Genomic DNA, 72,089 nt, shown 5'->3' on the forward strand with positions numbered 1-72,089 from the left:
TTGTAACTAATCTCAAAACAAGAAACAACAATATACTCATTTGGCCAAGCCATTTTTTGGATGATCTTTCTAATTTTAAGCATACAAGCTTGACAACTTATTGTGGCATATTGTAATATTATAATATAATCAGCCATCTTTTACTATCATCAATACTACACTATTGCAACAATTTAATATGCAATTCTTGCCATTGCTTTTATAAAGTCATAGGTTTCAAAACTCATAATTCAATGACTAAATACAATACGCCATTCAAACTAATGCTAAAAGTTCAAGCAACTTGAACCATGCATGAAAGGCCATTCATTTCATTAAACTAACATAACCAAGTGTTATTATAAATTTTGGCATAACAAAATACACTCTTAAACACTTAAACTTATACTTGGTCAAGTCTAATACAACCTTTTAACATCAATTCTTTCCTTTCTCAAACAATATCTTCAACAATATTCAACAATTTTATGCATGCATTTCTTTTTGAATTTTCATCAAACAATTTACATGCACATACAAGTACTTGATTGGCCACACTTCCACATCTCTCCAAATACCTCAAAATTGGAACAAAACTCACCAAAAACTCAACTCCTAATCTAGCCAAAATCGTCATTCCAACATTCCATCAATACTTCTTCCATATTTCATCTATAATTCACCAAATCATCACATACAAATTCATGGCTGAACTTTTACACATCATTCAAGCATTTACATGGCCAACAATTCTCACCATACATCATATACAACCATACAATAATCAACAATCGCAATTATGGCTCAAAACAAGGCTTAAGTTTGATTCACTTACCTTTTTCTTGCAAGAATCCTTTTCTTTGCTTCCTTTGCTCACTTTCTCCATTGATTCATGCTAAAACACATAAATTCATGAGAACTCATACTTATAAAACNAATTGACCTAGTTTATACATTCAACATCAACAAAATAATCCATCACAATATAAAAATCTGAACACTAACATCAAATATCATATTTTCATACATATATATATTTATATATATAGTCCATACATGGATTTTTATGCATGTGAGCAATAAAAATCCAAAATGCACTATCAAGTGTGCATAACCGAAAAAAAAGTATGCACCCACATTTTCATCACTAGCTATCTATCTGTGCATAACTAACAAAAAAATGCCCACCCCATGTACACCATCTAATAGATATATGCAAACAATCCTAAAAAGATGGTCGTAACCCCATGTCAAAATATCTACTGCCCATGCAACAAAAAACTAACCATCAATATTGTTAGCATCTCAAGTGTCACCAGTTGAGGTTTTTGAAATAGCTATAGCTGATAAGGACAAGTCTTCAGCAGTTGGAGATGGCGATGGATGTCGAGTTGGAGCTTTACCAAATTGTTGTAGTTCAAGGGCTATAGTTAGATGCTTCATCATCTCCAACAGGACAAATTGTTGTTGTTCAAGGCTTTTTATTTTCTGTTTTTGTTGATCAAATAAGACGAGCTGCTCCCCCAACTGTTTAATCTTATTTTCTTGTTGTTGCACTATGCACCTTAACTCTGCTTCTGCTGCAGTATCATGATGCTTAGTGTGTGAGAATGCAAAATTTTGTTTAAATCTGGAAGCTTTACCCAGAACTTCCTCACATATTTCTGCTTGTGTTTTTTCACTTTCCCCTGCTTGTGTTTCATCTTGCAGCTCTATCATTTTTTCCCACCATCAATTCAATGCATAATCAATAAGTCAACCAAGAAACTAAATAGCAACATAAAAGAAAGACTACTCAAAGTCCATAGAATATATTACTGCAGCACCAAATAATAATAAAATTTATGGAGTAGAAAAGCAAGTATCTTACAGATTATCAATCTAAACTTCAATTCCCTAGTTTAAAATTTTAAAGTTAAATATTTACATAAGTTTAAAAACAAGCTAACATAAATTAAACAGTTATGAAAAACTAACCTTTCCATACATAAACCCTTAATGAGAATGAAATTCCATCAAAGGGATAAGGTTTCACTCTTTTTATCACATCTTTACAGTGGAAGTACCCAAAATAAATAAAACAAAAGGCTGCTTTTTGACTACATAAACAGATAGGCGTGGCAACAATGACCATTTTCATTCCAAAAGCCATTAATGTATACATCATCATATAAGGAAAACCTTCTAAAGTGTCACCAAATCAGCTTGTGGCAGGGGGTGTTCTTAGATATAGCAGGCCATGATTTAGAGGAAGTGATTGGAGCAAAAAAAGATGAAAAGGCTGACGTTCAAAAAGAAGAAAAAAATGTCTAGCTCAATGTGTCTATACTCCTTGTGGACTAACCTTCTCATCTATATGCAATATACTACAATTTCCACACTAGTCTTCATACTAACAGAGATTCCTCTCATAAGAACATATAACACAAAGCAGAAGCATATTTATGTTTAGGAAAAAAGCTACTCCTTTTCACTACTCCGGATCACAACAAATAACATATAACATAAGAGACCTTATATCGATAATTGAAAGATGATCAACTTACATATATCTCTCTTGCTTGTTCATTAACCCACCCTTTCTCGGCGCTTCAACGAGTGTCATGAAATAATTGTATAGGACCGACAGATTCCCCAAGTTGGTTTGCCTTAACAGTTCATATGGTCATTGACCATAAATTGAAATAAAATTAGTAAACAGGAAAACAAAGTTGCATATTTGTATAGGCGAATAATATTAAATACCTTTTCCTTTTTGTGCTGAATAAAGTTCTTCGAACCACAACGGTGGTTACACCTCATCTTCGACCGGTTCTCAGAATAAGTTTTTGACCGTGCCTAACACCTGTAACATCTACTGAAAACTAGTACAATGCATGCATAATAACAATAGAAAATTGGGCCCAAAGTTTTCTTTTTCATTACAATTCATATGTCTTTTATACACAAAGAGTACTGTTTACAAAAATGCATTTTAAAAGACAAAACAGGGGAAACAGTGTAGCTATTCTCTTCGCTTGCCGACGCCCCTCCGACTGCATCATCACCTAGATCCTGCATCCACAAAGGAAAAATAACGGGGTGAGCACAAAATAATGCTCAGTAAGTAAAACCCTCTATCTGTCTGTCCCCGCATGCACAACTCTTAATTCTTTCCTTTTTCTAATGCTGTTTCTAATAACATACTGGCCTCATCTTACCGGAGGTACTGCCGGATGGCGTTCACACAGCACCATCTCACTCTCTATGGCTATCGGGTGGAATTCACATAGTACCAACCCGTTCTTAGTGACTACCGAATGGGGATCACAAAGCACCTACTCGGTTTTCTTAACTATCGGGTGGAGACCACCTAGCACCTACCCGCTTCTCATGACTTTTGGGTAACGATCACCAAGCATTAACCCGTCTCTAGTCACTATCGGGTGATGGTCACAAAGCATCAACCCTCTTCCCTAAATGTTGGATGATGATCACAAAGCATCAACCCTTATCTAACAACTACCGGATGGTGGTCACAAAGCATCCACCCGTTTCTACTACTCATCGGTGACGATCACAAGCATCGACCCTCTCTAAGGCTATTCGGGTGGTGATCACAAAGTATCAACCCGATTCCCATAACTATCGGGTGATGATCACAAAGCATCAACCCAACTATACTACTCTTCTAATTCACTCTATTCTAACATTCTTCAATTCTCTCTACCCTTAAGGTAGTTATACCCCCAAGCTCTCTACTCATAGGGTAATTGCATACACAATTTTCCTACACTTTCTTAGGTCACTTTTCCATGTACAACTAGTGTCTATGGATGTTCATCACTACCAATGCACTTATGAAATGCCAACATGCAATGTTGCAAGAATTAAGGTTCAATACTCACACTCAACCTCTATTAGGCATTTCATCAAACTCATTGCACTATGAAACTCTATTATAGCAATGATTCTAAAACTTTTTCTAACCATCCAAAATGGGGAAAAACCCCTTCACATGACCATAGAACCTGTCAAAGAAAGCACTTCTAAAAAGGGTTCCATAACACCCCTTCAATTCCATCTCAAACACCTTGCCAACCCACAACTCACTTCTCAATTTGCAGATGTAAGCATTTAAGGCATAGAAACCTCTATTTAAACCTCCATACATGGCATATTATATGTACATCACATACTATATCATGTCTACAAAACCCTAATCAAGAAACATAAATCTCAACTTGGTTGGGTTTTACTTACCTAGTTATGGAGAGACTTCACAATTCTTCCTTTCACTTGTTTTGCTTGACTTTTCCTCTACTCTTAGGAAGCCTTAGGGTGCTTTTCTACCCCAAATCACTTCAAAAACCCCTGGAATTCCTTGATCAAAGAAAAGAGAAGTTGAGAGGAGTAAAGATGGAGAGCTACGTTTTTTGAGAAGAAGAATGAGGGTTTTCTAATTCTAATTCCTTTTAATGAAATATATACACACTCTTCCCATTTTTTTGCCCTTACTCTTCTTTGGGAATTCCATCTATATCCTTTGATTCATTACAAACTCACCCCCATAACAACATATTCTCCATGAAAAATCCTTACAATTAACTCCCCACTTTTCCTGCTAATTAGGGGTAGAATGGTCAAATAGCCCTTAGGGAAGAAAATATCTAAAACTTAACCAACATTTTAATCAGCCTGTCGCCGCGGCGAAGAAACTTCTGTCGCCGCGGCGAAACTGTCCAGCAGCTTCCCCGTGGCTTCAACACCTCTTCGCCGCGGCGAAGACTGAAATACTAAACTTCTTCTATTTTCAACCAATTTCAGGGCAAGCATTCAACACAACACTCAATCAAACAATATTACCAAAAATCAACTCAAATAAGAGCGAAAGAAGAAACAACAAATACGTACCTCAAGTGGGGCGTTACAACACCACAAAATTTAATATTAAAATACAATACAAAAATAATAACATTAAAAGCCATGTTGACCTTACTTGAAAATTTTCACTAGAAAAAAGGTCACAAAGATATATCCAATCATCGGGATCTTTAATTTCTTCAGGTCTATTCTGTAATGCTTCCTCCTTAGTAGCATATGCTTTGAATTTCTTGTGTAGGGCACTCCGAAAGCTGTTGAATCTCTTACACAGTTTGTGCTTCAGCCATTTGAGTACATAAGGCTCTGTGACATCAATGTCAAACTTGGTCTAAATTCAGCAATAATGTACATGCATTAAACTTATATGGGTATTATATATTATTTTCATAAGGAAGTATGACAATATGGATAACGATATGAAAGACATTATCATGATACGAGCAATCATTTGTTTTTTCACATCGTAGGGAACTTTCTTCCAAGTAAGCACTCTAGCGGGGGCATAGTTCCTCGCAACTATTCCTACCTTAGTACTCAACTTTGATTCATTTACTCCAGTAGGTACTCCATCTTCTTTTTTAAAGTCTACATGCAACTTCGACTTCGCTGTTTGTATGAGTCTTTCACATCCAACTCCTCTAGTCTTCCCTCTCACGTTCTTTGCCACAATATTGCCTAACAAAATCAAAATAATGCATCATTAGTAAATAATATGTTATCACAAGGACTGTTTACATGTTGGTAAAGTAAATTGGATTCTTAAATTTTAAACAAACATTGGAGACAATATCTAAAATCCAAGTATATATTATAGTATGCTTATGTTAACCAATATCATAACTTTACTAGTGTTTGCAGCAATTTCAGGAGTCGGTTCAGCACTTTGATTCATTCGAACAACCTTTGCACGTCTAGCTAGGGTCCTTCTTGTACCAGGAGCCATCTTTGGAATCTACAAACATCAACATAAGAGAAAAGATACCAAGTAACATTTAAGTCACTTTATACAATTAATCTCATGAAATTAGATCATTAACTATGTTTAAACATACACAAAATTAGTAAAGAGTACATATAAACATACAATCATACCATCAGAAGTTGTTATCAGAATCACTCATTAAATCATTTTCATTCTCAGTACAATAATCAATCAACGTATCATCTTCTTCTTCAACATCAACATTGACATCATCTCCAACATGTGTAATTGTTGCATCAACCAAGTTAGGATCAACATCATTTCTAATGAAATGTCCTTGGTCAAACTCATCTTCTTTTACCGGAACAACATCCTTCTCTTCTTCACTTGTGTTAATGTGCAATGTGCAAACCCATTAACTTTCTAATAAAAAACTGAATTGTGTGGCCAATTTGCAAAGCCAAATTGGTTTTATAAGAGTTTGTTGTTAGTATCTATTGATTCAGTTTCATTTTCAGTTTTTAACTTTTAGAACTGAATCTGTAAAGTCTCTTAATAAATAAGCTTGATAATATACATCGTATAAATAAATTGACACGGTACCTTTTGACAGCTTATCAACTCAAATTTCAATTAATAACACAATTACAGAAACAGAAACCATCAAACAGAATTAAAACCCCATCAAACAGAAAAGCTGGAGACTATTGTGTACAAGCTCAAAATCAGTACACTATTACCAAGAAAAATAAGATGGTTTCTATTTTACTGATTATAACTTTCAACATCATTTTCAAAATAAACAAATCTATGTTACTTATTTTTTAATACTTTTATAATTCAAATAGGAACATAGAAATGTTTATACTTAAAAGTTATGACAAGTTTGTGTCTGTTTTCGCAGCATACCCTGCCTCTAATATTATAACATTTAGATCCTTTAAGGTCTTGTAGATTTCAACCGACTGGTGATGGGATTGATCTCCAGCAACAAATACATGGACACATCCATCCATCTCAACCTGGCTCCAACCAGCTTCTTTTACTAATTGTTTATCATTTATCAAGCCTCTTGTTGTAGCTACCTCTTTCCACTTGCCCTCAGATGTATACAAATTTTCCATTAAAACATAATTGTCAGTACTTTGAGGGCTTAAATTTATCAACTTTCTAGCTGCAAGTTTTCCCAGCTCAATATTGCTATGTTTCTTGCATGCACTAAGTAATGGAGCTCATACTTGAGCTTGTACTTGGACAGGCATCTCTTGGATTGTTTTCAAAGCCAAATCAAACTGACCAGCTCTACCAAGAAGATCTACCAAGCATACATAATGCTTTATGCTGGGTTCTATTCCATACTCATTCTACATACTTCGAAAATACCTTAATCCATCTTCTACCAATCCGGAATGGGTGCACACCGATAATAAGCTTGTGTAAACCACAGCATTTGGCTTTATACCTTCTACTTGTTGCATCTTATGAAAGAGACTAAAAGCCTCATCTCCCATCCCATGAATGGCATAGCCATTTATCAGAGCACCCCAAACAGCCAAGTCTTTATCTGACACCCTTTTAAACACTTCTTTCGCCTTTTTTATGCTCCCACATTTGGAGAACATATGTATCAAAGAGGTCAGAACTTGCCTACTAGACTCTAGCCCGTTTACCAAAATGTACTCTTCAATCTCCTCTCCCATGGCACGTGATCCTAAATCAGCACAAGCTGAAAGTATTGTAGCCATGGTTGCTTCATTGGGTCTAACGAATGTCTTCAACAACCTTTTAAATAGATTCAATGCCTCAGTAGGATAAGCCAACTGAGCATACCCTCCAATCATGGATGTCCACAAGAACACATTTTTCTCTTGTACCATATCAAATACTCTTTGCGAAGACTCAAGGTCACCACATCTTATATACATGCTGACCAGCAAATTGTCAATGGGATCTTCATCCTTGCTTCCACATTTCAGTACAAGAGAATGAACCAAGGAGGCTAACAACAAATTCCCTTCTTGTGAACAACCCGAAATGAGTTTCAGAAACACTATTAAGTTTGGTTTCAGACTAGTTCTTCTCATTTGGTTGAACACACCAAATGCTTCACCAACTTTCACAACATTCACAAACCCACCAATAATTATTGCCCATGAAATAATGGAACTTTCTCCCATTCCATTAAAAACCAGACGCGCTTTATCAAGTCGACCACATTTAACATACATTTTCATAACAGAGTTAGCTAAAGGTATCTCATTACTCAACAGTCCAAGTTTAAATACGCAACACTGTATTGATAAGCCTAACATGCCAATAAGACCTCTAAGTGAACAAAGAAAGGACGTGTATAATAATGGCACCAATTCACAAGTTATCAAACAAAAATCAAGTATTTCAAAATCAATGCAATGTCAGTACATGAAAATACATCAGCTTCAAAATTTTTTTAAATAAGATTCAATGTTACCATGTGAGAGAACTAAAGAATCAAAATTTGTACTTATGGGAGGTTAGGGATTGCCTCGTATTGGATTAATGAAGGAAGCCAAGAAGATCAATTGAAAGATGAAGATGCATGGAGAAGAGATGACGTCAGGTTCTGCATTTCAGAAATTTAGGCAGCAGCAATTAAGATGAAGACGCAACAGATTTAGATCAGTGACCTGTTTGATGATATTATCCGTTTGAGATCGATCAACATCATTTGTTGTAGACAAAACTCTAGCTAATTTATGCTCTCTTGATTCTTCTCATATAGAAAATTTAACCCATAAGATACAAGTTGATAAGTGCTTGAAAATACACTTATAATTAGTGGTTTATAGGTATCATTTGTAAGAAATTAGAATTAATTCGCATGAATTAACTTAATTGTTTCATAAACGCACTTTTCGGGATCACGGGTATTTTTTGTTGTGTTTTCAGGAAATAAGGATCAAAAATAATATTCGGATGAGAGATGATGTTGGCGAGATAATTTGTGACGACTGGAAACAAACGGATCGAGAATCGGAGTTGAATTGAAGAAGTTATGGAAGTTGAAGTAAAGAGAAGATTCTAGATTACGTTCCAGCTTGAGCATGCCTCGGTATTTTGAGAATATCTTGAGATGTAGAACTCTTATTAAGAAAATTCTTGGACTATTGGAAAGCTGATTCAAAGGGCTACATTTCATATATTTACCACTTTCCAAAATCCATCGTTATTGAGTCCAAAAATCACTATCTCTGAAGAACAGTGGAATTATGCGGGAAGAAGACCTGTAGCTACTATGCCGCGGCACACTTTTTCCAGTAGCTACTATGCCATAGCATAGTGTCGCGGCATAGTCACGATAGCTGGGAACTTCTCCTTTGTTTTTTACTAGGAAAATAGGGTTTTAAGAGTCCTAAACTAACTAGAATTAAGGAAAACAAAACCCTAACCCTTGTGGGATATAAATAGAAGTCTTTTATCATTATTTAAGGGGAATTTGTTTAGAGATAAAAAAAGAGAGAACAAAGATTATTCAAGAACTGAAGAAAAAGGGAGATTAAAGAAGGCTTGGAGAAGAAGAATTGGAGGAGATCATCATCAACTTCATTAATCCAACCAAGTTTCACTAAGTTTTTCTTCTTCTTTGTTATCATTATTTGTTATGAATAATACAATGATGTTCTCATATTTATTCATGAAGAACTAATTCTTTTGTGACTGAGGGTGATTTCAAAACCCTAGACATGTCTTGTGATTAATAAAATATGTATATATTTATCTTTTGATCCCTCTTGGTTATGTGATTATTTCTTTGTGAATAGGGTTTAGATAGATTGTCTTAATTGTTTAAGTGCGCAATTAAATAGTTAGGATTAATTTATTAATGCCAATTTAGGTTGTTTAGTACGGAATCTCTTTATTAACCTAAATAACTAGTGGTAAAGTGTATGCCTGCATACATGGGGGGTAATCACTCAAGATAACTAAACCGACCATATGAGTTTAGCCTTGATTCAGTAAGTCTCTCGTAACTTAATGCTTTTATTATTTTGAATCTAGAGATCGTATCCTAGGTTATCTAATAAATAGGGAATTGGGTTATGACCATGTCTAATCCAACGACTCAGTAAGGAGAGATAGAACTTATCAACGTTTGGTATTTTCTGAGCTGATGTGATTAAGAGGGTAAAAAGTTAAAGAGTGCTTTTATTATATATAATTCATGTCTAGTGGTGGCGAATAAACCTTCAATCTAATTGATGAAGAAGAAGAGAACATACAAGAAGAAACCTTGAAAGAGGCAGAGAATCTATAAGCATAAAGAACAATAGGAGCTATAACCGTAACACATAACATTAGCAACACCAAATTCTTGGTCTTCATTTTGGTTTCAGAAGCAAAGAAGCACTTTTTGGATCTTTCTTCTTGAAGAAATCAGCCTTCGTTGGTTTCAATATAAAGGGAATTTCATCAACAACAACATTATTGTATAACACACATACCAATCTTTAAGATTCATCACCTATTTTTAATCTCTAAAAACTCTCTGCCTTCTTTTTCTGGGTTCAGAAGTAAAGCAGTGGGATTTTGTAATGTTTTATATGTGGTGTGGAAAAATGGAGAAGAAGATGTGAACGGAGCGGAGAAGTGGAGAGTGTTTTACGTTTTAGGGTAAAATTAGTTTGGGGATTTTGTATAACTGGGTTTACTATCTTTTTAATTTTTTTTTAATTTTAAGTTTCAAAAATTTCTGTGCAAAATTGTTCACTTTTTTTTTTATTTTACCCTAAAACCGGGTTTGGGGTTTTGTTTTTCTTTAATTGTAAGGATTTAGGGAATTTTTAATTTGTTTACTTTTTAATTTTTTTTTAAAAAAAAATTGGAAATTCAATTTTTTGTATTTTTGTGGACCACAATCGAACGATTTCCCAGATAAACGAAAAACTAGTTCGGTTCCCGGTTAGATTCAGTTTCTATATTTTTCTAAACACCCCTACATTTGGGTGTTCTAGATACACCTCGCCAAAACTCACTGAAGTTAACAATCTCCGTTGAAATAGGCACGGAATAAGCACCAAAGTTAGTGAGCAAGTCGTTGTCTACTGAACGAGAGTGGTAGAAACTAGAATTGTTGTTCCAGTGCCGGAAGGAGGTCGACTATGAGGGTTTGTAAAAATGAGGGAAATAGCGGTTAAGCAAAAGTTTTAGGGAAAAAATGGTAATGTCAGATGAAAGAGAAGACAAAAATAAAATCAAACACCATTCGTTTATTAGTAACAATAAACAAATTTAAAGCACCCATTATGAAGTTAAAGCCACCCATTTAGGAACGTCACTAACAACAGATGCTTAAACAAATTAAAACAAATGTTGTGAAGAAACTGATTGAAAATCAAACAATAAAATTGAAATACCATCTGTAAAAGAATGAGCTTTGACATAAAAATAAAAAATAAAAAGGTTACCTTCAATGGGGTAATGTATGGGGGCAAAGTAGAATCAAACAATAAAATTGATTTTGGTTACTAGTAGTATATATTATTTTTAATAAACAATATTTAGTGGCTAACATTTTGGTTGCAAAAAAAATCCTATTAACAACTACAACTTTAGTTGCCAAAATAACATATCCAAAATTTCAATTTATTTCAAGCGAGAACATGAGGCGCTCAAATTTACCATACATTTGGAAACTAAAATCTTAGTTGCCAAAAGAAGATAATTTGCAACTAACTAATTAGTTACGCAACAGTAATTTTAGTCAAAAATTAAAATAATATTTTTTCATTTTACCGGGAAAGTTGGGGTGAAAAACATTCATCAACTTTTAGTGACTAAATACATTTTAGTTGCTATCCGTGAGTTTTTGCAACTATTTGTAATATGCACAAAATAATTAGTTGCCAAATGTACCATGGGCCCTTTGTAATTATTGTCAGAAGCTTGGATATTTCGGTAATTGTATTATTTTGTAACTAATAAAAATAGTTACAAATTAATTAATAAATATTTGCATCTAATTTAGCAACTATTCAGTAGTTGCAAATAATTCTTTTCTATAACCATAATTTTAGTTGCAGAATCCCTTGTTGTAGTTGCCAATTATGTTCGCGCAAGGATTGGCAACCAAATAAATTAGTCGCTAATGTGATATTTTAGGCAACAAATCAAATTTGTCACAAAATATTAATTTTAGACGCTAAAGGCGAGAATAAATGGGCCCTAGAATTTTATTCCCTTTGGCCGACTAATTGGAATTTAGTTACTAAATGTGGGGTATCTGCAACTATTTTTGCCTAGTTGCAAAAAAATTGGTTGCAAAAAGTACTTTTTCTTGTAGTACAGGTTTGACATTGATTTTGGTGAGTTTTGTTCCAAATTTTGGTGGCTTAGAAGAGATGTAGAAGTGTAGCCAATTTAGAGTTTGTGTGTGCATATAAATTGTTTGATGAAATGTCAAAGAGAAGTGCATCCATGAGTATGATTATTTGTTATCTTGAGATGAGTTTGTAGATGGTAGAGAATGACATGTTCACATTCCATATTGGACTATTGCATCCAAACATGTGAATTTAGAAAGAATAATAAGCATGAGCCCATCTACATGCATACATACTCATAAGAGCATTAAAGAGCATTAAAGAACAAATAGAAAGAAATGAGAAATATTAAAGAACACTTTTAAAGAAGAGAAGAGAAGGTTGTTACGATGTGGAACTCGTGAATGACCTAGCCCCACATACACGCCGCCTTTAGTGAGCGGCCTCAGAATCAGAAAGAAGAATTGTATAGTCTGTTAGAAGTGCATGTGGATGAGGACTGTACCCAGAATTAGAGAATACACTCACACGGCCAGGGTTTTGAATCTATGCCTCAACTGAGTCCAATCGGCAAGAAAGAAAAGAATAGAAAGAATAGAAAGAAAGAATAGAAAAGAAGAGAAAATTGAAACAGAAAAACAGAAAAGAAAATGCACATCCTATGCATTTGAGCATTTGTATCATACCTATGCATGACACCATACCTACTGTCATGAGTAGTGAGAAATTAGAAAACTGAGAAAAAAGAACAAAGAAAGAAACGAGAAGAGTAAAAAAGTTTGATGTAAGGAAAGAAATTCAGAATATAAGCAACGAAGAGAGAAGAGTAGCATAGCAGGTTTACTTACTGAGCAATTAGTGCTCACCCTGTTGTTTTAATGTTTTTGCAGGTAGTAGAAGAGATTGCGGTCACTTGGAACATCAAGAAGCGGAAGGGTTTGGCAACACTGTCGAGTTGATGTTTTGTGACTTTATTACATGTAAAGATTTGTATATAAAGAAAAATTAGATATGGGACCATTATTTCATACTCCTCTATATATATTCTTATATTACTGTTTATTTTACGAGTATACTAGCTAGAGAGAGAGAAAGCATTACACCCTACAAGTGCTTGATGCACATGAGACATCAATCTGAGCATAGAAGATGGATCCACTTGCTGAAGCATGTGGGATCCTCTTCATTCTATCTCCCTCAATGTGTGGTTTAGGACACATATTCTCAGAGAGATAAACATTATGTGCTACCAGAAGAGATCCCTTCTTGGATTCTTCCACACTGAATCTCTTCAGTACCTTGTCTATGTACTTCGAATTGGGCTAAGCAAATTTCCTGATCTATTACGATAGATCTTCATTCTGAGAATGTAAGCTGCTTCTCCTAAGTCCTTTATGGAGAATCACTTGGATAACCAAGTGTTTATCTACTGCAGGTATGGTATATCATTTCCGATCAGAAGTATGTCATCGACATACAATACTAGGAATGCCACTGCACTCCCACTCACCCTTTTGTAAACACAGGTCTCATCTTCGTTCTTGATGAAACCAAAGTATTTTATGGCTTCATCGAAACGAATGTTCCAGGTCCTTGAAGCTTGCTTGAGTCCATAAATGGACCTCTGCAACTTGCATATCCTTTTAGCTTGTCCATCAAGAACGAAACCATCGGGATATGCCATATACACATCCTCTTCAAGGTTTTTATTCCAAAAAGCATCATTGACATCCATTTGCTAAATCTCATAATCATGATATGCAGCAATCGCAAGCATAATCCGGATGGATTTAATCATGGCAATCAGCAAAAGGTTTCTCCATAGTCAATACCATGAATTTATTTGAAACCTTTGGCAGCCAGTCGTGCCTTATAAGTATGCACCTTGCCATCCATGTCAGTTTTCCTCTTGAAGACTCATTTACACCCTATGGGTTTTACCCCTTTAGGTGAATTCACCAGAAACCATGATTGGTTTTGGTACATGGAGTCAATCTCAGATTTTATGGCTTTAAGCCATTTAACAGAATCTAGATCTGATACAGATTCATCGTAGGTTCTAAGTTCATTGTCTTGGTAGACCAATACGTCACCATGTTGAGTCACAAGAAAACCATATCTCTCGGGCTCACGACGTACTCTCCTAGATCTACCTAGCTCTTGTGCTACCTGAGGTGGTTCACTTTGATCCACAAGTTGTGGAGTAACCTCCTCCTGATGTTTAACCACTTCCCGTGGCACATCATCGCGTCCTTCGTCTAATGTATCTTGTGGTACTAGAACTTCATCGAGTTCTACTTTTCTCCTACTAGTACTTCTTAGAAAAAATTCATTTTCTAGGAAGACACCAGTATGAGCAACAAAAGGTTTTGGGCTCTTCTGGACGGTAGAAATAGTATCCTTTGGTCTCCTTCGATTACCCACAAATATACTTTCACAAGATTTTGACCCCAGCTTGTTTGAAGTCAATTTCTTGACATAAGCTTCATAAACCCAAATCCTTAGATAAAACAAGTTGGGCTTTCACCAACTCCATTATTCATACGAAGTCTTATCTACAGACCTTGGCGGTACACGGTCTAGTGCGTGAGTCGCGGTCTCTAAGGTATAACCCCAGAATTATGTGGGTAGATCACAAAAACCTCATCATGGACCTAACTCCCACATTCGTTCAGGTATGTTTAACTCAACTTGCCATATTCGACGTAGATGTGACTTTGAGAGTATTCTTATTGTCTCTTTTTGAAAATATATTATTATGAAACAGTTCCATAGAACATTATTTATACTAAAAGACAACAATCCATTAGTAAAGCAATATTCTTACTTGTCCAAAATGGACACAGAAAAATTATTTCTAGAAACTCAACGAATATCATAACAATCCACAAGTTTCAAGTAACAAGCCCGTAGGCAAAATCAGACAATAATATCCTACAGCTAATGCAGCATCATATGCTCCATCTTTAACTAGTAGGTCTACCTCTCCCTCGACGAGCAATCTACTCTGTCATAGTCCCTGCACATTAAAACAAATATGAGTACCACATCTTGTGTCAATGACCTAAGATGTTGATGGGAGAGGTATTACTCAATCAAGAACATACCTGACGAAGAAGTAACATTCTTCTTCCTTTTTGCTAGACAAGCCTTGTAATGTTTCCTCTAGTGGCTGGGATTCCATAGTGAGGACAAACGCCCTTTCTATCTATAGCGGTTCCTTCCAACGACTTCTGAGCCCTTACCTTCTCACTTGAGTTGGTTTCAGCCAACGTCAATGTTTCTGACATTCTCATGCCTGACTCAATAGCATTCAACATATCCAGAAGCTCCAAAAGGGTATTCTTCTTATCATCCTTAATGAAGCCATAGACAAATTGAGAGTAAGAATTTGACAAAGACTATAATATTAGGTCTATTGCTAAACCTTCATTAAGTCTGCATCCCAAAATCTCAAACCTGTTCATATACTCGGTCAACTTGAGTATATGATTGCCAATTTTGGTACCTTTTTCCATCCTACATCTGAATAATGACTGAGACACCATATGCTTCTCATTTCTTTGAAGAAAATGAAGAATATAATATGCAAGCACAATGTATCTAGTCATTTTTGCTTTCGCATCATGTGTATGCTTCACATATACATACCCAGTCTCATGGATAGAACTACCAGCAGGCTTTAGTGACAAAGCCTGCTCAATTGTGTATAATCTATCGTTTGACTGAAGTATATCGTTTATACTTCTATACCAGTCAATGAAATTCTCACCATTCCATTTCTCTCCTAGTTTGATGATTTGTCGCAATGATGTTGTGATCATTTTGCTCAATTAAGTGAAAATACAAGTGCAAAATAAAGCAAAATTATTATCATGTTTATTTTTATTTAATAAGGCCTTTTATTAAATAATCCCTCCCACAATTTTCCTCAAGCCAATAGTCCTCACTATTAACTCAGGAATGCCCGTTGGCTTTCGTAGTGGACTGAGATCCCATCTAGCCAATTTCAAACCTTCGCTTTGGTGAACAAGCCAAAATGGGTTGATTAGGTAGACCAACAAACTTAATCCACACCAGTTGATAGCTCCCACTATCAACCTCAAAGGTGAAGCAAGCCAACAAGCCAATCACACAATCCAACGGCCTAGCCATCGTCCTCAAGTGTGATTCCCAATATTAGTAGAGTGGACACTACATGTCGCCGCGTACACATAACGAGTGTACTTCTCTATTATGCCTATGACGTGTTTATCAACCTCCGCTTTGGTGAACAAGCAAAACTGTCATTTTAAGTCGACCCATCACCATTAAGGAAAACTCCAATTAATTTTAACCTCCCACTGGTAGAAGTGTACCTTTCGCTTTGGTGAACAAGGTTCCGAGAACAGTGGTTTGATTAAAACCATGATGATGGAATACATAAGTGACTTAATATTCTTAAGTTGAGGGTTTTTATTTAATGTCTCACCAGATTATTATCTTTGTTAGAATGTCATTGTTTGGCATGTTATTGAACATTCAACCTTAGCATGCATTCTAAACAAAATAAAACGTGCTGGTACAAAGCCCACTAAAACCGATTTTCTCGAGCCTAGAGGAATCGGCAGGTCAACCTAGGGTTTTAAAAGTAAATCTTGGGTCTTCAAGTTATTCCTCTTCATAGCTCCTTTATTTCTCCTACACGATCATTACAAAGTATTTTATAATAAAAATCCTATTCTAATTTACATCGATAAAATAGAAATCTCGTGTTACATACGAGGGGAGTGAGATGAGAAGAAGAAATACATGGAGATATAAGAGAGAGAGGCAGGACACGCAGGTCCTATTTCTTTACAAAATTACAAGCAAACCCAAAATTACAAAAACATACCGAAGGTCTAAGGCTCATGTACCAAGTACCATGCAATTTCAAACAAGAAAATTGCATACATCCAAAATTAACATTTTGAATTTGGGTGGGTAGAATTATTAAATTACCCTTCTTATATATGCAGAATTATTATGGCTTTATAGGTTCAAAAATTACAATTTGGCCTCTATGTGAAAAACAGAAAAGCAAAACGGAGCAGTAGCTTTCTTGCCGCGGTGAAGTTCATACACACATGGTTGCTACAGCGAAGTTTTATTTCGCCGCAGCAAATATCATAAACTTCCAAAAAACACAAAACGTTCTAGAGACTTTTATGCCGCGGCGAAGTTTTGTTTCGCCGCGGCCAAATCTATTTTACCGGCAGATCATTGCAGCGAAGGTTTATTTCGCCAAGGCCAGATTCTTTTTTTACATCTTGCCATGACAAAGTGTTATTTCGCCGCGGCTAACGCCGCAAAACAGTGAATCGCACAGTAACCCTTTTTGCAGTTTTTCACATAATGATATGGTTCTAAATCGAATCGAATGCATAAGTATTCGACCAGGACATCAACCAACCAAAAATAACTCATCAACACATCATTAGTAAATTGAACCAAATTTTACAGATTTCAAAACAATCAATTTATGATTCAACATGTTATCAGTTAAATATACATGTTATCAATCAACGATTAAACATTATAATCTGGTACCTGAGGCTCTGATACCACTGTTAGCAACTGACCAGATTCGCGCAGTGGGAAAACGTAATATTTAAAACGAATCGATCAATTACACAAACCAAGATCCAAGTACAGATTATAACGTTTTCATGAATAAACTGAAACGTAAAGTAAAACTGTATTAAAAACAAATCCATACAAGGATTTAGTTCATATCGACGTTTGAATGCTCCTCCAAATATCTTTGACTTCGGACATGAACACTGTTCACTGGCTACTGGTCACCGTCTACTGTTCACGTGATTCTTCGCTAATCGATCCAATGTAGGATCACACTCACAGAAGTCCACACGAAGATAATCCGAAGAACCGACAATTGTTTTGCTAGAACAATTATCGACTTGAAGAATCAAGAACAATCAAAACAAGAAAAAGGAAATTTTTCTTCTTCACTCGAAGAGTGAAAACATGAGAGAGTGAGAGAGAGAGAGAGAGATATGGTGGCTAGGGTTTTATTATTGAATAATTCTCCTTGTTTTAATTTTAAGTTGCACTTATATAGTGCAACAATTAAAACCCTATTCCACTTAGGAATAGCCATGGGTTCTAACCCTAATTCACCCTTGCAATTAAACACACCCTTTATGGTATTTTAATTAATTAATTATTATTATAATTAAAATCAATTAATATATAATAATATATTAACATTTAATTAATAATAAGAATTCATTTAAACATATACAGAGATATATATTTAAATATAATCTCACTAATTTAATTTTAATATTAAAATTAAATACAAGCAACAACCTCAACAAATTTAATTGCATTGTGAGATTACCAAAATACCATTTCATCCCAAAAGATGAAAATACCCTTCTCACAAATTGATTCTTAAATTATCTTCTAAGTGTGTGACCCGTAGGCTCCTCAGCATATCGGTAGTGTGCAGTATCGCAATTAACACCAATTAATCGTCTCACTACACACAAACCAAGATTAACCCCTAGCAAGGCATCATGGCCACCCGATAGATTTGGATTCAGTGAAACTGTAGCCTATCAACGGTAAGGTTATCGTGCAATCCAATCCTTTCATCATCTGTTATCTTATCGACACTGAGGTATAGAAATTGTGTCAACCTCAAATATCATCGACATATTTGTATTTAGTTAATGGACCAGTGGCCGGAATAATAAATTGGATTGAGCATCAACTCAATCTCACTATGGCCACAGATTTAGTATCATTGCCATTTACTGAATTACCCAGTGAGCTAACTTCTCCCATACCCAAGAGTGATGAATCCTTTTTTGATCCACCATAGTCTCGATACACTTCTCAATGTAGCCAATCACTATCGTATTGATAGCTCTAAATAGAACTATGTTGGGCTAGTGTCAAACTACACTAATTGGTGCACAAGGCGCTGTGGTGATCTCAAGTCTAAGGATCACAAGCACCACCATCCGTTAGAGGATTTATTCCATAGACACTAGGGTTACCATCCATATGGAATCCTCTGGTGGGTCTGTCCAGTGAACTTGTCTCTAGCAAGCACTAATGCGTTGCACCAGGTTGTCGGCAAACAACCTTGACAAGTGAGATCAGTCACTGCCTTTCGATAGGGTCGTTCAACACTATGATAGCCCTATCGTATTATCTGTGTCCTTGGTCAGAATAATACTGGGGCTACGGACGTTTCTATAATGGCCACCGTATGTGATCATAGGGTTCTCACTATCAAGATTTGAAACACTTGATACCCTTGTCACGGTTCTACCATCCTAAGGCCATATATCATTACATATAACTATGATTTACACGATATAGAAGAATACACATTTTATTGATAAGTAAACATTTATTACAAAGTCAATCCTACAATAATTGATTGGCTCTAGAGCACTTACTCCAACACTTTCTGCCACTCTATTCTCATGGCTAGCACACTTAATACATTATATTTATCATACTCGCTTTTCACTTGAACATGTGATTCTATGTGAAATGACCATTTTGCCCCTATTGAAACTTTTATGGAATTCCTCTATAAAACTAGTTAAATATATTCACTATGACTATAAAATAATCCCTGCCATATTTCTGAATATGGGTATTACATATCTAAGGTTGACACTACTTTTGTACCTTAGCCTTGATGAGATAATGTATGATCAAAGGATTTGATTGCATGATAATCATATCGTCGATAGGTAAGATGTTTCACTGAATCCGAATCTATCGGGTTGCCATGATGCCTTGCTAGAGGCCAATCTTGGTCTGTGTTTAGTGAGACAGTTGATTGAGTGTCAATCGTGATACTACTCACGTCTGATATGATGAGGAGCCTTCAGGTCACACACATAAAAGACAAATTATGGATAAACAATTGAGAAAGGTATTTTCATCTTTTAAGATGAAAGGGTATTTTGGTAATCTCACAGCGCAATTAAATTTGTTGAGGTCGTTGCCTATATTTAATTTCAGAGGGAAATTAAAATAAGTGAGATTATATATATATATTATATATTATATATATATCTATATATTGTTGATAGGTAAGATGTTTCGCTGAATCCGAATCTATCAGGTTGCCATGATGCCTTGCTAGAGGCCAATTTTGGTTTGTGTTTAGTGAGACGTTGATTGAGTGTCAATCATGATACTATCCACGTTCGATATGATGAGGAGCCTTCAGGTTGCACACATAGAAGACAAATTAAGGATAAACAATTGAGAACGGTATTTTCGTCTTTTAAGATGAAAGAATATTTTGGTAATCTCATAGTGCAATTAAATTTGTTGAGGTCATTGCCTATATTTAATTTCATATGGAAATTAAAATAAGTGAGATTCTATATATATATATATAACATTTAAATATATATGTATATATAAATGTTATATTATAAACTAATATTGATATTTAATTAATATTAATATTAATAAAGATAATATAAAATTCAAATTCAAATTTGAATTTGAATTAAAAATACCATGTGCAGAATTACCTTTATTTTGGTAATGGAATAAGTCTAATCTAAGTATGGAATTAGTTGATTGCAATTCCATATTAGATTAGGGTTTTGATTTGTGTACTATTTAAAGTGCAATTAAAAATCAAAACATAATCAATTCAATTAAAAGCAAAAACACACAAACCCTAGCCGCCACTCTCTCTCTCTCTTTCTCCCCAAATTGTGGACACCTATAGTTGAAGGAGAAGAATTTTCCAAGGAAAAATTCTACACTTACATCCTTAATCCAATCAGGATTGGCTAGCACATCGAGCCCCTTGGTGATCGACATCTTGTCTTCATGTGGATATCGGGAGTTCATTCCTATCTTAGAGTGGAAGCGATTCAAATCAGTTTGAAGGAGCCTCCTAATGCTGATATGAAATATGAAATTAATTATTTAATGTTTATTTCATATGCAAACAACATAAGACGGGTATAAGGATCTTAGGGTTTTTGGTCGTGGATCATGGATTTTTTTTTTTTTTTTTTTTTTTTTTTTTTTTGTATTTTGCTGCGTTCACTCGATCCAATAACCTACAATGGTATCAGAGCCTCTTATACCTAATTACGTTGTTAAAATGTCGTTTGGTTGTAGGTTTCAGTGTTAGTTGATTAGGGTTTTAATATGTTTATTAAAAATCTAAAGATCGCTAAAGTATGTTTGGTTGATGTGTTGTGTTTTATGTTCTGCATCAGACTGTAATAGCCACTTTCTACTCAAATACTCATATGAAATACATATATAAGTAATATAAAGAAATTGGGCCCAAAATTTTTCTTTTTATTAAATATATATATTTACATAGATATTTTACAACATATACATTTTTACCAAATTATAATGTGTACAAAAGTCATCAAAACAATATAGACAATGTAACCCTTCTCCTCGGTGCCGACGTCCATCCGACCGTGTCTCACCTAGTCCTGCAAAACATAGGAAAACACGGGTGAGCACTAAAATAATGCTCAGTAAGTAAATCCTCTACTCATCTACCCCGTAACTCTCTCTCTCTAATTCTTTCCTTACAATCCTCTTACTCTCTCTTTATACTTCTCACTACTTTGTCTTTCTCATAACTCCTTTTTTTTTTAACTCTCTCTCCAGTAGTCACGGCCTCATCTTACCGGAGGCACGGCCGGACTCGCTCCCACCTCCACGTGACTTCTACTCTTTAGCCGATCAGACTTGGTTATGCATGGATCGGAACCCTTGGCCATGTGAGTATATAACTCTCTCTCTGGGTACTCGGGTATAGCCCTCATCTGCATGTACTCTCACGGGCTATACCACTTCTCTCATACTCATCCGCTCTCTCTCAATGCGGCGTACATGCGGGATACTCTACCCATTACTCATGGGTCCCCATCGCACAACCTACTCTATTCTCTCTTCTCATAGCTCTTAAAGTAGCTTCTACACATTCTCTACTATATCTCAAGCTACTCATAAGTGCATAACAATGTGTATGGATAGCTCATGCTCACTAATGCACCAATGAAATGCCAAATACAGATTGCCTCAAACGGCCATTCTGCACAGGTCACACTAAAAAGGCCATAACTTTCATTATACACCTCGTTGCCGGTTGTGGTCTCGTTTTAAAGCTTAGAGACAGGGCTACAACTTTTATGTTTTTGTCTCAGCCCAGTTCAACCCTTAAGATGCCCAAAAATCACTTATAAAGTCACGGAAGTGACAGGGCAATCTCACCTAGGCATTTCCTCAAACAACTCATGTGCATAAAAAACCTCTACTAAAATAACTACTAACTTTATTCGCTAGCCATCCAAAATGCCCCAAAACTCCTCATATACTCATAATCCCTGCCAAGAAAACACTTCCAAACAGGTTCACACAACATCTCTCAAACTTCATCTCAAATTCCATTTCTCATCACCATCAAAAACACTTCTCATAATACATATTCATCTCAACCCAATTCTCAACACATAACATACTTATCAAGCATACATCTCTATCCAATCTCTACATCTCTACTCAAAACTTAGAAAACTCAAGTTGGTAGGATTTACTTACCTTGTGAAAAAGATGGCTTCTCTAGCACTTTTCTTTTCCTTTATTGTCTTTTCTTCTCTCTACAACTCAAACAACAACAAGAACATAACAACCAAATAAGACTTTACTATAACTATAAGAAAACTCATCTAAAGCATGAATCCTTACCTTAGGATGCTTTAGATGAAATCTCTACCAAATTACTCAAAAACCACTTAAACCCTTGGAAATCTTGGAAGATTGGATGGAGAAATTGGAAGAAAATAGGCAATGGAAGAGGCGTGGAATAGATGGACTAAAGGGTTTCCTACATTTAACCCTTTTTAGCTCTATTATAAGCTCATTTCCCATTTTGCCTTTGTCCTTCCTTGGAAATTTCATCTATATCCTTTGATTCTTTACAAATACACCCCTATCTAAACACAATCTCTACTAATTTCCTTACATTTACTCCCCACTTTTCCTACTAATTAGGGGTAGAATGGTCATTGTGCCCCAAAAAGAATTTCTAGAAAACTCAAGAAACTTTTTATTAGGCTTGTGCGCCGCGGCGAAGAACATTCTGTTGCCTCGAAACAGAGCAGAACCTACCCGTGGGTGCAGCTCCTCCTCCTCGCTGCGCGAAGCTTCTTCTTCGCCTCGGCCAAGATTGGATTTCCAAACTTCATCAAAATTCAACCAATTTCAAGACAACCAATCAACCACCTCAATTGAGACTGAAACATAAACTTTTAACTAATATAGCAAATCTTAAATCGTACCTCAAGTGGGGTGTTACAATTCTCCCCCCCTAAAGAATTCGTCCTCGAAATTCACACGATAACTCCGGGTACCTATTCTGCATGTCTTGTTCCGTCTCCCATGGGGCCTCCTCTACTTGGTGATTCCCAAGAACCTTCACTAGTGGAATACTCTTGTTCCGGAGTTCTTTCACCTTCCGATCTAAAATCTGTATAGGCCGTCCTCATACACGAGATTCTCTACGAGATCAACATCTTCTAAGCTCAAAATGTAGGAGGGTCACTTACATACTTTCGCAACATTGAGACATAGAAGACATCATGTACCTTGTCCATACGAGGGTGTAGTGCCAATCTATAGCAACTTTTCCAATTCGTTGCAAAACCTCAAATGGACCAATATACTTGGTGCAACTTCCCTTTGTTCCCGAAGCGCATTACTCGTTTATAAGGGGAAACTTTCAAAAATACCTTATCACCTACTTGGAACTCCACTTCTTTCTCTTTAAGTCGCATAACTCTTCTGTCTGTCTTGGGCTTATTTCATTCTGTTTCAGATTAATCTTACATCCTCTATCATTTTCTGAGTCATTCTGGCCCAAGAGCTATACTCAACTCACTCTTTTCGCCGATCTATCCCAATGTAGTGGAGACCTACATCGTCTACCATACAAAGCCTCGAAGGTGCCATTTTATTGTAGACTAATAGCTGTTATTGTAAGCAAACTCCACTAAAGGCAACATTCATGCCATGACATTCTATAATCCATACAATAGGCCCTCAACATATCCTCAAGTACCTGATTCGTCCTCTCTGTTTGGCCATCTGCCTGAGGATGATAGGCAGTGCTGAACGCTAATCGAGTATCCAAATTTCTCTGCAAACTAGTCCAAAAAGCTGAAACAAATCTCGAATCCCTATCGGACACTATTGTTTTGGCACACCGTGTAATCTGACTACCTCTTTCATGTAAATCTGAGCCAACTGATCTGAGGTGGTACTTTCCTTTACTGGAGGAAATGGGCGGACTTAGTTATCTTCACAATCACCCAAATGTATTATAACCTCTCTGAACTCTAGGGAGACTGTGATAAAATCCATCGAAATGCTCTCCCATTTCCATTCTGGATCCTAAGTGGATGAAGCAACCCTGATGGCCTTTGGTTCTTCTTTACTTGTTGACAATCAGACATTTAGCTACAAATTCTGCAATGTCTTTCTTTATACCTGGCCACCAGTAGCCTTTCTTTACATCTGATACATCTGGTTGCTCCAGGATGAGCAGTGTATGGTGTATCATGAGCCTCTGTAAGTATTCTCTTCTTCAACTCATCATTTTGAGGATCACACAACCGATTCCGTAAATAGAGAACACCATCCCTAAGTGGAACTCCGTTACCTTGCCCTCATGTACTTGTTGAATCATTCTTTGACACCACTCATCAACCATTGGTTAACTCTGATTTCCTCCAGTAGGTAGATTGGACCTCTAACCTGGCAATCCTTCCCGATATCACTTCAATCTGCTCTTTACACAACTCTTCTATCAACTCTTTTGCCTAGTGAGCCGGGATAAATAGCTTTTCTGCTCAAGGCATCGGCTACTACGTTGGATTTCCCTGGTTGATACTTAATCTCACATTCATAATCCTTAACCAGCTCTAACCACCTTCTCTTGTCTCATATTCAACTCCTTTTGAGTGAAGAAGTACTTTAAACCTTATGATCGGTGTAGATATTACTCTTGCACCATAAGATAATGTCTCCAAATCTTTAAAGCGAAGACCACGGGCGCCAATTCTAGTCATGCGTAGGGTATCTTGTCTCATCACTCTTTCAATTCCCGAGAAGCATATGCTATCACCCTACCTAACTGCATTAACACACACCCCAAGTCCTTGCAAAGAGGCATCCGTATAATTCATAATCTACCACTCCTGGGCAACACTAACACTGGAGCTGTTGTTAACCTCTTCTTTAACCCTTGGAAACATCCCTCACAAGCTTCTGACCAAATAAAAGGAGTCTTTTGTTTGGAAGAGCTGTCAATGTTTAGCCAACTGGGCGAACCCTTCAACAATCGTCTGTAGTAACCCCAGGCCTAAGAAACTTCGAACCTCTTTTACTGTCTTCGGCCTCTGCCATCAAGGATTGCTTGTATCTTGCTCGGATCTACTGAAATCCCTTCCTTCGACACAGTATGACCCAAAAATATTACTTGATCAAGCCAAAATTCACATTTCGAAAACTGCATACAACTGCTTTTCTCTCAACCGTTGCAGCACTATTCTCAAATGTTCCTCATGCTCTTCTCTCGCCTTAGAGTAAACCAGGATATCATCTATAAAAACCACTATAAATTGATCCAAACAATCATGGAATACCGGGTTCATCAAGTCCATAAAAACTGTTGGGGCATTAGTCAAACCAAACGGCATCACTACAACTCATAATGCCCTTACCTTACGGAAAGCAGTCTTAGCTACATCTTGCTCAGCCACTCTTACCTGATGGTACCTTGACCTTAAATCAATCTTGGAGATACTGCTGCTCCCTTCAACTGATCAAACAAATATCTATTCGAGGTAGCGGGTACTTATTCTTCATTGTCACCTTATTCAGCTCTCTGTAATCAATGCACATCCGTAGTGATCCGTCTTTCTTCTTCAAAAAAAATTAGGCTCCCCAGGAGAATGGCTCGGTCGGATAAAGCCTTTATCTAAAAGCTCCTGAGTGTTGTTTCTTTAATTCTTGAAGCTCTGCTGGGGCCATTCGTAAGGGGCTTTAGATATAGGTGCTGTTCCTGGTGCTAGTTCAATACTAAACTCAACCTCTCTTTCCGGCGGTAAACCTGGTAAATCTTCCGAAACACATCCAGAATTCTCGAACTATCGGCACCCTCTGAATTCCTAACCGTAAACATCCCCACTCTGTACTACATGAGCAATGTATCCGAACACCCCTTTCTTAACATCTTCCTAGCTTTTACACTACTGATCAACATACTCACCTGATGCCCCTCTCCAAAATAAACTTATCTCCATTATCGAGATTAAATCTCGCTTTCTTTTTCCGACAATCAATTTCTACTCCATGCCTCCCTAGGAAATCCATACCCAAATTACATCAAAGTCGGGCATATCAAAGACTATTAAGTCAACTACCAACTCTCGACCATGGATCACCACGACTCTCTTAACAACATCTCTTGAGTCAACACACTAACCCCATCGGGCAACTCTATTTTAATGTTGACTCACTCTAACAGGTTGCAAATTTAATCTCTCTATCATTCCATGAGATATAAAGAATGAGTGGCTCCAGATCAATCAAAGCATAAAGAACAGCATGAAATAACAACTGACCAGTTTACGACTGATGGACGTCCTCGGCCTCACCCTATGCCACTGAAAAACCCTGGCATTTGTTACTCTAGAGTCTGCCGCCGTCGTGGAGGGGAGCTTTACAATCCCTCCACATAGCCCTAGCTGTCGGCACCTGTACACGTATTTTGATCCCTCAAACACTCCCTGAATGGTTCCTCCCGCATTTAGCGCACGGGAAACCCTTCTGTTATGGGCCGCTTATACTGCCGATCTCTCCTATTCTTCCTTGGTGGGAACTTCTTCTTGCCATGACTTCTCTGTTCTTTGGGACATCGACTCTCTCCCTCTTGTAAGGTGGTGGATGGCTCACTATTACTGTTAGAGCCAACCCTTCTACAATTATTTGTTACATAGATCTCTGCCCTTAAACCCGTGCTAGAGCTTCACTGTAGGTATGAGGGCTCGGCTCCTGTCATTACATCTTGGCGATGTCCGGTCTCAACCCTTACACAAACTTATCTCTTCTTAACTCCGTGTGTAAACTATTCCGGGTGCAAAACGAGCAAGGAGTTGAATCTTACTTAATATTCTTTCACGGTACTAGTCCATTGCTTCAAATTAATGAACACTCTGAACTTTCTCATAAACTCGATCTTCTGTTCGGTACTCGGCCTCAAACAACCTTCTGAATTCCTCCCAGGTCATTGAGCTATATCATGAGTCTTCTCCATAATTCCCACCATATTCGGGCATCTCCCTTAAACAAGAAACTAGCATATCTGATCCTCTCTCTACATTCAGGGACAGTGCCGCCGTCCGCTCTACAGACTTAACCACTCATCTGCCTCTAGCGAGTCCCTTGTACCTCTAAATGCTGGCGACTGATGCTGATTTACAAGCCCTTGAATCGCGATCACCCCGAGTCTGTACTGGCTGAGGTACCGGCCCTTCTTGCTCTTTGTCTGGGAGGCGGTACTCTACTGGGAGTCTCGGTTCTCTCTTGACACTCTCCCTGACTCTCCGCTAAACCCTGCTATACAATGGCTCGAATCCACACTCATCCAGAGTAGGGGATGTTGTTTCTGGCAGATCGGAGGATTCTCCCTCATTCATCACACTCTTACCCTTCCTCCTGTTACTACCCCTATCTACAAAACAACCATACTTGATCAATTCAAAAGAACACTTAAAGTAAGGAAAGATTAACTTACACAGTTGGCTATCAGATGTCATAGCGAGAAGAATAGCCACACTGTCAAACCCCAAAAATCTCGGCTCTGATACCAAAAATGTAATAGCCACTTTCTACTCAAATACTCATATGAAATACATATATAAAGTAATATAAAGAAATTGGGCCCAAAATTTTTCTTTTTATTAATATATATATATACATAGATATTCTTTACAACATATACATTTTTACACAAATTATAAGTGTTACAAAATTCATCAAAAACAATATAGACAATGTACTGTAACCTACTGAAAACTAGTACATGCCATATAAACATATAAAATTGGGCCCCAAAATTTTCTTTTTCATTATAATTCATATGTCTTTATACACAAAGAGTACTGTTTACAAAAGATTCATTTTTAAAGACAAAACAGGGAAACAGTGTCGGCATTGCTCCTCGCTTGCCGACGCCCCTCCGACTGCATCAACACCTAGATCCTGCTCCACAAAGGAAATAACGGGTGAGCACAAAATAATGCTCAGTAAGTAAAACCCTCTATCTGTCTGTCCCCGTATGTAAACTCTTAATTCTTTCCTTATACTATTTCTGTTTCTATTTCTGTTTCACTAAACATCATGGCCTCATCTTACCGAGGTACGGCCGGATGGCATTCACCCAGCACCATCTCAGTCTCCATGACTATCGGGTGGAATTCACACAGTACCAACCCGTTCTTAGTGACTACCGAATGGGGATCACAAAGCACCTACTCGGTTTCTTAACTATCGGTGGAGACCACCTAGCACTACCCGCTCTCATGACTTTTGGGTAACGATCACCAAGCATTAACCCTCTCTGTCACTGTCGGTGATGATCACAAAGCATCAATCCACTTTTACTAAATGTCGGATATGATCACAAAGCACAACCTACTTATCTATTAACTAACCGGGTGGTGGTCACAAAGCATCCATCCGTTTCTTTACTTATCGGGTGACGATCACAAGCATCAACCCCATCTCTAATGGCTATTCGGGTGATGATCACAAAGCATCAACCCGATTCCCATGACTGTCGGTGATGATCACAAAGCATCAACCCAACTATACTACTTTCTAATTCACTCTATCTAACATTTTCAATTCTCTCTACCCTTAGAGTAGTTGTACCCACCAAGCTCTCTACTCATGGGTGATTGCATACAAAATTTTCCTACACTTCTTAGTCACTTTTCAATGCACAATTAGTGCCTATGGATGGTTCATCACTACTAATGCCACTATGAAATGCCAACATGCAATGTTGCAAGAATTAAGGTTCACTAATCATACTCAAACCTCTATTAGGCATTTCATCAAACAACTCAAGTGCACTAAAAACTCTACTATAGCAATGATTCTAAAACTTTTCCTTATCATCCAAATGGGAAAAACCCCTTCACTAACCATAAAACCTGTCAAAGAAAGCACTTCCAAAAAGGGATCCATGACACCCCTTCAATTCCATCTCAAACTACCTTTCCAACCCAACAACTCATTTCTCATATTTGCAAGGAATAACAATCACAAGGCATAGAAATCTCTATTTAAGCCTTCATACATGGCATATCACATGTATATCACATACATACATCATTTCTATCAAAACCCTAATCAGAAATTCTTAAATCTCAACTTCGGTTGGTTTTTACTTACCTTGTTATGGAGAGACTTCACCAACTCTTCCTTTCACTTGTTTTGCTTGACTTTTCTCTACTCTTAACCAAAGAACAAAAAACCCTCAAACTTCAATATAAACTAAAACTCACAAATCACACAACTTAAGCAGGAATCCTTACCTTAGGAAGCCTTAGGTTGATTTTCTACCCAAATCACTTCAAAAACCCCTTGGAACTCCTTGATCAAAAGAAAAGAGAAGTTGAGAGAACAAGAATAAGAGCTGCGTTTTTGAGAAAAGAAATAGGGGTTTGCTAACTCTTAATTCCTTTTATGAATTTCTACACAAACATCCCATTTTGACCTTACTCTTCTTTGGGAATTCCATCTATATCCTTGATTCATTACAAACTCACCCCCATATCAACATAATCTCCATGAAAAATCCTTACATTAACTCCCCACTTTTCCTGCTAATTAGAGGTAGAATGGTCAAATCCCTTAGGGAAGAAAATATCTAAAACTTAACAAACATTTTAATCGGCCTGTCGCCGCGGCGAAGAAACTTCTGTCGCTGCGGCGAAACTGTCCAGCAGCTTCCCCGTGGCTTCAACACCTCTTCGCCGCGGCGAAGATTCTTCTTCGCCCCGGCGAAGACTGAAACACTAAACTTCTTCTATTTTCAACCAATTTCAGGACAAGCATTCAACACAACACTCAATCAAACAAAATTACCAAAAACCAACTCAAATAAGAGCGAAAGAGGAAACAATAACTACGTACCTCATGTGGGGCGTTACAGTAACCGCTTCTCCTCGAGTGCCGACGTCCATCCGACCGTGTCCTCACCTAGATCCTGCAAAACATAGGAAAACAATGGGGTGAGCACTAAAATAATGCTCAGTAAGTAAATCCTCTACTCATCTATCCCCGTAACTCTCTCTCTCTAATTCTTTCCTTACAATCCTCATTTACTCTCTCTTTATACTTCTCACTACTTTGTCTTTCTCATAACTCCTTTTTTTTTTAACTCTCTCTCCAGTAGTCACGGCCTCATCTTACCGGAGGCACAGCCGGGACTCGCTCCCACTCCACGTGACTTCTACTCATTTTAGCCGATTGGACTCGGTTATGCATGGATTCGGAACCCTTGGCCATGTGAGTATATAACTCTCTCTCGGGTACTCGGGTATAGCCCTCATCTGCATGTACTCTCATGGGCTATACCACTTCTTTCATACTCATGCCGCTCTCTCTCAATGCGGCGTACATGCAGGAATACTCTACCCATTACTCACGGGTCCCCCATCGCACAACCTACTCTATTCTCTCTTTCTCATAGCTCTTAAAGTAGCTTATACTCAAATTCTCTACTATATCTCAAGCTACTTCATAAGTGCATAAACAATGTGTATGGATAGCTCATGCTCACTAATGCACCAATGAAATGCCAAATACAAGATTGCCTCAAAACGGCCATTCTGCACAGGTCACACTAAAAAGGCCATAACTTTCATTATACACCTCGGATTGCTACGGTTGTGGTCTCGTTTTAAAGCTTAGAGACAGGGCTACAACTTTTATGTTTTTGTCTCAGCCCAGTTCAACCCTTAAGATGCCCAAAAATCACTTATAAAGTCACGGAAGTGACAGGGCAGATCTCACCTAGGCATTTCCTCAAACAACTCATGTGCATAAAAACACTCTACTAAAATAACTACTATACTTTATTCGCTAGCCATCCAAAATGCCCCAAAACTCCCTCATATACTCATAATCCCTGCCAAGAAAAGCACTTCCAAACAGGTTCACACAACATCTCTCAAACTTCATCTCAAATTCCATTTCTCATCACACATCAAAAACACTTCTCATAATACATATTCATCTCAACCCAATTCTCAACAACATAACATACTTATACAAGCATACATCTCTATCCAATCTCTACATCTCTACTCAAAACTTAGAAAACTCAAGTTGGTAGGATTTACTTACCTTGTGAAAAAGATGGCTTCTCTAGCACTTTTCTTTTCCTTTATTGTCTTGTCTTCTCTCTACAACTCAAAACAACAACAAGAACAATAACAACCAAATAAGACTTTACTATAACTATAAGAAAACTCACATCTAAAGCATGAATCCTTACCTTAGGATGCTTTAGATGAAATCTCTACCAAAAATTACTCAAAAACTCTCTTAAACCCCTTGGAAATCTTGGAAGATTGGATGGAGAAATTGGGAGAAAAATAGGCAATGGAAGAGGCGGTGGAATAGATGGACTAAAGGGTTTCTCTACATTTAACCCTTTTTAGCTCATATTATAAGCATCATTTCCCATTTTGCCCTTGTCCTTCCTTGGAAATTTCATCTATATCCTTTGATTCTTTACAAATACACCCCCATCTAAACACAATCTCTACTAAATTTCCTTACATTTTACTCACCACTTTTCCTACTAATTAGGGGTAGAATGGTCATTGTGCCCCAAAAGAAGAATTCTCTAGAAAACTCAAGAAACTTTTTATTAGGGTCGTCGCCGCGGCGAAGAACATTCCGTCGCCTCGGCGAAACAGGGCAGAACCTACCCGTGGGTGCAGCTCCTCCTCCTCGCTGCGGCGAAGCTTCTTCTTCGCCCCGGCGAAGATTGGATTTCCAAACTTCATCAAAATTCAACCAATTTCAAGACAACCAATCAACCAACTCAATTGAGACTGAAACAGTAAACTTTTAACTAATACAGTAAATCTTAAATACGTACCTCAAGTGGGGTGTTACAAGATCTGTTTGTGTTTGATTGAAATCAAACAAAACTTGATTTTGATCTGTAGAGTGAACTGTTGTGAAGGGTAGTGCACTGTCACGCACGGTAGCTGCAGCAGCAACATATACACGTGTTTTTCTGCTGGGCAAAACGCACTCGTTTGTGCGTGGGGAGTGTTGGCCGCATGCTTAGGCATGCAACCTTAGGATGTGCCACCGCAAATGGCACAACAACAGCCTTGTACGATTGCACGCAGCCTGCTGCCACGAGTAGTAGCACATGCGAGTGTTGATGCATGATTTCATAAACATGCATATTTAGCAAGTCGCAAAAAGCAATACAATGATAAATAAAGTATCTTGCCCACGAGGATTGAGTGCTAAGTACCGATTTTCCTAATTTTATAACTAATTGAAGAAGACAAAAATTTGGATTTGCGAGAGCTACTAAAAACTAAATTAGAACAAAACAAAAGAGACAACTAAATTTAACACAATAAAATCAACTCACCAATGAAATTTAATTCAAGAAGAGAGGTTAGGGTTTCGATTTCACTAAGTTACTCCAATTCAACCTAATAATCCTATTACCTTCAGGTTCACATACATGGATTGCAAATCTAACTCCCTAGGTTGTAAAATATACCTTTTCAGGCTATAATTACTACTTATCCCTATTAAACTTCCGCACCCAACAAATTGAAATTTAATAGTTCAAAGTCCCTTAAGCACGTGGAATCCTATAAAGATTTCATAGATCGCGTTTGTCTATCCTTGTTTTTGCTCAATCTATGGTGTTTACCTCAAGAAGCTAACACATGAATCACTTCTCAATCTCATCATGCTCAGCATTCATTTGATTCAAAAACCTAACAATCAAATGGATGAAGAACAAAGATAAACACTTAATCCATGCAATAGAAAGAAAAACAACAAGATCTTATAGATTAAATCATTATAAAAAAAAATCCATCAAAACCATAACCCAAAAACAAGTTAGTTCACGTTCAAAATGGAAATAAACATGAAATACATAACAAATTCAAAGTTCAACATCATGAAAACAAGAAAGGGAAAAGAAACTTCTCTAATTTGGAGACCTAAACTCTTCCAATCTTCTTCTCCTCTCCCTATTTCCCGAAATGTCGACCTCCCTCTCAAAATGAGCTAACTTTTTCTTAAATAGTCGCCAAAAACCCTAGGACCTAATACAATAAAAGAAAAACACAGAATTTAAAAAAAAACTAAAAATTGCAATTTTCGCTGCAATGAAGAAAAAATCTTGTTGAATTTATGGAACTACCCTCCGCTTGCTCACTTGAATCTTTGATCTTCTTGATCTCCAATAGGAACAAACTCCAAGGGTGCTTCCAATCAACATCAAAATTCCTCCGATCTTCTGAATTTCACTCGATTCTGGGTCCAAAAACTCATTTTTGCTTTGCTTTGCTCCAACTGCACCTTTTGGCCTAAAACGTAAAATATGCAAAATTAAGTAATAATTTGGGCACAAAACTTGTAAAAAGTATCTAAAATTCTACAAAAATCGTATAGAAAATAGTATAATCCTAGGATTATCAAGTGTGTTGTTGCTGCCCTCCCCGATACTTGTCATGTGTGTAATAACTCTTTCTAACTAGTATACTTTAGGAAATACAATATAAAATCACTAAATATGATATAGAAAATATATGTGTATAAAGGTATAAGATAGTGGGCCCAGAAATTAACTTTACTTTCATGTACAAATTTTTTACATTAAGTAGGAAAATCATATACATAAACTCAAAATACAACTAGATAGAAGTGTCGTTCTCCTCCGCTTCTCGACGTTCCATCCAACCGCTTCTCACCTACTACCTGCAAAAACAGTGAAATCAACGGAGTGAACACTAATTGCTCAGTAAGTAAATCCCCTATGCTACTTTTCTTCCTCCATTACTCTTATTCTGAATTTCTTTCCTTACAACAAATTTCTCTATTCTTCACTGTTCTTTCACGGATTCTAGTTTCTCATTTACTGATATATAAACACACTTAGTAAAACTAATTCTATATAGAAAGGAAAGCATAATGCATATGCACAAATGCATAGGAAATGCATTTTCTTTTCTGTTTTTCTGCTTTTCTTATTCTGTTTTATATTTTCATCTGTCTTCTATTTCTTTTCTATTTTCTTTCCTTTTCTATTTCTCTTCTTTCTTTTCTTTCTCTTCTTTTTATTCTTTCTTGCTTATCTATTCTTTCTTTCTTTTCTTTTCTACTCTTTCTTTTCTTTTCTTTCTTTGCCGATCGGACTCTGTGGAGGCATGGATTCGGAACCATGGCCATGTGAGTGTATTCTCAAATTCTTTCTTCGGTACAGTCCTCATCCATATGCACTCTTACGGACTGTACAAATTCTTCTTTCTTATTCTTAGGCCGCTCACTGAAGGCGGCATGCATGCGTGTTATTCTTCTTCTTGTCACTCACGGGTCCCCCATCACAACAACCTTCTCTTCTTTTATCTTTCTTTAAATGTGTTCTTTCATAATTTTCTTTCTTTCTCTTTATTCATTAATGTTCTTAATGTTCTTATATGCATGTATGCATGTAGATGGCCTTTTTCTTATTATTCTCTCTATACTCACATGATTAAATGCAAGAATGCAATATGGCATGTGAACATGTCATTCTCTACTTTCTCTACCATCTACAAACTCATATCAATATAACATGCTATCATATTCATACATACACTTCACTTTGAAATTCCATCAAACACCCTGTATGCACAAACAAAGCACTAAGCTGATTACACTTCCCTAACAATCTCTAACCACCAAAATTTGGAGCAAAGCTCCCTAAAAGCAACATCAAACCTGGCCAAGAAAACACACTTCATAATTCTACTCAAATTCTTTCTTAACTCATCCAAACTTCCATCAATCACCCTATACACAAACATCACTCCTCATGGGGGAATTCTAACCATGAATCATCATCAATTCCATCAATAATTCTCAACATGCAAGCACATAAATACATATAAGAATTTCTCTACACAATTATTTCTCAAATCATGACTAGGGTTGGATTTACTTACCTTGAACTTGAGTAATTCCAACACTATAATCTCTCTTGGTAGATTTTTTCTTCCTCTTAAACCCTAAGCATATAAAACTATCAGAATTCAACACTTTTAAAAATTAATCTCACATCTTATTGCAAGAATTCTTACCTTGGGATGCTTAGGATTGAAATTCTACCAAAATCTAGCAAAAATCCTCTAAATTTCCTTGGAAATTGGTCGAAGAAATTTGAGAGAATTGGGGATGAAAGTGGTGTGAGATAAGGGGAATATGTCCAGAGTTTTCACTCTTGAACCCTTAATATCTCATAATATTACTTATACTTTCCCATTTTACCCTTGCACTTTCTATGAAATTCCATCTTTGCCCTTTAGTCAATTACAATAATACCCTCATCTCCATTGTATTCTCCATTGTATTCTACTACTTTTCACTCCCCACATTTTCAATTAATTATAGGTGGAATGACCATTTTGCCCTTAAGCAAGTTTTCCAGAATTTTCTCAAAAATTCCAGCAAGTTCTTTGCCCCAGCGAAATTGTTTCTTCACCTCAGCGAAGCATTCTAGAGTGTACGTTGCCGTGGCGAAGTCTACAAATTCTAATTTTCAATCTTTCACCTTAAAATAAGTAAAACTAAGGGCATTAAAGCATAAATGGAGTTACGTACCTCGATGTGGATGTTACAATGTGAGGCTGCCTCATGTTAGCCAAGTGATAAACCAATATTTGTCCTAGTATTTTGTTATGTTTTTAGCTATTATTTTTGTGTTTTACTTTAAGAATATGTTACTTTGAGGTGATTTTTACCATTTTGAAGGTACATGAGCTTTTCGAATGCATTTGGAAGAAATCATGCAAAATGGGTCGAGAATCAGAGTTGAAACGAGGAAGTTATGGTGCTTTGAAGATGAGATTTGAATGTTGGATTTTTCTTGAATTGTGAATGTGCTTCAGTAATTTGATCATAACTTGAGCTTTGGAACTCAGAATTGGATAATTCTTATGGTGTTGGAAAGCTGATTCAAAGAGCTACAATTATTGTGTTGATGACTTTGTCTAATTCTGAAGATATAAGCACATACATGCATAAAAGAAATTCTCTACACAATATTACTCCAATCATAACTAGGGTTGGATTTACTTACCTTAGATGTGAGCAATTCAACACTTTAGTAGTCTTCTTTGATCCAACTCTCTTTCTCTTAAATCCTATGAACACAAATCATAAGAATTCAACACTTAAAAAATTAAAACTTATATCTTAGTGCAAGGATCTTACTTAAGGATGCTTGGGATTGAAATTCCACTAAAAATAACCCAAAATCTATGAATTTCCCTTGAAAAAGAATTGAAGAAATTGAGAGAATTTGGGGATGAAGGTAGCGTGAAAGAGGAGAAGAAATGGCTAGGGTTTCATTCTTCAACTTTTAATATAACAAAATATTATTTATAGTTTCCCATTTTACCCTTGCACTTTCTATGAAATTTCATCTATGTCCCTTAGTCAATTACCATATTGCCCTCATTTTTATTGCATTCTCCATGAAATTCTATCTCTTTTCACTCCCCACATTTTCAACTAATTATGAGTGAAAAGACCATTTTACCCATAATGAAATTTTAAGGGATTTTCTTCACACTTGTTCAAGATAACTTTAAAAAAATTCAACTAAGTGTATTAGGGAATAAGTAAAGCTACGTACCTTGATGTGAGCGTTACAATTTCATTCTTTTGGGATCAAAAATTTCTTTTCTTTATGGAAGTTGCACATGAGACTGCCTCTAAGGCTAGGATTGACAGTTTGTGGTATGACTATGTGGTTGAGAGTGGAGAATGAAGATGAAACTGATGTTTAGGGTGTTCCTAGATGGGGGGTAATTATTGCTTATTCTTTTTGCTATATGTGTATATTTTGTATGAGACACACTTATTACTTAATCCAAGAAATCTTTGTTTTGTTTTTCTTTTTAATTATGTGTGTTAAGACTTGTAAGATGTTTATGGGTAACATCGTTAAAACCATCACGAGACTATAACTCGTCCACTAGGGGGACCTAGGGGTTTAAAGGCTAATTGCATATGTTAAATGCAGTCGTGTCAACCTATGGAAGTGGTTTAAGATAGTTTAGTTGGGTTAGATTTTATTTTTATATCGCTCTCATTGCTAGGGACTAGCAATAAGGTAGTTGGGGGTTGTGTTGAGTGATGGAAATGCTGATTTATTTAGTGATTTGGGGCATGAAATTGTAAGGAATTTAAGGTTTAATGCATGATTTATGATGTGGATTCTTGTATGTTTCGTTATCTTTCGAAATCACGGATTTTGTTGTGTTTTCAGGTGTTTAGGTGCAAAAAGTTGGATTAGCATGCTTGTGTTAGTGTTCAAACATCCTGGACCCATCAAGTGTAGATAAATCAAGGCGAACAGAAAAAGAGTGAAATTTCGCATCTGAGCCGCATCACACTTTTCTGACCCGCGGCACATTTTTACATTCCATGACTCAATTAATCCACACTGCAGCAGAAATCACACAGAATGTAAAAATGTTGCATTTCCAACCCTAATTTTGGTGACTAGTATTTACAAGTTTGCCATTTTGTCTAAAAACTATATAAAAACAGCTGTAGTCCATTTTTAGGGAGTCTTTAGGTTTGATATACACATTTTGGAGAGAATTCATTTGGGGCTTCTTGGAAAGGTGGAGCTTGGAGAGGAGAGGAGGTTCTCTTCCTCTCCTTCTTCTTTGTTCTTCACGATTATGGTTCCAGGTGCTGTTGTTTCTTTTCCTTTATATTGTATTTTGTTTTCTAGAGATTTGATGTAATCTAATTGAAGGCTTGTGTTTTATTGTTAATCTATTTGTTTGATCCATTTTGTTATGTTCTAGATTCATTCATTGCATTTAATTCAATCTTTAGTTGATGTTAAGGCATGATCAACCTTTATGTTAGTTGATTGATTGTATGAGACAAGATTGTGTGTGGAATGATTGATTTGTAGCCTTGCCCGAGTACAGATTGGTTGTTGTCTTTAAGATCATCTTGTGCTTAATGGGTTTTCGTTACTAGAAAAGGCTATACTCCACTAGCTAGTTTAGTTGATGAAACACTAGGTTATTCCGAATGGCCGCGATAATACCTTAGAAACGAGAAATGTCATGCCTATCTTGATTAGCTTTGTGAATGGATGATTTGTGTCTATGCGAATTGGTTCCTTCGTTGTTTTGACTAGGCTATACACCACTAGCTAGTTTGAATGATGAAAGTACTAGGTTGAACCCGATGTTTGTATCCTAGAATGGAGTGGAGAGAACAATAGTTTGATGATGAACACATAGCCTGATAATTATGATGGAGTTAGAGCCCTAGGATTCTTTCTGTATAGTTAGATTTAGATTTACTTTAATGTCGTTTATATGTTTTCTTTATTTCATTCTCATTTTGATTCATCAAGGCATAGTTACTAGGATCGCGAGAGCACTTCCAGTCTCTGTGGGATCAACCCTTACTCGTGCACTATGCTACGAAAGATTAAATTTTGTATGTCTGTCACATCTCTATGGCCAAAACACAGTTCAATATGTATGTCCAACGCATTCGAACGGCTCATGATTTCTTTAATTTCTAATGATCCTAATTTTTTTCATCTCTTGGCATTAGTCATGAAAGTTCCTATGTCTATACAACTCAACAGAATGGTATAGCTAAACGAAAACACAAACATATCTTAGAAGTAGTCGAGCTCTCAAACACCAAACCAATGTCCATCTTTCTTTTTGGGGTGAATGTGTGGTCACTACTACTTACCTATGTTAGTAAATGATCCATATACGCAGCGGAAACAAAAAAATATAATACAAGGATCGTTTACATGAGCCAAGAACAAGGGTATAATTTTACAATTTATATTAAAGTAAAATTTGCACAAAAGGTTAATCAAGAATTTAGAATAACATACGCACATTTGGAGGCTTCTCCAAAATAGTCTTTGTATGTATTTGCTACCGACCCAAGCGTAGGATCGAACTTATGAAGTCCACACGAAGACAATCACAAAGAACCAAAGAGGGATTTGCTAGATCCTCTGTGGCTTTAAGATTAAAGAAGAATGAAATCAAAATGAATTGATTTTAGGCAAAATGGGTTTCTGCCATGGGAGAGAAATGGGGCTACTGTGTATTTGGTTTTACAATGAAAATGAGCTAATCAATTAATTGTTACATTTTACAATTAAACATTTTCTTTTATAGTAAAACTTTAATGCCCTATTCCCATATGGAAGAGGCTTAGGCTCCAACCCAAACACCCCATGTTACCAAACACTCCCTAATTAGATATTTTATTTATTTCATCATTATCTCATTGAACTCAATTAAACTCTTATGAGTTTTGTGCCTGAATTACTACTTATTTTTGCATATTTTATGTTTTAGGCCAAAACATGCAGTTAGAGAAAAAATGAGTTTTTGGACTCAGAATCAAGTGAAATTCAGAAGATCGTGGGATTTTTTATGCTAATTGGAAGCACCCTTGGAGTTTGTTCCTATTGGGGATCTGTAATGACTTCTTTCTACTAGTATACTTTAGAACATATACAATAAAAACATACATATTTAGCATATGAAAAATAGTTGGGCCCAAATTTTCTTTACTTATAAAATATAAATCTTTACATATACCAAAATAACAAGTACAAAAACTTTAGCAACGGTGGACAGTAATGCCAATTCTCTCCGCTTGTCAACTTCCTTCTGACCGCTGCTCACCTATTTCCTACAAAACATGGAAAAAACAATGGAGTGAGCACAAAAATGCTCAGTAAGTAAATCCCTTATCTCTTCTCCTTTGGTTCTTTCCTTACTTAATTCTCTTTTTCTTTCTTTCGTTCCTAGTTCTTTCTCTTTTCTTTCTCTGTTTCTAATTCTTACTGTTTTTTCTTTCTTCCTTCCTAATTCTTGCTGTTCTTTCCTTCTCTCTGTTCTTTCTTTCTATTTTTTCTATTCTTTCTAACCATGATGGAATTCATGGTAATATACATGAATGATATGCATATGCAATAATGCATAAAAATGCATTTTTCTTTCTTATTTCTTCTTTCTATTTCTATTTCTTATTCTATTTCTTTTCTTTCTTGTCTTGCTTGCTCAAGTTTCTCTTTTCTTTCTTGTTCTTGTTCTTTCTTATTCCTTCTTTTCTTATTCTTATTCTTTCTTATTCTTATTCTTATTCTTTCTCTTCTTATTCTTATTCTCTCTTATTCTTTCTTTTCTTATTCTTATTCTTCCTTATTCTTTCTCTTCTTATTCTTATTCTTTCTTATTCCTTCTTTTCTTGTTCTTATTCTTTCTTTTCTTATTCTTTGTCGATCGGACTCGGTTGGTGCATGGATTCGAAACCTTGGCCGTGTGAGTGAGTACAGTTCTCATCTACATGCACTCTTACGGACCGTACAAATTCTTTCTTTCTTCTTAGGCCACTCAACTAAGGGCATGTAGGAATTTTTCTTGGTACAACTCTCATCCACATACACTCTTACGGGTCGTACAATTCTTCTTCTTCTTATGCCACTCAATTAAGGTGGCGTGTATGTGGGAATTTCTTCTTAGCACTCACGGTTCCCCATCACAACAACCTATTCTTTTCTCTTCTTTAACACTTTTTCTTTCTTTAATTCTTTAGTGCTTTTTCCTTCTTTCTCTTTATCTTAGAGTGTTTTATTTCTTATAAGTTTCCTTTATTCTTTCTTAAGTACTACATATATACAAATATATGCATATGGATGGCTCATGCTTAGAATTCTTACTAAATGCACTCATGAAATGCAAATATGCAATGTTCATAAAATTAAGGTTTCTACTACTATACTCATGCTTCTCTTAGCCATTTCATCAAACAATAAATGTCATATACAAACTCTACTTTACTATATCTATTTGTTTCTTAAACCATCCAAAATGAGGTAAAACTCTCTTGTATCATCACAATCCCTATCACGGCAAAACACTACCAAACTTTCTTAACTCTTCCAATTTCAACCAAACTTCAATCTATCATCATACAATAAAAAACACTTCTCATACTCAAATATATCCAACAACAAGCATAAATAATCACCAATCTCATCTCAATTTCCAACAATCAGAACACATACTATGCTTAAAGAAATCTCTACTCAATTGTTTCTTAACTTTAACTAGTTGGATTTTGAGTTGGATTTACTTACCTTATACTTGAGTAGTCTCCACTAAAGTTCTCTACTCTTGTTGGACTCAAATTCCCCTTAACCCTAAGCATAAACTTAATAAGAATTCAACTTCTACACAAGTAATCTTATATATAGCAAGAATTCTTACCTTTGTTGCCTAGAACCAATACCTTGTCAAAATTCACTCAAAAGCCCTCAAAATCCTTGGAAAATGAGTGAAAAGTTGAGAGAAGGAGAAGGAAAGTGCGTGGAAGAAGAGAAATAGGGGGTTTGTAAGACTAAACCCTTAATATCTTATTTAACAACATACTTTCCCATTTTGCCCTTACACTTTCTTAAAAATTCTATCTTTGTCCCTTAGTCAATTACCATAATGCCCTTATTTTTATTGCATTCTCCATGAAATTCTATCCCTTTTCACTCCCCACAATTTCAACTAATTTTGAGTGAAAAGACCATTTTACCCTTAATACAAGCTTAAAGCATTTTCTTCACATTCTCTCAAATAACTTTAACCAAATCAACTAAGGGTAAAAAAAACTAATTAAATTACATACCTTTGTGTGGGCGTTACAATTCTCCCCCTTTTATAAGAATTTCGTCCCCAAAATTCAAACAAACAACTCTGGTGACAGTTCTGCATATCCTGCTCCACTCCCCCATGTAGCTTCTTCAACTTTATGATTTCTCCAGAGGACTTTCACTAAGGGATACTCTTGTTTCGGTGCTCTTTAACTTTTCTATCCAAAATCTGCACTGGATGCTCCTTAACACAAGATTCTCTTCCAAGTCTACGTCCTCTATGCTCAGAATATGGGAGGGATCACTTAATATACCTTCAAAGCATCGAGACATGAAATACATTGTGAACTTTGTCCATACTGGGTGGTAGTGCTAATCTGTAGGCCACCTTTCCTACTCGCTTGTAACACCTCAAATGGACCAATGAATCTCGGTGCTAACTTTCCTTTATTACCAAAACGCATCACCCGTTTGTAGGGGAAACTTTCAGAAAAACTTTGTCACCTACTTCAACCTCAACTTCTTTTCTTTTCAGATCAGCATAGCTTTTCTCACCTATCTTGGGCTTGTTTCATTCTGCTTCTGATCAGTTTTACATATTCTAATCTTTTTTGAGTCATTTTTTGCCCAAGAGCTATATGTAACTCATCTTTCTCCGCCCATCTCATCCCGATGCAGTGGAGATCTACACCGTCTACCATACAAGGCCTCGTATGAGCCATCTTAATTGTAGACTGGTAGCTATTATTAACAAACTCCACCAAGGGTAACATCTCATGCCAGGATACTTTATAATCCATACAGCATGCTCTCACATGTCTTCAAGCACTTGATTTGTTCTCTTCATCTACCATCTGTCTGAGGATATAGGTTTACTAAAAGCCAACTTGGTACCCAAGTTCCTCTGTAAAATAATCCAGAAAGCTGAGACAAATATGAATCTCGTCTGATACTATTGTCTTGGGTACACCATGAAGTCTTACTATCCTTAATATACATCTGAGCCAATTGATTCGAAGTGGTACTCTCCTTTATTGGAAGAAAATGGGTTGATTTAGTCAATCTGTCTACAATCATCCATATAGCATTGTATCCTTTCTACACTCTAGGGAGACTTGTAATAAAATCCATCAGATACTCTCCCATTTCCATTCAGGATACTAAGTGGCTGAAGCAACCCTGATGGCCTCTGGGTGTTCTGCTTTCACTTGCTGACAAATCAGGCATTTAGCTACAAACTCTGCAATATCTTTCTTCATACCTGCCACCAATAGCCTTTCTTTAAATCTTGATACATCTTGGTTGCTCCAGGATGAGCAGTGTATGGTGTGTCATGAGCCTCTATAAGGATTCTCTTTCTCAACTCATCATCCTGAGAATACACAACCGACTCCTAAAACGGAGACATCATCCAACAACTGAAACTCTGAGGTCTTGCCCTCATGCACCTGCTGATCTATTTTCTGACCACCACTCATCAGTTATTTCTTTTCTTTTAATTTCTTCTAGTAAGGTAGACTGAACCTCTAACCTGGCAACCCTTCCTGGTATGACCTCAATCTGCTCTTTACACAACTCATCTATTAACTCTTTCTGTCTTTTGAGTCGAGACAAATAAACTTTCCTGCTCAAAGCATCGGCTACTACATTAGCTTTCCCCGTTTATACTTAATCTCATAATCTTTAGCCAGCTCTAGCCATCTTCTTTGTCTCATATTCAATTCCTTCTGAGTAAAGAAATACTTTAAACTCTTATGGTCGGTGTATATATTACTCTTGGCACCATAAAGGTAATGTAACCCCCACATCAAGGTATGTAATTTTACTTATGCCCTAATACCTTTCGTGGATTTCTTTGAGTTACCTTGACAAATGTGAAGAAAATTCCTTAAAAGTTCATTAAGGGTTAAATGTGTCTTTTCACTCAAAATTAGTTGAAATTGTGGGGAGTGAAAAGAGATAGAATTTCATGGAGAATGCAAAAAAATGAGGGCATTATGGTAATTGACTAAGGGACATATATGGAATTTAGCAAAAGTGCAGGGCAAAATGGAATACATGCATATATTATTTGATTATAAGGCTTTATTTGAAGAAACCCAACATACTTCAGCCCTTGTTAACACAACCTATACCCAATTTTCTCCAATTTCCTTCACTAAATTTCAAAGGAAAATCATAGGATTTGTTTTGGATTTTTGGAGATTTTCAATCCTAACAGCCCTAAGTAAGATTCTAGCAAAGGAATGTGATTAAACTTTAAAGTTTTAAAGTTTTATGGTTTTTATATGATTTATGTCCAAGAGGAAGAGATTTAAGCAAAAGGGAAATTTTCCACATATTCAAGGTAAGTAACCTATTTGAACCTTAATTTGAGCAAAACTTGTGTTGAATGAATTTTTGCATGTTTTATATGTGATGTATAGAGAATTGTGGCTGTTTTTGATGTTTATTGATGTATTATTCTAGCCATGAGAAGTAGTGTATGGTTATGTAAGATTTGGTGAAGTTGTGGAAGATTTGGTGTTGAGATTTTTGAAATGTAGAGAATTATTGAAAATGGACAGGTTTGATGCTATAATTAGTGAGTTTTTGGCTCACAATTTGTTGAATTAGAGAGTTGTGGAAGTGTCCAACAAGGTAGTTGCATGTGCATATGAAGTTTTTGATGAAATCCAAAGAGAAAGTGCATGCATGAGTTGGCTAAACCCAATGAGGAAAGGTTAGAGAAAGGCAAGACGAAGTTTGAATGTATATTATTGATATTTTAACCTGTTTTCACAGGGAAGAATGGTTAGAAAGGTTAGGAAGGTTAGGGAGTAGTGGAGGTAAATAGGCATGGAAAAGCCTTAAGGCATGTTACCAAGTTGCCCGTCAAATCCGTGACTTTCTGAGTGATTTTTTGGCATCTTAGGTATCGAACTAGGTTGAGTCATAAACATAAACGTTGTACCCTTTCTCTAAGCTTTAAAATGAGACCAAGATCATAGCAATCGGAGGTGTATAACTCAAGATATTCCTTCTTGAATATGACATGTGCAGAATGACTATCTCAAAAGTGCTTCCACTTTATATTTTATTTGTAGTCTAATAATCTATAATTGATTCCAAGTATGAAAATGATCTTAAGGGTTGTGAAGCATGTTTGAATGAGTTGTCTTTATGATTAATTTAATGATTGTATGAATATATATATTTGATGTAATGAATGACCATGGAGGCTATGTGTAATATGTTATATATCACCTAAGTATGAGCTTGTGCATGTAAAAGCAAGCCTAAGGATGATATATTTCTATGAATTTATTATGCATCCACAAAATGGTCATGATGAAATGATATGTTCATATATGGAAGTTTATGTTTTTTTAAAGAATGCAAGTGTAGAATTTCCATAGCTTGGAAATTCATGTTGAAATGTGCATAGTATCTCTTTCTATTCTATACTATGATATAAGGTTTTTGCGATGGAGAACCCGTGAGTGATAGAGATGCCCACATACACGCCGCCACGAGCAAGCGGCATCAGCAGAGAGATATACTATTTGTATAGTCCGTGAGTAGTGTATGTGGATGAGGACTGTACCCAATAGAGTATACCTACATGCACGCCGCCACGAGCGAGCGGCCATATCAGACAGATACAGTACTTGTACAGTCCATGAGTAGTGCATGTAGATGAGGACTGTACCCACTCACATGGCCAAGGTTCCAAATCCATGCATCAACCTAGTCCAATCGGCAAACTAGAAAGAAGAAAGAAAAGAAAGAGAAACAGAGATGAAAAGAAAGAGATACAACATAAGAGAAACAGAAACAGAAAAGAAAAGAAAGTTCTTTTCTCAGGAAAGTTTTATTATTCTGCATATGTATTATGCTACTTACATGATTCAGTATTTTTATGTGCTCGACGATGTATAGTTTTATTCATTGTCTTTGCACATTGGTAAGTAGCAAATCAGAGTATCAAAAAAAAGAATGCAGAATATCAGAAAAGAATGCAGAATAACAGAAAGGAATGAATAATATTAGCAAAGAATAAAGTGAGAAAAGGAAAATCAGAACATGAGTAACGGAGGAAGAACAGTCGTGTAGTTTGGTTTACTTATTGAGCAATTAGTGCTCACTCCGTTATTTTACTGTTTTGCAGGTATTAGATGATTTGCAATCGGGTGGGACGTCAAGAAGTGGCAGGAGTTTGGCAGCACTGTTCAAGATTACCTTGTGCTTACTAATGTATATCAGTATTTTGTGTATATATTTATACAAATTAAAATTAGTATATATGTTTATAAAAGTTATTTAGTGAATTTTATCATATATTTTTCAAAGAATTACTAGCTATACAGTGTATTACAGGTAATGCCTCCAAATCTTCAAGGCAAAGACAACTACTGCCAATTCTAAATCATGTGTAGGGTATCTAGTTTCTTACTCTTTCAATTGACAAGAAGCATAAGTTATAACCTTACCTAACTGCATCAATACGGCACCAAGTCCCTGTAGTGAGGCATCTGTATAAATGTCATAATCTACACCCTCCTGTGGTAACACTAACATGGGAGCTGTCGTTAATCTTCTCTTCAATTCTTGAAAACTCTCTTCACAGGCAATTGACCATATAAAAGGAACTCTCTGTTTGGTAAGAGCTGTCAATGGCTTAACCAACTGCGCAAACCCTGCCACAAGCCGGCGGTAGTAACCAGCTAGTCCCAAGAAACTCCTCACTTCTTTTACTGTCTTAGGCCTTTGCCATTCTAAGATTGCCTTTACTTTACTAGGATCCATTGAAATCCCCTCGCTATAAACAGTATGGCCCAGAAATATCACCTGATCAAGCAAGAACTCACATTTATAAAACTTGGCATACAATTTCTTTTCTCTCAATCGCTGCAGCACAAATTTTAAGTGTTCCTCATGCTCTTCTCTCGACTTCAAATAAACCAGGATGTCATCAATAAATACCACTATAAACTTTCTATCATCCCATAAGATATAAATGAATGAGTCGACTCACTCTAGTAGGTTTCAAACCTAATCTTTCTATCATCCCATAAGATATAAATGAATGAGTGGCTCCATAATCAATTAAAACATAAAGAGGAACTGCATGAAATAATAACTGACCGGTAACAACTGATGGACTGGCCTCTGCTTCACCTTGTGCTACTGTAAACACCCTGGCATTAGTGCCTCTGGAATTCTATGTTGCAAATGGAAGAGGAGCTTTACAATCTTTCATCAGATGCCCTGGCTGCCGGCATCGATAACATACATTATGGCCTAACTCTCTCAAACACTCTCTTGGATGAGTCTTCCCATATTTAGGACATGGGGGAAATTCCACTATTCTCGACCGTTTATTCTGCCAATCTTTTCTGTTCTTCTTTGGCTGAAACTTCTTCTTATTCTTCACTTCTCTATTTCTTACACTCTCAAATCTTTCTCTCCACGGAACGGGAGAGGGTTCACTTGGTCCCGCTGGGGTGAGCTTGTTTACAAAAATTTCTGCCCTTCAAGCCCGCTCTAAAGCTTCACTATAGGTTTGAGGGGGCTCAGCTCCTGTCATTACATCCCGTGCTATCTCTGGCTTCAACCCATGGACAAACTTATCTCTTCTCAATTCTGGGGCTCTAACTATTCAGTGTGCAAACCTGGCAAGGGAATTAAACCTCACAGAATACTCTTTCACTGTACTCAACCGTTGCTTCAAATTAATAAACTCTTGTATCTTCTTATGTACCCGATCCACTGTTCTGTACTCAGCATCAAACAATCTTCTAAACTCGCCCCAAGTCATCACAGGAACATCATGAGTGTCTTCTATCAATTCCCACGAAATTGGGGCATCACCCTAAAACAAGAAACTGGCATACCAGATCTTTTCCCTGTCCATCATAGGAAATAGTGCCGTCATACGCTTAACGGACCTAAACCATTCTTCTGCCACTAAAGGGTCTGTTGTGCCTTTAAATTCTGACGGCTGATGTTGACTTGGAAGCCCATAAATCGGTTCAATCTGATTCTATACTGTCAGAGGTACCGGCCTTTCTCTTTCCTCTCTAGTAGGCGGTATTTGAATGGGGGTTTCAATTCTTTCTGGTTCAACTCTCCCCTGTCTTTCTACTAAGACTTACTGTACAATCCCCCATATTCTACCTTCATCAAGGGTAAGGGGTGTAGGTTCTGGTGGGTTAGAAGGTGTTAGTAAACGGTCCCGTATACGCAGCGGAAATAAAAACAAGTAATTCAGGGATCGTTTACATGAGCCAAGATCAAGGGTATAATTTTACAATTTTATCATAATAAGAATCTACAGAAATATTAAACATGAGCTAAGGAAACAAACGCACGTTTGGAGGCTCCACCACGATTGTCTTAGAACGTTTTGCTACCAATCCAAGCGTAGGATCGAACCTGCGTAGTCCACACGAAGACAATCTCAAAAAGAACCAAAGAGGGATTTGCTAGATCCTCTTTGGCTTCAAGATTAAGAAGAAAGTAAAATCAATTGAATTGATTTTAGGCCAAAACCTTTCTGCCGTGGGAGTGTATTCAAAAAGGGGCTGTTGTGTGTTTTTTTTCTTTTAAAGAGAAATAAATTCTTCTCATGATTAACGCACACACTTTTCTTTTTATAGTTAATCAATTTGCCCTAATCCCATACGGAATAGGCTTAGGCTCTAACCTAAATGCCCCATGTTGCCAAACACTCCCAATTTGATTTATTTTATTTTCCATCATTATCTCAATTAAAATCAATTAATATATATTTAAATATATATTAACATTTAACAATAATGAATATATATTTAAATATGTGCGACCACACATTTAAACGTAATTTCACTTATTTAATTTTTCTAACAAAAAATTAAATAAAGGCTACGACCTCAGCAAATTTAATTGCACTGTGAAATTACCAAAATACCCTTTCACCTTAAAAGACGAAAACGCCCTTCTTTCTTCTTGGATCTTAAATTGTCTTCTATGTGTGTGACCCATAGGCTCCTTATCATATCGGCAGTGTATAGTTCGCGATTAACAAATTAATGTCTCACTAATACACAAAGATTGGCCCCTAGCAAGGCATCATAGCCACCGATAGATTCGATTCAGCAAAGTGTACCTGTCAAACGATATAGTTACCGTGCCATTCGATTCTTCTCATAATTATCTCGACGAGACAAAGGCATAGAAATAGTGTAACATTCGGTTACTCTCGATATTATTTATTCAGTTCTGGACCACGACCCGTATTATAAACTAGATAGAGCAACAACTCAATCCCACTATGGCACAGTTTTAGTGTCATTGCATATACTGAATTGCGCATGAGATAACTTTCTCCCATACCCGGGAGTGATGAACCTCTGTCAATCCACATAGTCTTGATACACTCTTGATGCAGCCAATCACCACCGTATGACAGCTCTGAAAAGAACTGCGTAGGCTAGTGTCAAACTACACCAATGGTGCACCAGACGCTCTAGTGATCTCAAGTCTAAGAATCACATGCACCACCATCATTAGAGGATTTGTCCATAGACGCTGGGGTTACATCCATATGGAACCTCTGGTGGGTCAGTCCAGTGAAATTGCTGTGGTGTAATCGCCTACAACAAGCACCCATGTGTTGCACCAGGTTGTCACCAAACAACCTTGACAAGTGAGATCAGTCACTGCCTTTCGACAGAGTCGTTCAACACTATGATAGCCTTACCGTATTATCTGTGCCCTTACTTTAGAATAATACTGGGGCTACGGACGTTTATAGAATGACCACCATATGTGCTCATAGGGTTCTCACTATCAAGATTTGAAACACTTGATACCCTTGTCACGGTTCTAACCATTCTGAGGAATATATCAATACATATTGCAATAATAATGATTTACGCGATATAGAATAAAATGTCTTTTATTGATTACTGAACATTATTACAAAGAGTCAATTCTAAAATAATTGATTGGCTCTAGGGCATCTACACTAACACAAACTACACTAATTGGTGCACAAAGCGCTCCGGTGATCTCAAGTCTCAGGATCACATGCACCACCATCCGTTAGAGGAATTATTCCATAGACATGGGGTTACCATCCATATGGAGTCTTCTGGTGGATCGATCTAATGAACTTGCCTATAACAAACATCCATGTGTTGCACCAGGTTGTCAGACCTTGACAAGTGAGATTAGTCACTGTCTTTTGGCAAGGTTGTTTAACACTATGATAGCCTTATTGTATTATATGTGTCCTTGACCAGAACAATACTGGGGCTACCGACATTTCTAGAATGGTCACCATATGTGATCACAGGGTTCTCACTATCAAGATTTGAAACACTTGATACACTCATCACATTTCTACCATCCTAAGGACATATATCATTACATGTAGCTATGATTTAAATGATATAGAAGAATATGCCTTTTATTGATAAATAAACATTATTACAGTGTCAATTTTACAATAATTGATTGGCTCTAGGGCACCTACTCTAACAATCTCCCACTTGCCCTATAGCTAATCATTCATGTATCTAATATCGAATAACCTTAAGTGTTTCCCATGCTTCTGCTACGACAGAGGCTTCGTTAGTGGATCAAAGAGATTGTCATCAGTATGTACTTTGCTGATCTACACATTGTAATGATTTTTTTCTACTAGTATACTTTAGAATATATGCAATAAAAACATACATACTTAGCATATGAAAATAGTTGGGCCCGAATTTTTCTTTACTTACAAAATATAATTCTTTACATATACTAAAATAATAAGTACAAAAACTTAGCAACGGTGGACAGTAATGCCAATTCTCTCAGCTTGACGACTCCCTTCCGACCGCTGCTCACCTATTTCCTGCAAAAACATGGAAAAACAATGGGGTGAGCATAAAAATGCTCAATAAGTAAATCCCTTAACTCTTCTCTTTCTTTGATTCTTTCCTTACTTAATTCTTTTCTTCTTTCTTTCATTTTTAGCTCTTTCTCTTTTCTTTCTCCGTTTCTAATTCTTACTGTTCTTTCTTTCTTCCTAATTCTCGCTGTTCTTCCCTTCTCTCTGTTCTTTCTTTCTTCCTAATTCTCGCTGTTCTTTCTATTCTTTCTAACGATGATGGAATACATGGTAATATGCATGAATGAAATGCATGTGCAATAATGCATAAAAATGCATTTTCTTTCTTCTCTCTATTTCTTATTCTATTTCTTTTCTTTTCTTTTCTTTCTATTCTTTTCTTTTCTTTCTTGTCTTGCTTGCTCAAGCTTTCTCATTCTTTCTTATTCTTCCTTTTCTTGTTCTTATTCTTTCCTATTCTTTCTTTTCTTATTCTTTGCCGATCGGTCTCGGTTGATGCATGGATTTGGAACCTTGGCCATGTGAGTGAGTACAGTCCTCATCTACATACACTCTTGCGGACCATACAAATTCTTTCTTTCTCCTTAGGCCACTCAATTAAGGTGGCATGCATGTAGGAATTCTTCTTGGTACAACCCTCATCCACATACACTCTTACGGGCCGTACAATTCTTCTTCTTCTTATGCCACTCAATTAAGGTGGCGTGTATGTGGGAATTTCTTCTTAGCACTCACGGTTCCCCATCGCACAACCTATTCTTTTCTCTTCTTCAATGCTTTTCTTTCTTTAATTCCTTAGTGCTTATTCTTTCTTTCTCTTTATTCTTAAAGTGTTTTATTCTTAAAATTCTTTATTCTTTCTTAAGTTATTACACAAATACAAATATATGCATATGGATGGCTCATGCTTAGAATTCTTACTTAAATGCACTCATGAAATGCAAATATGCAATGTTGCATAAAATTAAAGTTTCTACTCATACTCACACTTCTCTTAGGCATTTCATCAAACAATAAATGTGCATATACAAACTTTACTTTAATTATAATTCTCTTTGTTTCTTAAACCATCCAAATGAGAGCAAAACTCCCATGTATCCTCATAATCCCTACACGGCAAAACACTCCCAAAATGCTTCCAATTCCAACCGAACTTCAATCCATCATCATACAATCAAAAACATTTCTCATACTCAATATATCCGACTACAAGCACAAATAATCATCAATCTCATCTCAATTTCTCAACAATCATAACATATACATGCTTAAAGAAATCTCTACTCAATTGATTTCTTAAACCTTAACTTGAGTTGGAGTTTGAGTGGAATTTACTTACCTTGTACTTGAGTAGTCTCCACTAAAGCTCTCTACTCTTGTTGGATTCAAACCTTCTCTTAACCCTAAGGCATAAATTTAATAAGAATTCAATTTCTACACAAATAAATCTTATATATAGAGCAAGAATTCTTACCCCTTGTTGCCCAGGATCAAAACTTTATTAAAATCCACTCAAAAGCCCTCAAAATCCTTGGAAAATTGAGTGAAAATTTGAGAGAAAATGGGGAAGGAGAGTGACGGTGGAAGGAGAGAAATAAGGGTTACAAACCCTTAATATCTTATTTTATAAACATACTTTCCCATTTTGCCCTTACACTTTCTTTGAAATTCCATCTATGTCCCTTAGTCAATTACCATAATGCCCTTATTGTTATTGCATTTTACATGAAATTCTCTCTCTTTTCACTCCCCACTTTTTCAACTAATTTTGAGTGAAAAGACCATTTTACCCTTAATGCAAGTTTATGGCATTTTCTCAAAATAACTTTAGCAAAAACTAACTAAGGGCTATAAAAACATAAATTAAATTACATACCTCCGTGTGGGTGTTACACACGTCTTTTCTCTCAACCATTTCTCTGATGAGATGAAAATGCCTGAGTATGTGTTTGGACCGTTGGTGAGACTGTGGCTCCTTCACTTGAGCTATTGCTCCATTGTTGTCACAACAGCCTTCCATTGGGTCAACAATAGTGGAGACCACACCAAGTTCAGTGATGAACTTCTTGATCCAAACTGCCTCCTTGGCCACATCGGATAATGCTATATACTTGGCTTCCGTTGTAGAATCCGCTATGGTGCTTTGCTTGGAGCTCTTCCAACTCACTGCACCCCCATTGAGACAAAATATGAACCCGGATTGCGAGCGATAATCATCTTTGTCTGTTTGGAAACTAGCATCATTGTATCCTCTTATAGTGAGCTCATCATTCCCTCCATAAACCAAGAACATATCCTTGGTCCTTTTCAGGTACTTAAGGATGTTCTTGACAGCTATCCAGTGACGCTCGCCCATATCCGATTGATATCTACTACAAGTGCTTAATGCACATGAGATATCAACCCGAGTACATAACATGGAATACATGATGGATCCATTTGCGTCATGCTGACGCATATGGGATCCTCTTCATTTTATCTCTCTCATCGTGTGTTTTAGGCCACATATCCTTAAAGAGACAGACTCCATGTGACATCGGAAGAAATCCCTTCTTGGATTCTTTCATACTGAATCTCTTCAATACCTTGTCTATATATGTACTCTGACTTAGGCCAAGCAACCTACGTGATCTATCATGGTAGATCTTTATTCTGAGGATGTAGGCTGTTTCTCCTAAGTCCTTCATGGACAAGCACATATAACCAAGTCTTTACCGACTGCAAGTTTGGTATATCATTCCTGATCAGAAGTATGTCGTCGACATACAATACTAGAAATGCCACTACATTCCCACTTACCTTTTTGTAAACACAAGGCTCATCTTCGTTCTTGATAAAACCAAATTCTTTTACGACTCTATCAAAACAAATGTTCCAGCTCCTTGAAGCTTGCTTGAGTCCATAAATGGACCTCTTCAACTTGCTTACCTTATCAGCTTGTCCATCAAGAATGAAACCATCGAGTTGTGTCATATACACATCCTCTTCAAGGTTCCCGTTCAGGAAAGGTATTTTGACATCCATTTGCTAAATTTCATAGTCATGATATGCAACAATCGCAAGCATAATCCAAATGGACTTAATCATGGCAACCGGCGAAAAGGTTTCTGCATAGTCAATACCATGAATTTGTTTGAAACCTTTGGCAACCAATCATGCCTTGTAAGTATGCACCTTGACATCTATGTCAGTCTTCTTCTTGAAGAACCATTTACACCCTATGGGTTTTACCCCTTCACGTGGATCCACTAGAGACCATACTTGGTTCTGGCACATGGAGTCCATTTCAGATTTCATGGCTTCAAGCCATTTAACAAAATCTGGATCTGATATACCGTCTTCGTAGGTTCTGGGTTCATTGTCTTGGTAGACTAGTACGTCATCATGTTGAGTCACGAGAAAACCATATCTCTCGAGCTCATGACTTACTCTCCCAAACCTACGCAGCTCTTGTGCTACTTGAGGTGGTTCACTTTGATCCACAGATTGTGGAGTAACCTCCTCACGATGTTCAACCACCTCTTGTGGCACATCTTCCTGTCCTTAGTCTAATGTATTTTGTGGTTCTAAAACTTCATCGAGTTCTACTTTTCTCCCACTAGTACCTCTTAAAAGAAATTTCTTCCCTAAGAAGACACCAGTATGAGCGACAAAAATTTTTACTTTTCTGGGTTGTAGAAATAGTACCCTTTGGTCTCCTTAGGATACCCCACAAAGATACATTTGTCAGATTTTGGGCTTAGCTTGTTCGAAGTTAACTTCTTAACATAAGCTTTACAATCCCAAATCCTTAGATAAGACAAGTTGGGCTTTTGCCCACTTTATAGTTCATATGGAGTCTTATCTACAGACTTTGACGGCACACGATTCAGTACATAAGTCGCAGTCTTTAGGGCATAACCCCAGAATGATGCAGGTTGATCACTAAAACTCATCATGGACCTAACGATGTCATGCAAGTTCCTGTTCCTCCTCTCAGACACTCTATTGTGCCGGGGTGTATACGAAAGGGTGAGTTGTGATACTATCTCACACTTTTTCAAGTATTCAGAAAACCCAGAATGATACGGAAGCGCCTTAATACGTTTGCCTAACATATTATGTACTTCATTTCTGAATTCTTTGAATTTATCAAAGGCTTTCAGATTTATGTCTCATAAGGTAGACATAACCATATCTACTAAAATCATTAATAAATGTGATGAAGTAAGAATATCCACCTCTGGCTTCAACTGTTAGTGGACTGCATACATCACTATGGATGATGCCTAACAGTTCAGTAGCCCTTTCACTTTGTCCTGTGAAAGGCAACTAGGTCATCTTGCTTAAAAGGCATGACTCGCATACCTCAAATGACTGAAAATCAAAAGGGTCGAAAACTCCATTCCTTTGAAGTTTTGTTATGCGGGTCTGATTAACATGACCTAATCTACAATGCCAGAGGTATGTTTGGTTTTTATCGCTATGTTTAGCTCTCTTAGTTTCAACATTGAGAATATCCTTATTGTTTAAATCAAGAACATATAATCCGTTATATAACCTTACAATTCCAAATAGAATACCATTCAAACTAAGGACAACAATCCATCAGAAATCTCAAAAAGATATCCTATATTATCCAAAACGGATATTGAAATAATGTTTCTAGAAATCACAAGTACAAAATAACAATCTTTGAGTTCAAATATTAAGCCCATAGGCAAATGCAAACAATAAGACCCTACAGCTAATGTAGCCACATATGCTCCATTTCCAACTCGTAGGTCCACTTCTCCCTTTGTGAGCAATCTACTCTGCCTTAGTCCCTGCACAACAATACAAATGTGAATACCACACCATGTGTCAATGACCCAAGATGTTGAAGGAGAGAAGTTAATCTCAATCATGTACATACCTAAAGTCGAAGCATCTGACTTCTTCTTGTTTGCGAGGACAACCTTGCAGTGTTTCCTCCAGTGGCCAGACTTGCCACAATAGAAGCAGACTACCTTCCCACCTTTCCTAACACCACCCTCAGGCTTGAAAGCATCCTGTCCTTTGGGCTTAGGCTTGGGATTGGCCTTTCCCTTGCCTTTACCTTTTCCTTTACTGGCAATAGCCAGTAAAACACGCTTGCACTTTTTCATGTCCTGCTTTGCAATCCTCAACATGTTCAGAAGCTTTAACAGGGATTTCACCATCGTGTTCATATTAAAGTTCATTATCAACGGTGAAAAAGAATCAGGTAGTGACTGCAGAATTAAATCCACTTGTAAGTCTTCATCCACACCAAACCCATTTCTATGTACCCAATCATCTTGAGCACATGAGGACCAACTTGGGCTCCCTCAGTCATACGACTTCTAAACAATGCACTCGACACCTTATACCTCTCATGTCGAGCATTTCCTTCAAAAAGTTCCTTGAGGCACGAAATTATGGCAGCAACGTCCATATTCTCATGCTGCTTTTACAGCTCAGGTGTTATCAATGCTAACGTAAGGTATTGAACAGTATCAGCTTCGTCAAGGAACTTATTGTTAGAGTAGGTTCCCTAGAGCCAATCAATTATTGTAGAATTGACTTTTTGTAATAATGTTCATTGATCATTGATCAATAAAAGGTAATTTATTCTATATCGTGTAAATCATATCTATATGTATTGATATATGACCTTAGAATGGTAGAACCATGACGAGGGTATTAAGTGTTTCAAATCTTGATAGTGAGAACCCTATGAGCACATACAGTGAACATTGTTCTTGTCCGAAATCAGAGATATTCGAAGGAGCCTCCAAACGTACGTAAGTATTCTAATCCTTGAATGGATTTACTTTATACAGATTTTTGTTTATAAACATGTAAACAGTATAATTTATACTCGGATCTAGGCAAAGAAAGGTAATTGATTTACCGATTGAATTTTTGTTTTACAAAAAAAAAAGTAGATCAATTACTTACAGTGGTATCAGAGCCTCGGTTATTAGATTATATTGTTTAATTGATGTTTGATAACATGTTATTGCATGATTTGAAGTGTTTTTTAAATCTGGAAAATTTTTGTATGTTGAATGTCTTAATTAATCAATTGATTAAATAATGCGTTGATTGAATGTGTATTGGTTGGTTGGTGTCTTGGTCGAATATTTAAGCATTCGATTTGATTTGGATCCGTGTCATTATGTGAAAAAATTGCAACAGACGTTACTGTGCATGATTCACTATTTTGCGGCATTAGCCATGGCAAAATAACACTTCGCCATGGCGAGATACAAAAGGTGAATCTGGTCACGGCGAAATTCCGGAAAAGTAGATCTAGCTGCGGCGAAATAAAACTTCACCGCAGCTACCATGTGTGTATGAACTTCGCCGGGTGAAGAATTTCTTCGCCGCGGCAAGAACCTACTGTTTCGTTTTTGCTTTCCGTTTTTCGCACAGGGGCTAAATTACAGTTTTTGAACATTTAAAGCCAATATTCATTCTTCACGTTTAAGGTGGTAACTTGATAATTCAACCCACCCAATTCAAAAATTGATTGTTTTTGAATGTATGTAATGTTCTTATTTGATAATTGCATGGTGCCCGGTACATGAGCCTTAGACCTATTGTTTATTGTTTATTGGGTTTGTTTGTAATTTTTATAAACAAAAAGGACATGCGTGTCCTGCCTCTCTCTCTCTCTTAAATCTCCATGTATTTCTTCTCCTCATCTCACTCCCATCGTATGTAACGCGAGATTTCTATTTTATTGATGTAAATTAGAATATGTTTTTTATTATAAAATTATTTGTAATGATCGTTAAGAAGAAACAAAGGAGCTATGAAGAGGAATGACTTGAAGACCCAAGATTAACTTTTAAACCCTAGGTTGACCTACCGATTCTTCTAGGCTCGAGGAAATCGGTTTTAGTGGGCCATGTACCGGCACGTTTAATTTTTGTTTAGAATAAATGCTAAGGTTGAATGTTCAATAACATGCCAAACAATGTCATTCTAACAACGATAATAATCTGGTGAGACATTAAATAAAAACCCTCAAATAAGATATATTAAGTCACGTATGGCTTCTATCACCATGGTTTAAACCACTGTTTGTCAGATCCTTGTTCGCCACAGCGAAGGGTACACTTCTACCAGTGGGAGGTTAAAATTCATTGGAGTTTTCCTTAATCATGATGGGTCGACTTAAAATGACAGTTTTGCTTGTTCGCCACAGCGAAGGTTGATAAACACATCATAGGCGTAGTAGAGAAGTACACATGTTGAGTGTACGTGGCGACATGTAGTATCCACTCTACTGATACTAGGAATCACACGTGATGATGATGGCTAGGCCATTGGATTGTGTGATTGGCTTGTTGGCTTACTTCACATTTGAGGTTGGTAGTGGGAGCTATCAACTGGTGTGGATTATGTTTGTTGGCCTACCTAATCAACCCATTTTGGCTTGTTCACCACAACGAAGGTCTGAAATGGGCCAGATGAGATCTCAGTCCACTAGGAAAGCCAACGGGCTTTCCCGAGTTAATAGTGAGGACTATTGGCTTAAGGAAAATAGTGAGAGTGTTTTTTTAATAAAATACCATATTAAGAAACAATAAACATTATATTGACTTTACTTTTCTGAATTGTAGATTCACTTAAAAATGAGCATTATGAACCTGCGACCGATAATCGAGAAAGAAAACGGGTTGGATGGATCCAATTTCTTGGACTGGTATCGTAATCTTCGGATTATACTTAAGTCCAAAAAGAAATTGTATATCCTTGGTAAACCATACATGGCTGAGCCTGATCCTGATGCCACTCAGGAAGTAAATGATGCTTATCAAAAGTTCCTTGATGATGTTGATGGCATTCAATGCTTGATGTTAGCATCGATGACACCAGTGCTGTAAAAGCAGCGTGAGAATATCGATGCTACTGCCATTATTCTACACCTCAGGGAGCTTTACAAAGGGAATGCTCGACATGAGAGGTACAAGGTGTCAAAAGCAGTGTTAGGAAGTCGCCTGACCGAGGGAGCCCAAGTTGGCCCTCATGTGCTCAAAATGATCGAGCACATGGAGAGGCTTGAGACTTTGGGGTTTGAGTTGGATGCAGAATTACAAGTGGATTTAATTCTGCAATCCTTGCCTGACTCTTATGCACCGTTCATAATGAACTTCAATATGAACACTATGGTGAAAACCTTGTCAGAGGTTTTGAACATGCTAAGGATTGCAGAGCAGGACTTGAAAAAGTCCAAGCCTGTTTTACTGGTAGCTGCCAGTAAAGGAAAGGGTAAGGGCAAGGGAAAGGCCAAGGCCAATCCCAAGCCCAAGCCTAAAGGACAGGATGCTCTCAAGCCTGCGGGTGGCGTTGGGAAAGGTGGGAAGGTAGTCTACTTCTATTGTGGCATGCCTGGCAACTGGAGGAAGCACTGCAAGGCTTTCCTCACAAGCAAGAAGAAGTCAGATGCTTCGACTTCAGGTATGTTTATGATATTGATTAATTTCTCTCCTTCAACATCTTGGGTCATTGACACAGGATGTGGTACTCACATTTGTACAATGTGTAAGGATTAAGGCAGAGTAGATTACTCACTGGTGTGCTGTCGTAGGCACCCATAATCAAAACCCTAAAAATACGCGTAATAGTGTGAGTAGGGATCGTTCCCACGGAGAGTGTCTAGCCGAGTTTTATGTTATGTGAACCAGGATGGGGGGGATTTGAGTAAAACAGAAACAATTTCAGGAAAAACAACTATGAGACAATTCCAAGTTAATTATCAATCAAAACAAACCTTGGTCTAAGTCAACATCCACCATCGGAATTTTACAACTGATCATCGATGCAAGTATATATCAATTCATATTTTGAGTAATCACCCTTCGAACTATTTTCCTATCTCTCCTTAGTTGTAGTTAATTAGGAAACACGCGATCCAATTAATCTTACTACTAAACAACCCTAGACAAGCGCTAAAGGTTAAATCTAGTGGCAGCCTTAAGAACTAGAGAGATCGGTGAAGCTTAACAACACAAACACAAGTGGCTGTATTTAATTTAGTTGAATGTCCTTCTTAAGATTTAATAATTCCTGACGCAGCAAACTCTTAAACCTTAATTACTTCACAAGCTAAAGGGATCAAACAATTACGGATTTGATATCTAACTTAGCAGTAGATTGCAACAAGTAATAAACTAGTAGGCATCCTAGAAATTAAATGAAACAATCATGAAAATAAGCATAGAAGAACATCCAATACTCAAAGCATAAATTGAACACTAAAACCAGATAGATCTCACAATTTTATTGATTCCAAGGTCTCCGTTTCCTTCGACCAAGTTATGAAAGTTTTAGCCGCTCATGGCTATCAAAAACTCAAAAGAAAAATTGCAGAAGAGAAGAAAGAGAGGCGTGTGTGATCTCTTCCAATCTGATCTCTCTCTCCTCTTAAAGATATCCAATTCAAGTATTTGAATTCTACTAAATCTCCTCAAAATATGCTAATATCCTAAAACAACATTTATCCTAATCTGATTATGATTAATTGAAAATAAAATAAAGTCCTAAAATAAAATAGGAAAGTGCTGTGTCCAGCTGTAACTTGCGTGCAACAGGTCTTCAAAACTTCCAATAATAAACTGCCTATTTGAATTGCATGACAAGGCGGAATGTTCCAGAACGTCAGCAGTGCAGGTGTTTCAACTTCAAGCCCGATTATAACCTTGATGCAGCGATTATCTCTCCAAACTCAAAACCTAAAAGTTGTAGATATCTTTCTTAGGGTTCCACAGCATTTTGAATCATCTCAATCGGAGTTCAGATGAGAGACTTATGTCCAGATTACGAAGTGATGTCAAAACTGTCCAAATTCACCTAATTAGTTCCGTTTTGCATTTAACGCCTCCATTTGCATCCTAAATCAAAATAGAATACTAATGGGTACATTTATGCAACAAATAAGTATATAATACTAGATATTAAGGGGGGTAAATATGACATTTTGCACTCTCATCACTCACCAGGGGGGGAAGTGGACCTACGAGTTGGAAATGGAGCACATGTGGCTGCATTAGCTGTAGGGACTTATTGTTTGTCTTTGCCTTCGGGCTTATTATTAGAACTCAAAGACTGTTATTTTGTACCTGCGATTTCTAGAAACATTATTTCAGTATCCGCTTTGGATAATATAGGATATCGTTTTGAGATTTCTAATGGATTGTTGTCCTTTAGTTTGAATGGTATTCTATTTGGAATTGCAAGGTTATATAATGGATTATATGTTCTTGATTTGAACAATAAGGATATTCTCAACGTTAAAACTAAGAAAGCTAAACATAGCGAACAAAACCATACATACCTCTGGCATTATAGATTAGGTCATGTTAATTAGACCCGCATTGCAAAACTTCAAAGGGATGGAGTTTTGGACCCTTTTAACTTCCAGTCATTGAAGGTATGCGAGTCATGCCTTTTAGGCAAGATGACCAAGTCACCTTTCACAAGACAAAGTGAAAGGGCTACTGAACTGTTAGGTATCATCCATAGTGATGTATGTGGTCCACTAACAGTTGAAGCCAGAGGTGGATATTACTACTTCATCACATTTACTGATGATTTCAGTAGACATGGTTATGTCTACCTCATGAGAAATAAATCTGAAGTCTTTGATAAGTTCAAAGAATTCAAGAATGAAGTACATAATATGTTGGGCAAAAGTATTAAAGCTCTTTGGTCGAATCGAGGAGGTGAATACTTAAGCTCAGGGTTTTCTGTATACCTAAAGGAATGTGGGATAGTATCACAACTCACCCCTCCGTATACACCCCAACACAATGGAGTGTCTGAAAGGAGGAATAGGACCTTACTTGACATGGTTAGGTCAATGATGAGTTTTAGTGATTTACCTACATAATTCGTGGGTTATGTGATGCGTTGGTTCTACAACATGCAATGATAGCAAGTGCACTAATCGCACAAAGTAATAGAGTGATAAGCGAGTATCGTTCCCGCAAGGATTGTTTGTTAATCACTAAATCTCCTATTAGTTTTCAAGTTGGAGAAATCGAATATTGTTTGGATTTATGGGAGAATAAAAGACTAAACTGAAAACACAATTTACTAAATGTAAAAACAACTAAATTATGAAAGCAGGGTTTAACACAAGTGTAATATCAATTAAAACAAACAGTTAAGGTTTGACTTCATTCGGACTCTATGGATTAATTCTGTGGATTAAACTACTCTTGCACCCACATGCACGGATTGTAAACCGAATTCCCTACGTTGTAAAACATACCTTCTTAGGCTATGAATTCCTACTTTTCCCTATTAATCTTTCGCACCCAACAAATTGAAGACTAACAAATCCAAGTTCATTAAGCTAATGGAATCCTATATTGGTTTCATTGTCTCTCAAATCTATCTCTAGCATTCAAAATAACAATGGTGATTATCCAGGAAGCTCAACATGACTCATTTCTCAATCTCATCATGTTCAACAAGTAAAATCAATAAAATTTGGAATAATCACACAATCTATGCAATAGAATATAAAAGCAACAATAATCAATTGATTAATCCATAAAAATCCGAATTACATCAAAACCCTAACCGAAAATGGGTTAGTTCATAACTAGATTAACACAAACAGCAAGGAAAACAATAAACACAATATTCAACATATTGAAATGTAGAGAGAAGAGTAGAGATCTCCCCTAGTTGAAGAATCCACAAGATTCAAGCTCAAATCTTCTCTCTAAATGTCAAATCTATTCAAAACTCAATGAAAACCAAACGAACCTCGACGAACCCCCCTCAAAATGGTAAAGTTTCTCTTATATAGCTCGCCCAAAAAGACCTAAAACTTTCCTAAAATAAAATTGTGCGTTTTGGAGAAACAAAAATTCGCAGACTTCGCCGCGGTGAAGAAAGAATTTTGCCGCGGCAACGAATAAAGCTGAATCTTGTTCTTAGCTGCTTTCGCCATGGCGAAGAATAACCTTCACCGTGGCGAACCTTCCTGGAAAATTCTGGAGTTACAGAATTGTCGTCTGCTCGCTTTCTCCTTGAATCTTCGATCTTCGATGCTTTCTCATGGAAACAAGCTTCATAGTGCTTCACTCTGCTTCGGAACTTTCCTCAATTCTGATATCCGCTTACTTGTAAGTCCAGAAACTCCACTTCGCTCATTATTTGCTAAAAATGCATGTTTAGGCCTGAAACACAAAATACATAGAATTAAGTAGCGATTCAGGCATAAACAAGCTAAGAAGTATCTAAAATCTGGCCAAAAAGCTTAAATAAAATAGTATAATTCTCCGATTATCATTATGCCCTAGAGACTGCAACTCACATTTTGAACCGTGTGCTATCAAAGTCTTTAGACAAGACTCCATTTGAACTATGCAATGGGCGAAAGCCCAATTTGTCTTATCTAAGGATTTGGGGTCGCGAAGCTTATGTCAAGAAATTGACTTCGAACAAGTTGAAATCCTACAAATGTATATTTGTGGGGTACCCTAAAGAGACCAAAGGATACTATTTCTACCATCCAGAAGAGCGCAAAATTTTTGTTGCTCGTACTGGTGTCTTCCTAGAAAAGGAATTTTTTCTAAGAATTAGTGGGAGAAAAGCAGAACTCGATGAAGTTCTAAAGCCACAAGATATACTAGACGAAGGATGGGAAGATGTGCCACAAGCAGTGGTTGAACATCAGGAGGAGGTTACTCCACAACTTGTGGATCAAAGTGAACCACCTCAAGTAGCACAGAAGCTACATAGATCTGGGAGAGTACGCCATGAGCCTGAGAGATACGGTTATCTCGTGACTCTACATGGTGACGTACTTGTCTACCAAGAAGATGAACCCAGAACCTACGAAGACGCTATATCGGATACAGATTCCGTTAAATGGCTTGAAGCCATGAAATCTGAGATGGATTCCATGTACCAAAACCAAGTATGGTCTCTGGTGGAACCACTTGAAGGGGTAAAACCCATAGAGTAATGGATCTTCAAGAAGAAGACTGACATGGATGGCAAGGTGCATGTTTATAAAGCACGACTGGTTGCAAAAGGTTTCAAACAAATTCATGGTATTGACTACGAGGAAACCTTTTCACCAGTTGTCATGATTAAATCCATCCGGATTATGCGTACGATTGCTGCATATCATGATTATGAGATTTGGCAAATGGATGTCAAAATGGCTTTCCTGAACGGAAACCTTGAAGAGGATGTGTATATGACACAACCTGATGGTTTCATTCTTGATGGGAAAGCTAAAAAGGTTTGCAAGTTGCAAAGATCAATTTATGGGCTCAAGCAAGCTTCAAGGAGCTGGAACATTCGTTTTGATGAAGCCGTAAAAGAATTCGGTTTTATCAAGAACGAAGATAAGCCTTGTGTTTACAAGAAGGTGAGTGGGAGTGCAGTGGCATTCCTAGTGTTGTATGTCAATGACATATAATAAGTGCTTGAAAATACACTTATACTTAGTGGTTTATAGGTATCATTTGTGGGAAATTATGATTAATTCGCATGAATTAACTTAATTGTTTCATAAACGCACTTTTCGGGATCACGGGTATTTTTGTTGTGTTTTCAGGTAATAAGGCTCAAAAATAATATTAAGATGAGAGATGATGTTGGCGAGAGAATTCATGATGACTGGAAACAAACGGATCAAGAATCGGAGTTGAATTGAAGAAGTTATGGAAGTTGAAGTAAAGAGAAGATCCTAGATTACTTCCAGCTTGGCTTGCCTTGGATTTTCAGAATATCTTGAGTTTTAGAACTCGGATTAAGACATTCTTGGACTGTTGGAAATCTGATTCAATAGGTTACATTTCATATGTTTACTACTTTTCCAAATTTCATCGTTATCAGAGTTCAAAAATAACCATCTCTGAAGAACCATGGAATGATGCGAGAAGAAGACCAGTAACTACTGTGCCGCGACACTTTTTCCAGTAGCTACTGGGCTGTAGTACATGCCGCGGCACAATGACAACAGCTGGAACTTTTCTTCCGTTTTTTACTAGGAAAATAGGGTTTAAGAGTCCTAAACTAACTAGAATAAGGAAACAAAACCCTACCCCTTGTGGGTATAATATAGAGTCTTTTAGCATTATTTTAGGAATTACGAGGGTAGTTTTCCCATCAAATACTTAGGTGTACCCCTCATTACCTCTAAGCTTACCTTTGGAGATTGTCGCCCTCTCTGGATAAAATCTTGGCTCGGGTTGCCTCTTGGAGAAGTAGTTTCTATCCTATGCGGGAGGATATTTTGATTAAATCTATTCTTTGGAGTGTGCAAATTTATTGGTCGTCCCTCTTTACCCTTCCTTCCAAAATTCATAGGAAATTGATGCTAGTTTGAGAGCTTTTCTTTGGTCCGGAGTTGATATGAATAGACACAAAGCTAGAATAGCTTGGGAGGAGGTATGTGTACCCAATGGGTGGGCTTGGGTTTATAAAATCTAAGGAATGGAACCTCGCAGCTCCTTTAAGACATATTTGGAACCTGTGCAATACAGAAACCATACTTTATGGGTCTCTCGGTCTGAATTTTCTTTTGAGAATAGAAGCATTTGGGACATCTGCATTCCCCAAAATTGTACATGGTCATGGAACATATCCTCAAAAATAGGGAAAGGGCTAGAAAGAATATCAATATAACATGGCAATGGTAACATCACCTCTCTTTGTGTTTGATAACTGGTACCGACGAACGGCCCCCTTGTTTGCACCTATGGGGAAAGGATTATTTATTGCGGGGATTGGTAAGGATGCTAAAGTGAGTTCTGTGGTTGATGGATGCAACTGGAAGTGGCCAACTGCCAATTCTTGGGCTCTTATTAACATGAGGAATTCTGTGAATTTCATCCTCCTTCTAATGTATGACAAATTTGTTGGATACCCTCCCCTTCGGGGGATTTCTCTACCAAATCGGCTTGGAGACATTAGAGAAGGAGAGCAAAATTGAGTGGTGTGACTTTTGTGGTTCTCAAAGGCTATTCCAAGATACTCTATGATCTTATGGATTGCTATAAAGAGAGATTACCTACAAAGGACAGGTTGATGAGGTATGGGCTGCTACTAATGCTCATTGTTTCTTTTGTAACTCATCCATGGATCTCTTGACCCCTTATTTTTTGCATGCCCTTTTTCTAAGTCTATTTGGAGCAAGATCCTTAGGCTTGTTGACCTTGGTTATGTGTTAGACCCTGGCATGATTACATCCCCATTTGGCAAGGATATGGAAAGGTAAGAGTCTAAAATTCCTTTGGGTAGGCTTTGTTTAGGGGCTACGGTTTTTGGATTTGGAGGGAACGAAATTCGCGAAGTTTTACGGGTGACCATAAGGATTCTTTCACCATAATTGATGCTATCAAAAGTGTTGTGAGAGATAAAGCTTTGGACCTTAGGAATGTCACTGCATCCTATGGCAATAGGATTGGCGAATGATTGGGCCTCCCTAGATCTATTTTCAAAGACGTTCCTCAAGTTCTCAACACATTTGAAGATTGGATTACAGAGGGTTAAGCAGAAGGGTTTTGCTTGCTTGTTTTTTGTCTCATTGGTAAAGCGTTTGATTTTTGTTTTTCTTAATGATCCTAACCTAGGGAGGTGTCCTATGGTAGGTGGGATTTTTGGTGCTCTTTTCTTTCTTCTTGGTGTTTATCTCCCTTGTGGTTTTTGATAAACCCCTAGAGCGATGGCTGTTTGTAGGCTTGTTTCTTGTTTCCATTTTCGGGGCATGTCCCAAAATAGCTGGTCGCCTTTTATTAGGCTTTTGTACATTGTTCTGTTTTCTTTAATATGATTACTTACTTACAAAAAAATTTAGGGAATTCTTTTAGAGATAAAAAAAAGAGAGAACAACGTATTCAAGAACTAAAGAAAGGGAGATTAAAGAAGGCTGGAGAAGAGGAATTGGAGGAGATCTTCATCAACTTCATTAATCCAACCAAGTTTCACTAAGTTTTTCTTCTTCTTCGTTATATTATTTGTTATGAATAATACAAAATGTTCTCAAATTTATTCATAAAGAACTATTTCTTCTGTGATTAGGGTGATTTCAAAACCCTAGACATGTCTAGTGATTAATAAATCTGCATCTTTTTATCCTTTGATCCCTCTTGGTTATGTGATTATTTCTCTGAAAATAGGGTCTAACTAGATTTTTCTAATTGTTTAAGTAGCCAATTAAATCGTTAGGATTAATCTATTAATGCCAATTTAAGTTATTTAGTACGGAATCGCTTTATTAACCTAATAACTAGTGGTAAAGTGTATGCCTGCATACATGGGGTAATCACTCAAGATAACTAAACCGACCATATGATTTTAGCCTTATTCAGTAGGTCTCTCACAACTTAATGCTTTTATTACTTGAATCTAGAGATCGATCCTAGGTTATTTAATAATAGGGAATTGGGTTATGACCGTGTCTAGTCCAACGATTCAGTAAGAAAGAGGGACTTATCAACATTTGGTATTTTCTGAGCTGGTGATCAAAAGGTGAAAGTTAAATAGTGCTTTTAATTTATGCAATCCGTGTCTAGTGGCGGCGAATAAACCTTCAATCTCGTTCCTCATTGATTTCTCTTTTGTTATTAGTTGCTTGATTTACACTGGTTGTTTTTAGTTTGTTAGTATAATCTTACCAAACCCCGTTAGAGTAGATAATTAATTAAGTTCATAGATCCTCTGCGGAAAGACCCTTACTTACTCTTTGCTACTACACACTTTGCATTAGAATTTAGTGAGGAAAATTAGGTGTTGCATTTGCATGCATCAATTTTTGGCATCGTGTCACCGGGGATTTTGATTAACTTATATTATTACCTACTTTTTGTAGTTTTTTTTTCAGTTTTAATTTTTTTTATCTCGATCACGAGGAATGGCTACTAATAGGAGCAGCAATTGAGCACTGACTGCACTTGTGCAACAATTGGCATTTCGACAAGTTAAAACATGCGACATTTGCTCTAACGTTGGCATCCTACCAACATGTGCCCTACCTTTCAATATTTTGCTATGGAGGATTTCAGGGTCAACAAGGGCAAAGGTATGACCCTTCACCAACAACTACAATCAACCAGGATGAGATCACCCTGACCTTAGCTATTGGGAAACTACCAGATGTTGCCCATACCTATCCACTTGTTTTTCCATACCAAGAGTCCCACAACCATATCAAGCAAGCCACAAAATGCTCCCCAATCTCAATGCATGTCTTTGGAGGACTTAGTAAATTCCGTAGCTATTAGCACTCTCCAATTCCAACAAGACACAAAGGCATCAAAATTGGAGACTTGGTAAATTCCTTCCACTAGCACTCTTCAATTTCAGCAAGAGAATCTCAAGTTCCAACAAGATACAAATGTCAATCAAGAATTGTAGAGCCATTTAGTCAATTGGCTACTACCATTGGAAGACTAGAGGTGCAAGAACCTGTGTCAACCCTCGGGAATGTTAGTGCTATAACAGTGAAAAGTGGGAAGCAACTTGAAGAAGCTCATATAACCCAATCAACACTGCGAAACTAAAGTGAGTTTCAAGATGGAACAACCGGTCTAGTAATGAGGAGATGGGCGATTGACTCCAAAAAGCAAACAGCCACCCAACCAAATGCTCGAGCTCAAGATTAAAGATCCTTTGAAGTTGCAGTAAACATGTTTTAGCGACCAAGGAACCTTCGGAACTTTGAGAAGTTCTAGATGTGGGAGCGGAATAGAAAGATTATTGCATCACTTATTTTCTTCCAAGAAAAATCCAGGTATGCTCTTCTTATATTTCTCTTCTCTTATCTAATGAGAAGCTTCTACCTTTCATTGTGCAGGAACCTACTTTGAAGCTTAGACCTCCTCCAAACACTTTAAATACAAGGGAGATATGTTTGAGAAAGTGACAACGTCGGACTAAGGACATTAAACCAAGCGCTATATGGGAGGCAACCCATTGATTTTTTATTTTTTTTCGTTTCTTTTTCCTTTTCATTTTTTTTTAGATGTTGTTTAGTTTGTGTTTTGTTACTCTAATTCATATATTAACTAGTGATGTGTGTTGCCAATGATATACACTATGATTTCTTTGTTTTGATAGAATTTCATACAGTTGATGGAACGAACAAAGTGGCATCGTACTTTCACACGTCTTCACACTTCAATATTAAAAAGGGGGTAACTTTTCTTTTCCTTCTCCTTTTCCTTTCGCTACATTGGACAATGTAGATTATGAGTTGGGGTGAGGGAAGGTTCCTATTTATATTTTTGTTAATTTACGAATTTGGGTGAATTTTTTTTGTTTTTTTTTTTTAGTTTTTGCATGATTTTAGGATTAAATTGTTTTGTTAGTTTTTTTTCGGATTAATTTTTTGTCAATGATATGATTATAATTGTGAAACATGTGTGTTTAAAGATTGAATGTTGCTTAGGTTTAAGGGTATTTTGATAATTAGTTTCGTCTAGTTTGAGACTCTCATGCTATGGGGTATGATTTGGTTGGTTAGTCTTAAGGCTTAGTGTGTGGTTATGTATGAATTTTCATAGACATTTTTTTCGATCTCAATAAATTCTAGAACTCACTTGTAACTACTTGAGGCGAAATCCTAGAAGAACATTGCTTAGAACATGATTTAGGCTATCTTTGGATCGTTTGAGCCTTTCAAGCCAACCCTTTATTTAAATTGTCGCTAGTTACCCCTTTGCCATTATTAAACATATTTAGCCTTGATTTTCTTTCATGTAACCTACATTAACCCACCATTATTTTGAGCCAAAAACACATTCCTCCCTTTAATTTTTAGAGACTTAATCTAAGTACGAGTGGTGAGAGCTATTAAAGAAGTGAGGGTGAAGGTTTGTGAAAATTGTCAACTTATTCCGAATGTGCTCAAAATCAAGAGTTGGGGTAGCATTTTTAGCTTTCTTTTCTTCTTCCGAATGAAAAAAAAAAAAAAAAATTGAAAGAAAAAAGAAAAAAATATAGAGAAGAAAGAAAAAGAAAAAAAATATAGCAAAGAAGAAAGAAAGAAAAAAAGGAAATTTATTGAAAACATGGCAAAGTTTAAATGATGCAATGAATTATTTTTTGATGAAGGGTGGAAAAAGTTGGGTGTAAAGAAGAGGTGGGTGTTTGAATGAAGTGTTTGAAAGAAATAGGATTGAGTCTCTTATTTTTGCTTATCTTTTCCGTTCTTTCATAACCTAGCCTAACGTAACAAGCTTAATAAGACCTATGATCCAAGGTAGTGGATCATTCTACATTAGTGGAGAGTAGTTTGAAAAGTGAGCCTATGGATTTTGATTCTATACATTATATTTATATTTTTAAAATTTGGAGATCAATTCGTTGTTTGTGAGGTTTGTGCATGTGATCTCCGGGTTTTGAGATTAACGGTTTTGTGGAATGATGATGTGTAGAGTTGATAATGAAAATGAAATGATTTTTGAGTTACCTTGGGGCTTGGGTGATGTATAACTATTCTTTATGTTATATGTTGTATGCAATTTTTGAGACGAATGTATATCCGGAGACTAATGTTTTGTTTTTTTGCCTTTAATTTTCGAGTCTAGTTAGGTTTATTAGGATGTTTGTGGGTATCATCGCTGGAAACCCTCACGAGACTACAACTCTTCCAACTAGGGCCCCTAGGGTTTAACGGCTTTTGCATACGCTAAATGCACCGTGACAATCTATGGAAGTGATTTAGGGTAGATTAGATTTATGTTTATTTTATTTTAATTTTTTTTTTTTTTGTTAAGTAAGTATAATATTAAAAAAAAGAAGAATGTACAAGGCCTGATAAAGGGTGACCAGCCTATTTTGGACATGCCCCAAAATAGGAATCAAAGGAACAAGCCTACAAACGGCCATTCACTCTTGGGGAAAATCTAAAACAAAAAAAACCACAAAGAAGCAAGGAGAACAACAATTCCACCTACCATAGACAGCTCCCTAGGTTAGGACATTAAAAGAAAACCACGATATCAAACTCGTTACAAATGAAAGAAACATCACCAAGCAAAAACCATTATGTGTAACCCTCTTAATCCAGTCTTCAAACGGTGTCGGGAACTTGAGGAACATCTTTGAAAATAGATCTGGGGAGGCCCCAATCATTCACCAACTTCCCATTGCTATAGGATACTTTGATATTCCTAAGTTCCATGGCTTGTCTCTCACAACACTTTGATAACATCATTATGATGAAGGAATCCTTATAGTCACCCCTAAAAATTCGTGAATTTCGCTCCCTCCAAATCCAATAAACCGTAGCCCCTAAACAAAGCCTACCCAAAGTGAATTTTAAGCTCTTACCTTCCATTTCCTTGCCAAATAGGGATGTAATCATGCCAGGGTCTAACCACATAGCCAAGGTTAGCAAACATAAGGATCTTACTCCAAATAACTTAGAATAAGGGCATGCAAAAAATAAGTGGTCAAGAGATTCCATGGAGTTACAAAAACACAATGAGCATTAGTAGCAGCCCCATACCTCATCAACCTGTCCTTTGTAGGTAATTCTCTCCTTAATAGCTATCCATAGATCATAGAGTTACTTGGGATAGCCTTTGAGAAGCAAACCAAGTCACACTACTCAACTTTTGCTCTTGTTCCTCTAATAGCCTCCCAAGCCGATTTGGTAGAGAAATCCCTTGAAGGTGAGGGTATCCAACAAATCTTGTCGTCAACATTGGAAGGTGTGAAATTCACAGAAGTCCTCAGATTAATAAGAGCCCAAGAATTGGCACTTGGCCACTTCCAATTGCATCCATCAATCACAGAACTTACCTTAGCATCCTTAGCAATCCCTGCATCATAAATAATCCTTTCCCCGTAGACAAACAAGGGGGCCATTCGGGCCAGTTATCAAACCAAAGAGAGGTGGTGTTACCATTGCCAATGCGACATTTGATATTCTTTCTAGCCATTTCCCTATTTTTTAGGATATGTCTCCATGACCATGTATAATTTGGGGAATGCTTATGTCCCAAATGCTTCTATTTCTCAAAAGATAAATTCGGACCCAGAGACCCATAAAGTATGGTTTCTGTGATTGCACAGGTTCCAAATATGTCTTAAAGAGCTGCAGGTCCATTCCTTAGATTTTATAACCCAAGCCCACCC

At 36.9% G+C, this 72,089-nt stretch overlaps 1 protein-coding gene across 1 annotated transcript; it reads right to left on the reverse strand.

The window, feature by feature from the left end:
- Positions 1-5,936: 5,936 nt before the first annotated feature.
- LOC116112593 (pentatricopeptide repeat-containing protein At1g08070, chloroplastic-like) lies at positions 5,937-56,415 on the reverse strand. Its single transcript, XM_031398710.1, is given in 4 exon segments — positions 5,937-6,150; positions 6,647-8,069; positions 56,059-56,212; positions 56,299-56,415. Coding segments are annotated over 4 exon segments (1,908 nt in total).
- Positions 56,416-72,089: the final 15,674 nt, after the last annotated feature.

This window comes from Pistacia vera, unplaced genomic scaffold, assembly GCF_008641045.1.
Source record: "Pistacia vera cultivar Batoury unplaced genomic scaffold, PisVer_v2 Contig664, whole genome shotgun sequence".
NCBI classification, from domain to species: Eukaryota; Viridiplantae; Streptophyta; class Magnoliopsida; order Sapindales; family Anacardiaceae; genus Pistacia; species Pistacia vera.